This window comes from Pinus tabuliformis, chromosome 1_1 (genome assembly GCF_031772625.1).
Source record: "Pinus tabuliformis cultivar Carrire ecotype Pingquan chromosome 1_1, CPIR1, whole genome shotgun sequence".
NCBI lineage: Eukaryota > Viridiplantae > Streptophyta > Pinopsida > Pinales > Pinaceae > Pinus > Pinus tabuliformis.
Window position 1 is genome coordinate 478,994,550 of NC_142297.1, and position 72,089 is coordinate 479,066,638.

Consider the following 72,089-nt stretch of genomic DNA (forward strand, 5'->3'; position numbering starts at 1 on the left):
AAGTCGACCAGTGAATCAACATCATTTCAATGATTTCAACCTTTGAACATCTATTCATCTATTGAGCAACTAAAAGAAAAATCAATAAATTATAAGGCGTCTAATCGTGAATAACGAGAAATTGTATTGCTCCATACTTGTACGTAGATTATGCTTGATAATTATTGTACATTGGTAATCGAAATTCAAAGGTTTAAGTATATTGATAACATAACATAATATTTCAACGAGTGACCAGTTAATTAGACAATGGTAATGCTTATTAGAATAAACATTGTTATGAGTTAGGCCATTTGATATTAATGGGGATATCGATATTGTTCCATGAATAGAGACATTGATATATACTACAATTGTACAATCTACAACCTCCTTAAGGGTTGAAAGCTGAACTTTTGGAACGTGAAAGCATGCAGATTCTTCCCATATGGAATATTGATATTGGTTATAGTGCAAATTTAAATTAACTTAATTATGGGTCATGTTGCAATATCAATTAGAAAGTAAGCATCTTTGAAATAATAAAATAATGTCAACTAATAATTTTATCCTAGTTTTTATGTAACTTTTAATCTCAGTTTATCATTATCATGGATTACCATCAAGTTGATGATATGGTTATACTAATCACTTAACTTTGAATTTCACTAATTTTGTTACAATTATTTGTGACAAAAAAGACTCTATTTTAGGTATGCTTAAGATGAGGGAGTCTAACAAGTGGCATACATAAACACATATTATGCTTAAGAGGGAGTCTAACATACATAAACACATATTATGTCAGTCCTTGAAGTAGTGAGTGAACATACTTGTAATAATAATTACCACAAGAGGGTATGAAGTGTGAAACCACTGTCACTTTTCATATCAATGTTAATTACAAGTTAGACTAATGAAAGTTGGTATAGTCAAAATTGACATCATGGCTAGAAGGGGTGCAGGAAGGAGTAGGGTAGCTAGAGGGTACGACATGGTGCCACTGCAACAACCAAATCTTGTCACCCCACCCAATGATGGGGAGCACATCAAAACACAAGAATATATGATTACAAGAGAAGTTTTGAACTTAATGAGACCATTCCAACACATGGTGAAGGCATTGATAACCCGTTTGGAATGGGAACATGGAGGACCTGCCATGCAGACTGAAGGGTCCCAAATGTTGGGTGTGTGTTATATCCTTTCTGTGACTAGCCCCACGTGCGGGGGGGTCATAGGGGGGCAGTAGTCCCCCTCCACGGGGTCTGGGGCAGCGTCCCATGGAAAATTATTTTGGACCTTATATTAGGTAGGCAAACCTACTTATGGTTTTGTGCATGGTTTTTGCACATGGTTTTGGGCATGGTGGTTTTTTGTCCATGGTATTTTTGTATATCCGGTCAAGGAAACTACAACTATGTTCTAATCTAGGGTCAATGGATTGGGGTTTATGGATGCTTCAACATGTATATATATGTATTGTAACATTGAAGGAATATGATGAAAAATCAATATGGTAGTCCTGATTTTGGGATCCAGGGGAAAATCTTTGTGCATATTTGTTTTATGTTTTATGCTCTCGTCATTGTTTATTTTTTGTTTTTAGAATTTGTATGCAGGTAATTTCTGTATAGGGTTAAAACCTACACCTAAACTCCGCAAAAAATGATGTGCATCAAGATTTGGAAAGGTAAAATTTCTGGAATTTTAAGGTTCCACATATGGACAAACTATAGAGGCATGGCTAGAAAACATGACTATATGCTTCACCTTGAGGGGCTACATCTCAAATCTAAAGGCTAAGATGGATAGGGTCTAGTTGAAAGGAAGTGCATTACTTTGGTGGAAGACATTATTACCCCAGTTGGGGATGGATATTATAATGTCCCTGGCCTCTAGCTAGGAAACATTACATAGCCAAAACCAAAATTCACTAATCTAATTAACCAGTAATTCAACAGAAGCACACATAATCTGCGAATACCATTAATGAGCCCTAGCCCACGGCTAGAGTTCATGTAATTCAACGACCTAGGCATTAAACCTAATTTAAACCCATTAAAAATCATGCATAAATAATGCGTCATTGGAGTGGTTCTTCACCCACTACTTTTCCCACAATGATTAGAGATTCATATGCTAATTCAGAGAGACCCAATAACTAGATCCAACAAATGTGCACAATGGGTATATAAATAAAATACATATCTATACACAAACACATAATCGATTATAATAGTTAAATCTAGGCACAAGGGAATAATTTACTCACACGTAATTATGTAGGAATCATCATGTAATGGCACATTAATAGTGTTTACAACTAATTCTTCATATTTGGGCACAATAGTGCCATACCCTAACTAGCATTCACATACACATTTATATAAACTGATTCCTTGTATTACCTTCTGTAAAAATAACATTGACCCAAACTAGGGTTTATCATCAGAATGCATAAGCACATAAGAAATACACATATATCACACAAAGGGTAGTTATCTAATGTAGAAGAGCCATTGGCTACGGGCTCTCCACATTCTTCCATGCCATAGACCAGGGGGCTCAATAATTTCAATCACAGGTCACCCCTGAGCAGGGACTACAACTCCACGACCAATGGCAATTGAAAATAAGCATATGTCCATGGCCAATGTGCCAACTCAATGGTCATTTTTTCCAGGGCTCCATACACCCTTCAAGCGAACTGCCAAGGTGCCAACCCACAACCATGCCACTCCAGGGTTGCATGCGCCCCCCAGACCACATTAACTACCAAGATTCCAACAGAACAATCATGTTCTCTAGGGTTTTATGCGTCCTCTAGGAATAAGCCAAACAAATCCATGTCGGTATAAGAACCCGCTCTCAGGGCTTACCAATTGGTCACTCAGAACGGAAGTCCAAAACCATCATCCTCCTCAGAACGATGATCATCCTCATAATGATAATGAAAAATCTTACATAATGCCAGTGATCTGGAATATATGATTTACCAACATTATCCAAGATCTTTACTTCTGTTGATGTTAGAAGAATTGCATGAAAGAGCATGTAAAAACCATGTATGTAAACACATAAAGAAGAAGCTACATAAATAATATCATAAAGACAATGCACATAACATTTGATAACAAAGTTCATCCAATGTGGACTACGTCTTCGGGCCTTGCTTCAATAGTAGGGAGGTCGATTCATTCATCTCATCAAAAAGAAAGGAAAGTACATGGAAAATTACATCAATATACCTCCATTCCTGGGAGTGATTTGAAATTTGACTGCTCAAATGACAACAACCACAACACCAACAGGTCTGTCTCCTCCTCCTGAGACTTTTGACTATAAACATGGCTTTCTTCTGAAAGGCGCATTTCTATCTCAGACTTTTTACCCAACAATTAATGAAGAAGACAGGTTCTCTGCCATGATCCCTGAAATCTGCTGCTCAGACGCAAAAATTAACTGCACCATTGTGATCCTTGTGAAATTCTAGTTAAAATGAGTATAAAGTTGGCCACATTTTGACACTGCTAATTCTGGCCCCACAGGAATCTTTTAGATTCCTTATGGCATCAAAATGGAATATTCTATAAAATATTCCCTTGAAATAATTTATAGAATATTACCTTGAAATATTCTGCATGTAACTATGGCCTCCTGGTTCCGGCACACATGGTTTTTCCACTGGTGAGGGTTCTCATAGCCCCCCGACACTCTCAGCTCATGGCTTCGCTCTGCATTTTTTTGCTCGTTCATTACAAATGTTATGGCTTAAGTAAAATTTGGTGGGAGTTAATAACAAGGCCATCCTTGCTGGCATGGAAGTTGGCGGATGGTCATAAAAAGCATATGGTTGAGTGGAGGTACTGGGGTCAAAACTCTTGTTTGTCACTGTTCAAACCCATGTGTTGTAATATGTGTGACCGTTGCATATATATAGCATTAATAACCAAGCCATATTACATCCTTCTTCGTTGGTTATATTAATAACCATGTGCCCAAATTTTTCGTTGGTTTTAATTCAAACCATATGTAATATATGGTTTCAAACCATATTTATTCTCCATATAACAAACAACCATATTTGAATTTTTAAATGGTTTTTGTTTTTGTATTTGTTTCATTCTTTTAATATTTTTTTTGGTTGCTTTTGGATTTATATGCTTTTGAAATTTAATACTATATAGATATTTATATATTAAGCTTATAACCATATATTAACCTTTTATAACAATTTTTTAATGTTTAGTCCAGTTTGGGATGTGTGCTTGTGGGCCCAACCAGGTGTTGTCTCATCAAGTCTGGGTCCCATTTAGACTGTTGACAGGGATGCCACTTGACATTCTATGGGCCCCTGTTTTATCAAATTTCAAACTGCGATGATTTGGTCATATAGAATCGGTTTCAAGTGTCATTTACGCCACTGGAACCGTAACGAAAATCACTATAATTTGGCAATGTCTCCATCAAATTTTGAGCATTTTTATTTTTGAGGTTTCTTGGAATCACCTTGATCAGTGAGTCTTATCTATATATATATATATATATATATATATATATATATATATATATAGATATATATATATATATATATATATATACTTTTTCCATTTCATTGGTCTCTTGGACATGTGGCCCTCTTAAAGCCATGTGGGCCCCATGTGCCTTTTCTCACCAACATTTATTATGCACCAACATTGTTTCCCTGTGTCAATGCAGTCACACTTCCCCTCATACTTTTACCCTGGCCCCTAATCCTGGTTCTTCAACCACTTAATCAACATTGGAACACAGGCTTGGGAAAGATGGCCCCACAATATCTAACATATCCATATGGGCACACATACCACATATCATAAAAAATTAGGCACACTCCTGATAATATAATTCCAAATCACCTGCCTATTAATAAAAGTATACATATTTACATCATAAACTGGTGGGGATGTTAAATTCCTTTCCCCCTTATTTTATGCATTGTCCTCAATGCATCTTATTCCCATAAACTAGATTATTGTGGCAATTCCATGTCTTCATATATTGCTTCTTCTTGGGGCATCCTTTGTGCTTTCAGTGCCATCTGCACATCAACATGATCGGAAGATCCTTGCCCAAGATGAAAATCATGTAGTCTTTGTATTTTCCACATTATTAGACCTAGAAGACATCAAACAAATAACATCAATTCCAACCATAATGAATCCATTCACTATGTTTATAAATTTAGTGCAAAGAAAATCCATTTGCTCATTAATGCTCTTATTTGTAGACGAGAATACATTGTTAAAGTCCCATATTGAAGGGAAGATGCATCTTAGTAAATAATTCAAATTCAATGTTGAATATGCACTAACCCTCATTGGCGGAGTAGTGAATATTTGAGCTGACCTTCGAGGGACAAAGGTAGCATTCCCATGATACATAGATCCTGCCATAGAAACAAGAAACAATTATTCTCAAAACAAAAAAATTGTTTATATTATGATTCAAAGACAAGAGACGAACATTGTAAAATATTGTATGCTAAAAGTGAAAAAAGTAAAGATGAAAAAAGAGGAGTGGACAAGAGACGGGTCAAAATTTTGATAGAATAAGCTAAGGAAGATGATGCCAATGCAATTAAGAGAGGTATTTAGAATGGTTACAAGGTGTAGTCCATAGCTATATTGATACATATGTTACCTGTCAATATATGTGAGACTAAATGATATGAAGAAATAGACCTGAAGTATCATCAATGGTGTAGACCTGTGGAGTAATGGACTTGAGTGAGGACACCAGGAATCAGTTAATCGTTATATGCATAGAACATGATTTTATCTTTGGTTACAACATTGTAAGTCTGAGGACACATAGGTGTGAATTTTAATACGAGTCCACCAGAAGTATGCCAAGTCAGAATAGTATTACACGCAACCTATAACTGACCTAACGGAAATCATGGAAAGATCTGAATAGGGTCGTTAAAAATCTTGTGATAGTGAAGTGTGAAATATAATGACAATGCATAAAATATTACCTTTGTTATTTGTAGTCGTATTCGATGCATTGAGGATGTCATTGATTAGTCAGGGACACTAAGAATGGGATTCCATCAGATGTATCATGACAAAAGTCGACATATACAATGTTGGCTGGAGTTCATGAAAAAAAATTAGTGTTTCTTTGTACTTCATTATCAAAGATACACATTCATACAATTTGACATGCTCATTGGAAAAAATGATAGGAAATAATGTGTAAGTTCAAATGGTGATCATTGAGGAATAAGATGTGTTAGAGTGCATTTTCCTAAGTACCACGCTGACATGCATATCAAGTTTAGCCCATGTACTCCTAACCTAATGTACAACAAAATTGGTTTTGAAATCATGTGGCCTTCATGTGACCTTTGTTATAGACATTTTTGTGCCTTACAGCTCCAAGCATGAAATGTCCATAAACCAAGGGCTCCTAAGTCCCTAAAAGTGTTGTTCTAACCCCTAAAGGAACAAGGTCAACAAATTACAGCTTCTCCCAGAAGTTCTCCACCAAAAACTGCTCAGAATAAGTCAAAACAGGGTCATTTCAGCTGCTCCACTAGCTAAGTGCGTTGCATAGCACCTAAATCCACTAGCTAGGTGCGTTGCAACGCACCTAAATGCACTATGAGGGTGCATTGAGCGAGAAATGACAAATGGCAGTGTCATTCCGTGAGGTGGAGAGACAATGGAAGCTTCCAGAATCTTCTCCTATGACACTTGCCTCACTGAATTCGACCAAGGATGAGTAAGAGGCCTTCAGTCTCCAAGTGGAAACAAGAAACGACAGAGAGAAGACACTAATCAAATCACAAGCTGACTCGTTCTCCTTGCATACATCTATATATGGATCCCTCATCCCAGAGATCCAGAGGCTGGAATTTTGCACATTGTAAGGAATTGCTGTTGGTTTTGAGATAAACATCAGAGAATTGGGTGATCTATGCTTTGTTGGAGGTGAAGAGGGGCTTCTTTGCTGGGAGGTTGATGTTGGGTCAGGAATCATCGCTTGTAACTCCTCCTGGATCTTTTTGTATATCAATAAAAAACTATTTGAGTTTCTCCTCCATGCTTTTGTATCATTGATGCTTGTTACATTTGTATGGTTAACTTAATTATGATCCTAAGTTATTTATGAATATAGATCCATGTCTTTGTATAGTTTTCTCCTTCTGTGATCTTACAGGTACTTGGTGAAGCTGGGCAAGTAAGGGAGCAGGTAGCTGGAAGCTGTCAAAGGAGAGAGGGATTGGATCAAAGGATTAGCGCAAGACACAGGTTGGTTCTTCCTATTCCTCTCTATCTATAGTTTGTAAAGGAAATACAAAAGTAGTTTTCTCTGTTTGTTTCTAAGGCAGCTGTCACACCTTAGTGGGATAGAGCAGTTCTAAATAGACACTTTTCCCGGTAACAAAATGGCGACTCCACTGGGGATCGTGCCTAATTAGTTTGTTTGTATAACTCTTGTTGTTTATTTCATAAACTTATAATTAGCATTCGAACTGCATTTTCCATAACAAATGTAAAGTAGACATTTTCTGCTTCAATCCATTCACTGGATCTGTTTATGATTTGAACAGCTCATTCATAGACTATCTGATTGCCCTTGTGATAGCTCTTAGACCCTCCTTAGATCTACCCTGATTGTGAATTACTGATTGCTTTTACCCGGCCAAAAACCAAAGACTAAACTACAAACTGTGACCCAGAACCCGGATAGAATTCTCGTTTCTGGCCCAACGCAGGTACTGTGAAGAGATCCTGCATTTCAACGCACTTCTCGAAAGGGCAACCTGCGCTGCAATGCAGTTTCTCTGTGTTACAGGTGCGCTGATTAGCCTAGCCCTGTGCAGCTGAGGTTCTTCTGCTTCATTCTTTCCAGTTTTGTCTCTGAATTTTGCAGCCTGTGATCAGTATATGACTGTTTCAAACCCCTTTTCCTTACTGATATCCCGCCTCATTTGTACAAAAGAAATGTAGATGTTTTTGTGTGTTTGTTGAGTCGTTTACAATTTTCCATTGCAAAAGTAGAATAGTCGTACTGTCGTCCTTTGATTTAGATCTGTCGCAAGTGTCGATTTCGATCATAGGATAAAGTTTAATTGCTGTTGATGGTCGATTATACTTGTACTATTACCTTTGGTCTGAATTTGTGAATTTCTAGTGTCAAAACGAGTATTCATTTCAAAATCGTAGAGTGTCGTAATCGTCTCTATCTGTTGATTTCGAAAAGAAGCTTGTTTGTGTTTGTCGCTTGAAAGCAAATTCAGATTTGTACATCAACTTTCTTTTTAGCATCAATACTAAGAAAGTGAAAAACAAATACATGCATGTGCATTTGCATATAGACAGTCTGTTTGGCTTGATTTAGGAAAGTGCATTTACAGTGTGCTCTTTGCTCTTTGTGAAAAGATTGTGTCTTTCTTTTCCCCTAGTAGCTAGGATTTTCATTGCCGAAAAGAGATAAAAGTTTGTTTATCATCTTTAGATTGCATTTTAGGAATTACATCTACATCTCGTGGTGAAATCAAAAGGCAAACTTCATAAGAAAGATCAACTTAAAATAAATTCAATGAATCTAACAACGCTTTGGAACTTAACGCACAACATTTAGAGGTCTAGGCTAGAGACGTATTCCGGCATCGTAAAGCTTGGTAACTATTGTCCTCACTGATGGTTGGGTGATTCCTCCACTTTGAGATGATAAGTGCCAGTACGGACTTGTGCTCCCACGTACCGTCGAGTATATTTTGGGAGACCCCTATAGGCTTAAATCCTTTATCCATAGGAAGCCGTGTCGGCCGCCCTACTGATCGCAATGCACTGAACACAGCATTCGGGAAGATTGACTGCCGTACCGTAAAAATTATTCTGCAGTTTTGCGATTGGTTTGGTACTCCCTCTACCTAGACCTCCAAAGCAGTCCCTTTCGTTCCTTTTCAGACTCCTTAACGGAAAAGGTCCATCTGAGCACTTGTCACTTCAGGCTCATTAAAAATCGAAGGAGACTAGAGTCATCTTTTGTTTTTTCTCGACTCTTAAAAACTGAAAAAACAAGTTGTGTCAAAGCGTATAAAAAATTATTTTAAATGGAATATTCATATCCCTTTCCTACGTTGATCTTGTGTTGAGAAAATGGAGCCTACCAACCAAGGAATTCCCCTTGGTGGAAATCCTAGTCCCTTCTCCTCTTGGGGAGATGTTGGTGCACCCCATATGGCCACATTGTCGCTTCCAGGGCTGACAATTGGTTTGCCTGTATGGCTCTTCTCAATCTCTGTCGTTCAGAACACCACTATTCCTGAACAATCGAATCAGCAATTAGACGAATCCAGAGTTGCCCACCAACCTTCTACTTCCTCTAATTCTTCCTCTCGTCCTTCCTCTTCGCTTGATGGGGCTGGTAAAGCCAAAAGTCAAGTTCCTAAGGAGAAGAAGGAAAAGAAGAAGAAAGAGAAGAAGAAGAAGGAGCCAAAGGTGAATGGGGGAAAACGAGTGTCGTCTAGCGAAAATCCACACACTGCACCAACCAGACCTAAATCGCCATGTGTCATTTGCAAAGGAGACCACTTTCACAGAGATTGTCCTTGCATCCCTTGGATATTAAGGGACTGGTCTCCTCATTTGCACAACCCGGTGTCATCAACCTCTGATGATCATGTTGAAAGCACACCATCAACTAGTGAAAGTGAAGCCCCAGGACAAAAAGGGAAATGTAGATTTCCTTGTAAACTGTGTGAAGGCAATCATGCCGTCCACCGTTGTCCCTTCTTAGACGAAGCTAAAAGAGTTTTGGATGATCGTCCGGTTTCACCATTACGACTTCCTATTGTATATAAAAAACTCTTGCCGAGTCCGTCATTAGTTGAAAATCCGGCGGGCCCGCTTAGGTGGTCGGCTGAAGCACCTATCATTGAAGATAAACCATCTGGATCCATACCAGATGAAAGTAAAAAGGTCGAGGCAACAGTTGACCTGGTCTTGCCTTCAGAGGTTTCATCTTCAGAGGTTTCATCTTCAGATGATACAGTCACTGAAGAGAACAAGGATGACACCGTCCAAATTCTCTTCATAAACACAGACTCCGACGAACATGGGGGCAATTTACCCATTCCTTTACCGCAGGAAGGAAGTTCGTCAGAGCCGTACCCGGCCGTCTATTCGGTCCCACCTCCAAGCAACCTAGTTGTCTCCTTCGACTGGAATCAACTAGGCAGACCCCGTTTACCAGCAAGCGTACCATTCCGAATTATCGTTCAAATATATAGAATGGTTATGGCTGGTACCATCATAGATGAGGGGGCTTCTGTGAGTATCCTTTCCTCAACTGCTTGGAAAGCGCTTGGTTCGCCATCGCTTTTGCCTGAGATGAGAAATTTGACGGGCTTTGATAAAGGAACCAGTCGACCTTTAGGGATCCTTCCCGATGTGCCCATAACATTGAGAAGGAAAACAGTTCACATGAACGTAATGGTAGTTCAAGGACCCCTAGATTACAATCTACTCCTTGGGCGAGACTATATTTATTGCATGGGGGCAATTGTCTCCTCACTCTTTAGAGTAATGTGTTTTTCGCACGCAGGAAGAGTGGTCAAGCTCGTGGACCAGCTTTTATTTCCCGGATCATACAGAGAAAATAGTCATATACCATCCCTGAATGGTCTTTTCACGCAAGAAATGTCTCAATCTCTAGTCCATCCTCTCGATGAACGCGAGTAATTTGGAGGGATATGACTGAAACCCAGGGGGCATGCATCCTGGTCTGCTTCGGCAGGAAAACTTCGGGTATAGAAGTAGGTTTCCGTGGGAAAATATGCCTAGTCTGTACCCCCGTTCGTGATTGGAAGAGGGGGTTATTCTAGTATAGGATTCTCTTGTCAAAAGTTATGTGAGTTGGCGAGCACCGCCACACACCTTTGTTTATCTCGGTAGACATCGCCGAAGAAGTGTTTTGTTTGCGCCGCGAATAGAACAATCTTTGGGTAACCTGTAAGAGGTAGGCCTCTCTCGATAAAACAAATGTTTTGGCGGAAAGAAGTAGAGGTAACCTTGAAACTCTGTTTTATACCTGGGGGCATGCAAACCTTTTGGAGTGCAAGCGAAGAGCGATTATTTATCTATTTTTTGGATTAGTCGTTACCTAACTTGCATAAGAAAGGATGTGGGGCAAACTCTAAAAATTGCCGTTTTATATGAGACATTATTATAATATGACTGGATTAATCGAGCAGTGTTACCGCAAGGTTCAAGCTCGTTAAAAAATAAACCCGCACTGAGCAAATGTTTCCACCCACGTTTAAGCTCGTTAAAAAATGAACTTTCCCCTGGTAAATAACCATCGTGAATGTAGCACTTCAGCCATTAAAGCCTTGGTCGTGTTTGCACCGTCACCTCCACTTTTTCATTGGCCGATCATTCACCTCCATTTGATTGTTTACCCATTTTGAGGAACAACTGCGAAGAGTGATTTCACTAGCCATCCTTGTGACACTACCGTGATTGGAAAATTCCAAACCTCACCTGGAATCAACTGCTACCCATTTTATGACTCGTTCCTCAAAAGACAAGTCTTCTTTAAGCTCTTTTCAACTGACTCGTAAAATATGAAAAGATTGCCGAGTCCTTGGCCTTCCAGCTCGTTAAAGGGACAAGAAGTGCTATCCCTCATCTAGATTTTAATCTTTTTGGACCTGAGGGATTATTGCACAAAAAGATCGAGCGCTTGTTTTGTTCGGCTCGTTAAAGCTATCAAAAATTCATCCCTTCTGTATTGTTTTATATTTTTTCGGACTTAAGGGATTAGATGACGAAAAAGGAATTTTGGAGTTACCTTTACGTACCTTTTCAGACTCTCTAAAAATGAAAAGGACCGAGTTATCGTTGTCGTTAAACTCGTTAAAAAGGTTAATAGCGACAAACTTGTCTTTAGACAAGAACGAGTTTCACTATCGCTAGGCTCGTTAAAACATAGCGATGGGTTTGCCCGAAGGGAAAATTATAGAACAAGAATATGTTATCCTCCTCAAGCTTGACAAAAATAAAGAGGTACTGGTCAGCAATGACTGGGGAAAAATTGGGAAGAAAACTCAAAGAATCTTTGTTGGTAGCAAGTCGCTCTTGAACATGACACTTACGCTCCGTGCCCGAGTCGGGTTGGGTTGTTTCATTCACCGGTCACATCGCCATGGTCACACCATACCATCCACATTTGGGGTTAATGCTACCAATCCATCACATCAGTGTCGCCGACATGTTCAAGAGAAGTCATCCAGAAAGGCCACCTGTGTCCCACCCACTACCATACATTATACTCCATTCTTTCATGACCGCCACCCTGAACCGTATATCATCAGATCGTTTTCACCTCCATCAAAATCATTTGCTCCGTTCCGTGTCATTGATGTGGGATTCATTAAGGCCCTCCTGTGACGGATCACTTCTTGTCGACATCATCTCATTATCCAAGAAGTTGGTCTAGGAACACCCCATTCAGTACTTCGAAGCTTGCATGCCTCAATGGCAAGTTTCTCACTTCCGGCGACAGGTTTACATCAATGACCTTCGACTGAAAGATTTTGCGTGGTGTTCGATGCCAAGTCCTTTATTCACACCACGTGTAGAAATTTTGAATAATATGACACATATGCAAAGAGATTATCCTGATCATACAATTATAAGAGGAACATGTGTAATACATAATCTCCTCTACGTTGATCATCAATTTACAGAAGCAGAAACATCCACAGGCACACATAGAAGCATCAATCAAACTCATAAACACAGTATGTATCCCGGGGAAAGCATCTCGCTAAAAACCCCACACTATCTGTATATTATATTGATTGAATCATGTAACATTACAAAGTACAATGCTTATCACAAGCAATCCAGTACCATGCCCTTCTGTTACACACAATACAACTCAGATCTGATCTTCAAATCTCTTCCACTGCTTGCCTGCCTCCACTGCTCAATACCTGCTCAAGAACTGATGAGAATAGCTTCCCAAACTCGTTTTTCACCTGCAAAATAGTCACTCACTCTTTGTGGACGTGATCAAAGGCTAAAATGTGGGCCAAATACGTGAGAAAACTCATTGGCATACTCAATCCCTTGATTGTGCAAGATCTGATGCACAACTATAGTCACAACTGATAGCAATCTGATTCTCTACCACTTGTCCCTGTTGAACTGAACATGCACTGACATGCAACTGAGTTAACTGATGTATTCTTTAGTTGTATTATGAGTTAATAATTAGTTTAACAACTCATCATTAGTCTATCTGCAGTTAGACTAACTACAACTAGTTTAACTAAGTCAAACTGAACACAACTCCATCAACTGTACCTCCAGTCCACTAAACTCAACTCACTTGAGTTCTAACTGAAGTCATGCATGCAACAACTCAACTGACTCATAAGAAAAGCGTATTTCCTTCTGACAGCTGCATGTGCCACCTCTGTAGCTCAAACTGAAGTGCTCCAAGAGAATAAGATCAAGTTTATAGTCCAAATATTATTGTGAGATAATAATATTTGACTTTTCTATTTTTGACAGCCAGTCTAAAAATAGACTTTGATCACTCACACTGTGATCACTCACACTTTCATCAAAAATAGAAGTCCATCTATTTTTCCCAACTTGATCAATCATCCATAAACATAGACATGATCCATATGTCTAAAAATAGACATAGCCTAAAAATAGACTTGCGCCAAAAATAGCCTGCGGGCCCACTTAGTGAAGGCGACTCTTTTCACTAAGCTCCATCATCTTGTTGCAATCTCAACAAGAATTTCTTGTTGCACACTTTTCAACACTCCCTCTCAACAAGAAAGGCTTCCTCTCAAACCCGATCCTGTAACTCTGGAATGTTCTCCATGCAACACATCTGGCCGGTCCACTTGCTATGTCATCAAAGTCTCTGACTGCTATTGCCTCTGTCGACTGAAACTCTGCATCTCTGTGCTCTTCAGTATCTGACTGCTCTAGCCTCTGTCACTTTGATCTCTGACTGCATCCGTGCTGCTGCTAGTTCTATCTCCCAGCATTGCATCCGCACTGCACCTCCCAACTGACCTCCCTGTTGGGATAGAAACACCCTCTGATGCTGAAGCTCTACCTGCTGCTGACAAGTGCTCCCTCTCTGACATCTGCACTACTGCAACATCTCCATGCATCTCGCACCATTGCACACCTCTCTGTGCCACCTAGCACTGTGAAAAACACTTATGCCTCTCGCATTGCTACAGCCTGCTAGCTATGCGCTGTCCTGGGATTCCCTGCACTGTCGCTCTCTCTGCCGCTCCATCCGCATCTGTCTCTACCCAATCAGTCAGTTCCTACTACTACACATCGGGGCTCCCGTAGCAAGGTCTCATCCAAGAGGTTGGGTACCTCAAGGATCCTGCCCCTCCTCCTTGGGATGATCAATCCACATCACCCCACCTCCTACCTGGAGGTATGGATGCATGCAATCCCTCAGCCCACCTGGCTTGAAGTTTCCCCCTACTGGAGGTCTCTGGATGAGCAGATGTCTCTACTTGATCTCCTCTCAGCTTCCCCTGTTGTGGCTCCTCCACAATCTCCTGAAGCTGCTGCACCAATCGTGGCTCCTCCACAATTGTCTGAGACTTCTTCTGGGTCTGCATGTTGAGAGGTAATATACGCTCCCTCTCAACCACCAAGTCTCCATCAGTTTCCTTGCTGCTCAAGGCTTTGCATGCATCTTGAACCTCAAGAGCATACAGGTTCCTGACCCATGAACCAATCTCATGACAACGAAAGCATCTCACCTTCAACTTGTCAACCTTCTTCCCATCACTGGAAGAACAAGATTCGGAAAGAGAAACCTTCCCCTTCCCATTCTTCGCCTTACTTGCTAAGGCGCAGTTCTCCTCATCTTGCATGGATGAAGAACCATCTCTGGTGCTCCGTCTAATATCCTCCTGCACAAGATCCGACCATGGTCGTTCCCAATTTGGCAGTTTCTCCCTTCCATTCACTGAGTCCTGGTAGCTATGCCAACTCTTAGGAAGGTCAAGGAGTCCTAGACTCGCCATCCTCATCATCAACAGTAACCCCCACACTTCCCAGCTCATCTCGACACTGAGTGAACCTCGTGAGATACTGGGGCATACTATATCCATTCTCGAACTGAATGTTTCTGAGTTTTATCTCTTGCTTTGTAATTAAATTCGAATTCCACCAGCACAAAACTCAACTGCTTCCGATCTAGAATTCGTGAGAACACAATATTTCTCGTACAGAGATTGACTGTATGGGCATTCACCGGATATCTCACCTTCCAAAGGAAGGATGAATCCAGAGGCTACCTGGCCCGATTACAGGCTCTGCCTAGAGAAATAGAATGTAAACACTTCCTGAATAGTAGATATGATGATCAATCCTCGCTTGATATCCTGTAAAAATCTCTTCTACAAATCAAGCAACTCCGATACCATGTAGAAATATTTCTACAAATCATCTAGCTCTGATACCATGTAAAAATTTTGAATAATATGACACATATTCACAGAGATTATCCTGATCATACAATTATAAGTGGAACATGTATAATACATAATCTCCTCTACGTTGATCATCAATTTACAGAAGCAGAAACATCCACAGGCACACATAGAAGCATCAATCAAACTCATAAACACAGTATGTATCCCGGGGAAAGCATCTCGCTAAAAACCCCACACTATCTGTATATTATATTGATTGAATCATGTAACATTAAAAAGTACAATGCTTATCACAAGCAATCCAGTACCATGCCCTTTTGTTACACACAATACAACTCAGATCTGATCTCCAAATCTCTTCCACTGCTTGCCTGCCTCCACTGCTCAATACCTGCTCAAGAACTGATGAGAATAGCTTCCCAAACTCGTTTTTCACCTGAAAAATAGTCACTCACTCTTTGTGGACGTGAGCAAAGGCTAAAATGTGGGCCAAATACGTGAGCAAACTCATTGGAATACTCAATCCCTTGATTGTGCAAGATCTGATGCACAACTATAGTCACAACTGATAGCAATCTGATTCTCTACCACTTGTCCCTGTTGAACTGAACATGCACTGACATGCAACTGAGTTAACTGATGTATTCTTTAGTTGTATTATGAGTTAATAATTAGTTTAACAACTCATCATTAGTCTATATGCAGTTAGACTAACTACAACTAGTTTAACTAAGTCAAACTGAACACAACTCCATCAACTGTACCTCCAGTCCACTAAACTCAACTCACTTGAGTTCTAACTGAAGTCATGCATGCAACAACTCAACTAACTCATAAGAAAAGAGTATTTCCTTCTGACAGCTGCATGTGCCACCTCTGTAGCTCAAACTGAAGTGCTCCAAGAGAATAAGATCAAGTTTATAGTCCAAATATTATTGTGAGATAATAATATTTGACTTTTCTATTTTTGACACCCAGTCTAAAAATAGACTTTGATCACTCACACTGTGATCACTCACACTTTCATCAAAAATAGAAGTCCATCTATTTTTCCCAACTTGATCAATCATCCATAAACATAGACATGATCCATATGTCTAAAAATAGACTTGCACCAAAAATAGCCTGCGGGCCCACTTAGTGAAGGCGACTCTTTTCACTAAGCTCCATCATCTTGTTGCGATCTCAACAAGAATTTCTTGTTGCAAACTTTTCAACACCACGTGAATTGTACTGCAGTACCTTGAGGATCATTATCATTATCGGTGATTCCTCTCGCGCTTGTTAACAGTTTACATCATTGACTGGTAATCAAGCAATGTCTTTCCATGTTCGACTTCAAAACATTTCTCACATGGATCGACTTGTACTTCGAGTGAAGATCAGACGAGATTGAAGACCCCGGATCTAGTTTCATCCATCCGGGTTGCGATATATATTCAGGAAAATAAAGACATTCAAATGTACAACATTGCAGTACAGATAATCATCCTACCAAAAGGATGATGGCTCTATCAGAATCATCAGTCTACCATCAGACGATTGTCTATCCTATGTACATGAAAATGAATTTATAAAGCTGAGCATGGGAATGCCCGCCTCAGCTAGATCATGAAAACATTATGAAGATAATGTATTGTATTGTATCTTATTACAGGTCTCCTCCCAGCATTGAAAGAACTTCAGATCCTCATAATAAAGCATTTCACCCGATTGACGGCCTCATACTTTAGTGGGAAACTGTTATAGACATTTTTGTGCCTTACAGCTCCAAGCATGAAATGTCCATAAACCAAGGGATCCTAAGTCCCTAAAAGTGTTGTTCTAACCCCTAAAGGAACAAGGTCAACAAATTACAGCTTCTCCCAAAAGTTCTCCACCAAAAACTACTCAGAATAAGTCAAAACAGGGTCATTTCAGCTGCTCCACTAGCTAAGTGCGTTGCATAGCACCTAAATCCACTAGCTAGGTGCGTTGCAATGCACCTAAATGCACTATGAGGGTGCGTTGAGCGAGAAATGACAAATGGCAGTGTCATTCTGCGAGGTGGAGAGATAATGGAAGCTTCCAGAATCTTCTCCTATGACACTTGCCTCACTGAATTTGACCAAGGATGAGTAAGAGGCCTTCAGTCTCCAAGTGGAAACAAGAACTGACAGAGAGAAGACACTAATCAAATCACAAGCTGACTCATCCTCCTTGCATACATCTATATATGGATCCCTCATCCCAGAGATCCAGAGGCTGGAATTTTGCACATTGTAAGGAATTGCTGTTGGTTTTGAGATAAACATCAGAGAATTGGGTGATCTATGCTTTGTTGGAGGTGAAGAGGGGCTTCTTTGCTGGGAGGTTGATGTTGGGTCAGGAATCATCGGTTGTAACTCCTCCTGGATCTTTTTGTATATCAATAAAAAACTATTTGAGTTTCTCCTCCATGCTTTTGTATCATTGATGCTTGTTACATTTGTATGGTTAACTTAATTATGATCCTAAGTTATTTATGAATATAGATCCATGTCTTTGTATAGTTTTCTCCTTCTGTGATCTTACAGGTACTTGGTGAAGCTGGGCAAGTAAGGGAGCAGGTAGCTGGAAGCTGTCAAAGGAGAGAGGGATTGGATCAAAGGATTAGCGCAAGACACAGGTTGGTTCTTCCTATTCCTCTCTATCTATAGTTCGTAAAGAAAATACAAAAGTAGTTTTCTCTGTTTGTTTCTAAGGCAACTGTCACACCTTAGTGGGATATAGCAGTTCTAAATAGACACTTTTCCCGGTAACAACCTTCATCTCAATCAAGTTGTAGGAACTATGTGATTGTTTTGGACGATGGTGGTGAGAATGACTTAGAGCTTGGAAACTATGAAAGAGTTCTGAAAATGAAATTGGCTTGAGAATGTGTGAATGTCACCAATGGAAAACTATACCAATAATTCATTGACAAAGAATGGAGAGGAGAATTCTTGGGAAAGTTTGTGTAGTTATTTTCTCATATCACGGATGCCATTCATGAGTTGAACACGTTTCACTTATCCATGAGGATGAAAGTACCAAACTTGTTGAGGTATATGATGTATGTGTCATTGAGTTGAGAAGAATAATGGGGAATACTGAATCAATGCCATTTATTTCTTCTTTGCATCAACTGTAAATTTTTGTTTGATACATGTGATCCTTATACCTGTTTTAGATGTTGTTGATGAGTAGGAAATGAAGTCAACACAAAAAAGTGTCAATGAATTTCGAGGATTAGGGTTGACATCTAATACTAAGGAGAAGTTATCATAGTTTATCCATGTTCCAACCTAAAAAATTCTCACTATATAATGTTTTAAAAGTAGGAACTATTGGAGGAAGTCCAAATGTTGCCGCATGTGCTAGGTGCATTTCTTGTGTATGCTTTGGCTATAGCATTTTAAACTTTTGGAATGTATTTGTATTCATGGATTCATGGAGCTTCTAGCTGATTGAAGACTCTCATTTAATCATGAAATTATGTACCATTTTCAAAATGTATTCAAACCATGGTGGTGTTATCCAAGTTGACAAGTCAGTAAAGGATTTTGCAAAGTAAAACAATGACATGATGTTGGTCATCTATCTACTCTTCGGATGGTATCTAAACCATGAAATCTGAATCATAAATTTTACTATGGCCTATGGTGTGATAGATTTGATGGAAATATTGTTCTTATACTGCACATATTCTCAAAAAAATGACATTGTTGGAAATATTTGCTACTTGTGTGATAGGTTTAAAGGTCATCCTAGTACCATTATGTTTATCTGGTGAGGAAAGTGTGAATAAGATGAAATCTAAACCAATTACATCTAATGCTTCTTTAAAAAACTGAAGGTTGTGACATTCTTGTTAATATTCACCATACTTTTTGTAACTGATGTCAAAGGGGTAGGTAAGTAGAGGTCTGGAGCAATAAGAAGAAATAATTCTTATGACAAAAGTGGGAGGATCATAGTGTTGTCATCAATGCCAAAGGGGGAGATTGTTGGCATTGTTTTCATTGATGGAAAAGGAGCAACAAGAAGTGTGGTCATCATATGTGTGTGAGGAGGTACGAGGTGCAATTGCGTATGTTACTTGTTGGAGAATAGCTTGTGAGAAAAAAGGTATGACATAGAGAATATACATGTTTTTTTGATGGAGATGTTGACAGAAATATGTTGTAGAACAAAAGTTTCTTCCACGTAGAACAAAAAAAAAGTGTTGACAATATAATAGGCCTATATGTGTTGTAAGAATGTAATGCATCCTTCAACGTTGAGGACATGTGTTATAATGTAGATCATTCAATCTATACACTACATTACCCTCGAATCTAACACACTATTCCTTTAGCTAGCCTACATTAAAGTGTGATTGCTTATACATCCAAGCCCTAACTCATGTAAGCATTAATATTGGCTTATGTAATTTCAGTTCTAAATAGTATGAGGTTTATTTTTTTGATTTATGCTTCAAATTTGAGAATGAATACTTGGAAACAAAGAGAAAACCCAAGAATGCAAATATACAAAGTTGTTCATTTTAGATTCATGTTTGGAATCAAAGCTAGCTTATAAAAATGTGTGAGGTTGGATGTTTACTATGTTAGAGAGTTAGAGAATGTGAGAGTTGATTGATTTGTTAGTTACTTGGCATATATAAAGTATATATGAAGCAGATTTGAGATGAAGAAGAAGTAGATATATATATAAAGGTATGCAAAGTTATACACCAGGTAAACTAATGTATTGTTTCTTGTATGCATCAGGGGATTATAGTCTCCTTTCAAGTTGTAGCTTGATAAAGGACAGGTTGGAACCTGTTGAGGTAGGAGCCTCATGTGGGTTGTAGCTTTCAGAAAATTTGTGGGAGTTGGAGCTTCCTTGCAAATTGAAGCTTCCACAAGGATTGAGGTAGTGACCCCCTGTAGGTTGGAGCCTACAAAAAATATGATGTAATAAGGGAGTAAGAGTTTGCCTTTACATCACAACAATAACAAAGTTGTGGTTTTCTCCCTTTATGGGTTTCCACTTACATATGTTGCCCATATGTGTTTATTTTATATGCTGATTTAATGTTATGGTTTACATATTACATGATGTTCACATATTAAATTTTTTGTTTATAAGTTGTTATGTGGATCATTTAATGTTAGGTCCCTATAATACTAGTGTAGCCCCTATATTTTTATTGTTGTTTCCATGTAGCCCCCATATTGTTATTGTTGTTTCCATGTAGCCACCATATTTTTATTGTTGGGTCCCATAGAAGCCTATTATTGTTATTTTTTTTCCCTTGAATTATTATTGTTATATAGGCCATGATTATATTGTGACCCTTTAGACTCCTATATATACCAAGGAGGTCTTTCCATTTGAATCATCCAAGAATTTTTCATTTATGTAATGTAAAAGGAGGTTTCCCCCTCGAAGAGGCTTATTTCAAGTCATTAATCTATCTTTTCTTTTGGTATTTGTGATATGGTTACATAACATTTGGTCTTAGCTACACCTTACTTCACCAAACCATTTATTGTGGAATATGATTCCTTAGGAAATGGAATTGGTGCCGCTTTAATGAAAGAAGGAAGACCTATTGATTTTGAAAGTCATCAAATCAATGGAAAGTATTTACATAAACCTATTTATGAGAAGGAAATATTGGAAATAGCACATGCACTAAAGCAATGGAGAGCTTACCTAATGGGAAGACACCTCAAGGTAAAGATAAATCATGACAGTCTTAAATATTTTTTGGAACAAATATTATGTTAAGAAGAGTATCAAAAATGGGTCACAAAGATGTTGAGTTATGACTTTAAAATCATCTACAAAAAAGGAAGCAAAATTTTGTTGCAGATGCACTCTCAAGAAGGGATGAGGATGTGGAAGCATTGCTCTGTTCCATTTCTATTATCCAACCTGATTGGATAACCAAAACAAGGGTTGAATGGAAGAATGATGAAGAGGTGTGGACACTCATTCAAAAGTTGCAATAAGATCCTAGTACATCCAATGCATTTATATGGAAAAAAGGATTCATTATTGTACAAATATGGCTTATATCTATGTAAGAATTCCCAACTCAAACAAAAGATTCTTTTGGAATTGCATGCCTCTCCCTTAGGAGGGCACTCAATATTTTTAAAAACTTACCACAGGGTCAAGAAGGATTTTTTGGGATGGCCTTAAATTTTATATTCAAAAGTTTGTGACAGAATGTTTGGTTCGCCAGCAAAATAAAGTTGAGATAATTAAGGTCCCACGTCTATTACAACCTTTAACCATTCCAATTTAGCATTGGGAGGAGGTCCCAATGGATTTTATCACAGGTTTAACCAAGTTTGAAGGAAAGAGTCTCATCATGGTGGTAGTTGATAGACTTACCAAGTATGCACACTTTTGTGCACTATCTCATCCTTTCAAAGTAAATACAGTTGTTATTGCATTTATGGAAACAATTCAAAAGCTACATGGAAACCCAAAGATTATTGTAAGTGGTGGAGATCACATTTTCATTAACAAATTTTGGACAAAATTATTTTCTATTCTTGGTACTCAATTAGCTCATAGCTCATCTTATCATCCTCAATCTGACGAGAAAAATTAGATAGTAAACAAATGTTTGGAAGGATATCTTCGTTGCTTTGTATATAATAAACAAACACAATGATTCAAGTGGTTGCCTTTGGAAAAACGGTGGTATAACACTTCCTTCCATACCACAACAAAAATGACCCCATTTATGTCACTTTATGGATATCATCCACCATCCATCACATCGTCTTTAAGAGAAAATTCTAAGGTTTAAGCAGTGGAAGATCACATTGAGCATCAACAACAAGTTCTACAACTCTTAAAAGATAACCTCACTCTCGCCCAAAATAAAATGAAACAACATGCAGATCGTCATTGCAATGAAAGAAGTTTCGACACAGGTGATTGGGTATTTTTACAACTACAACCATACAAGCAAATGTGGCTCAAGCAAGCTAATAAGGATAATAAATATCACCCAAGTACTATGGTCCTTACAAAGTGTTGCAAAATATTGGTACTATGGCATACAAATTGGAGCTACTTGCATCTCCCCGGGTACACCCAGTTTTCCATGTTTCATGCTCAAAGAAGGTTATTGGTGACAAGCTCCCAGTTCAAACAATATTTCCAGAACTTGAAAAAGAAGGAAAAATCATATTAGGGACTGAATAAAACATGTAAATAAGAACCCGACAACTACGAAATCGATCAATTTCAGAGTATTTCATTAAGTGGAAGAACTTTCCTATTGAAGATTCCACATCGGAGGATGATAATTTTATACAGAAGCATCCAAAACTACTCAAGCATTGAGGACACCACTTTTTTGAATGAGAGGGGCATGTTAGGTCCTTATAACACTAGTGTATCCCCTATATTTATGTTGTTGTGCCCATGTAGCCTCCATATTATTATTGTTGTGCCCCATAGAATCCCATTAATTTTATTACTGTTCCCTTACATTATTATCGTTATGTAGGCCTTGATTATATTGTGACCCTTTATACTATTATATATACCAAGGAGGTCTTGTCATTTGAATCATCCAAAAATTGTTCATTTATGTAATGTAAAAGGAGGTTTCCTCCTCGAAGAGGATTATTTTCAAGTCATTGATCTATATTTTCTTTTGTTTTTTTTGATCTGGTTACATAACATTTAATAGTCGAGTTAACCATTGAAAAGTAAAGAAAATTTATGTCCATGAATGTACTAAACCGATTCACCTCCCCCCCTTAGTTTAGTCAAGTTTCCAACATATATTTGATTGAAATATTACATTTCTATCATAACTATTTTGTAAATAAGCCTTGAGGGTTAGCTCAATTAGTTGAGTCCCTGTCATTAAATCACCTTTGTTATTTAGAGTTCACGAGATCAATTCTCTTGATACCATCTATTTATAAATATATAAAATTATATTATATAATTTAAGTGTGTATTTATTCATAAGAAAAATAGAGATTTACATAAAGAGTATCATAATCTTTCGTCGATCAACCCAAAATATATAAAGAAATTGAAATCACTAATCGCCCCATTCTAGACACAGAGCAAAGGATGCTCATTAGTACAAGATTAACCAAATTAACATCCATAGAAAGATTGTATACCAAACAGTAAAAATTGTCTTCAAACCCACTATAATATGGAAAACAAACCATAGAACCAAAATAATCGAGATTACTAATTTCCACAATAGCCTCTGCAAAATATACATAGCAAGCTCTCATTCCATAAAGCCACCAGAATCTATACAAATACATCTAAGAAGTATGTTGAGCTTGAATGATATCAAAAAGGATAAAATATATATAATAATATTGACAACTAGAGATTTGTAAGAAGACATCCCGCTCAGATATAACATTGATAGTGTGACCATCCATATATATTGTAACCCACATAATACTTGCCAACAATAGAATAAGTCGTTCATAAATGATAAATCATATTACAAGAGAGCTAGAGGCAAAATAAAACCATGCTGCAAAGTTTTCCAACTCAGAAAAAACAAGAATGCAATGAGGCACATGAATGACCATAAAACGAGGAGAAAGCACAATTCTCCACAGAGAAACATGTAAGCCATATCGGATAGCCAAATATAGAATACCTACCACCATTTAATCAGGAACATAATACTAAAATTAGAGTCCCTTGATTGCGCACAACAAGCACAAGATACCAACTTCACTGTTGAGGAATCCATAAGAAAAGAATAATGGACTAGATAATGGCATGATGAAATCCAATAGGAAATGAACATAATATGAGCACATTTCACTTCAAAACAAAAATAGTAAGCATAACACCATGGAAAAAACATAGTTGTAGGAAGCATAAACCAAAAAATTATATAGAAAAAGTCTATGAAGCCCACCATTGTTAATCTTGATCAGAGGAAATGATAGTAGGATCTTCACCATGACCAATTATAGGATCAATGAGGTCGCCTAAGGCAGATTCACTCACCAGCAATCCTTCTACACGTTTCAAACGAGAGTCAATTTTATCCAAACAAAACTTGAGACTATAAAACATTTGCTTCATATCTTCCTAATAGGAGAAAATATTATATATCTCCACTTGTTTGCCTTTGAATATCAAATGTAACAGAGTGTCTATTAGCTAGTGTAAGGCTAGTGAATTCATGGAATGAAGTCTTCTCTTCATAAATCTTCCAAGGTTTGGAACCCATTTCATATCCTCACCCACCAATTTAGAATATCAATGGTAAGGCATATCCTCTGCCTCTTTACTCTCCAATGGTAAAATATCAACTTCTTTTAATTCTAACATTAGCTCCTCCACCTCTCTTATTGTCCATCCTCTGCCTAGGAGTCATTGAAACATAAGCCAAGGGACAATGGACACAAGAAAGAAAAGAACTTTTTCGTCCAAATCAATGAAAGGGACAAGTTACAACACCCTGACTTTCAGACCTTAAAATTACCAAATCATCCCCCAAGCGCCATACAATAGGACCAAATTATAGCAAACTATCAATCTCCCTACATCTTAGAGACATGACATAATCCCACAACCAATCGACAAATTCGTTAAAATGAGGATCTAAGATAAATGGGCTATTGCAATACCCAAGAACCTTAACCTCATCAATTAACACTAGACTTTGAATATAATTACCAAATTGGAACAAAATAAACAACTGAAAATCTATAACATAAGACCCAAACCTTAAATATTTTTGAGCATGAACACCATAAGAAAAAATATAAGTAGCCCAAAGAACTATCACCTGTAAATATTGAATTCTTGAAAGAAGTGGAGAAACAAACTTTAATAGAGCAGGCAATTGAGATACAAATCATAGTTTCCAAAACCAAAACACCAATATAGAAAAGGAGAAATGATAATTTTGATTAAAATGTATGGTCTAACCCGAGGAGAGAAACAAAACTTGATACATACCAGCTAACAACATAAGCCACTAAACCCCTCTTGAAAGCAACAACTCGAAAGAAAGAACACCAAATTAAGACTGATAAGGGAGGACAAGGAACAAACCTCACCTCCTTTCACACATACCTTGTACTTCTGCAAAACCATCATCTACACAACAAATTTAAAGAATAAAACCCACTTGTTCATCTTCCTGCTAACCTCAGTGAACCCTTGCCACTCCATTATGTAGATGGGATAGTTGGTAGGATGGAACACCATCCAAGGCTTGGACCACACCCCCATTGGGGTTTATGTTGTCTTCCTCCAATAAACCATGGAGAGATTGAAAACATTCCTCCAAACTAGAAGGAGGCCAGCTTGCATCCAAATAAAGAAAATGAGATTTACAACCCATATTCATAAGAAAATATGAAACCATATTTCCCTCCCTTATGGAATGATAAACTATTGCATATTCTAGTTAACATAGTAAAATCATTGTACTTTCAACTACACCTTCCAATCTCTAACTTTTCACATTTTTTTGGGAGATTTCCCATTTAAGAGTTTTTGTACACATTGAATTGCAACCGGTGAATCTCCATCAATCTAAAACAAATGAAATCTCCTAGGAATAGCTATTTGAATACATTTCTCCAAAGCCAATTTTTTTTCCAAATTATTATTAATCAACCCCCTACTTTGTGCAAAGAGACACAATGTTGATGAGTTACAATCTCTGAAAAAACCTCCAAACCCAATCATGCAAGGATTATCCTTTGACACATCATCAAAATTAAACTTGATAAATCCTCTCTGAGGAGGAGAGAGGGAAACATTAGAAGAGATATTTAGGACCAATTGTTCCTTAAAGCAACTCATATGTTGATTCAAATTTAATTTTTGAAGGATCGATGCCTAAATATTGTTTACTTTCCAATCATCTATAAACCAAGAGACAACAAGGATGGTTTCCCATATATTTTGGAGAATCACATCTTTAATCATATCTTCCCTTCTCCTTTTAGCTCTAAAATCCATAACATTTCTTTCCTTCCACAAATTCCAAAGAATGAAACCCTTCACCAAGATCAAAACACTACTGAATATGGGGTTCTTAAACATAGGAAAATTTCATTGAGCATTCAATTCAACCAAATTTTCACTAATCCAAGTGTCAGTACCAAAGATGAAAGAAAGAAAAGACCATAATTATTCTAAAAACAAACAGTCAACAAGTAAATGATCCATCGTCTCTTCATCAAAATGACATGGGAAGTAAAGGGATGGACCCTCAAAACCATTCTTCTTGATGCAATCCCATGTTATAAACCTGCGCCTCCCAACTAAGGAAAGAAATAAAGAAATTTTCAGTCATTGAATTCTCGATTAAACATTTCTCCAAATCATATATATTTTCTAGACTAGGGTGATCTGCTAAAAATGCATATACTTCTTTTATTATAAACAAATCAATAGGACACAAACTGTAGTTCAATATATCACAAACCTTGGAGAATCTTATTTTCATTTCTAATAATTTTGGTTGAAGGCTATCCCAAGGCAAATCCATGGAAAAACAGTTGGCATTATGATGCAGGTGTTGTCCTTTATGGCAACTCACTCAGATGACAGATCATAGTGCAGTAGGTCAATAGAAAAAAATTAATGATCAGAGAGAGGTATACGCAGGTTCACCTTGACAAAGAAGCGTATACACACGGGTTAACAGACCAAAAGGAGCGTATAACATACACACACACTTTCACCGAATGAAAGGCGCGTATATCTTTGAAAACTAAGTTTTGGCCCAAGGTATTTGGTCCATGGTATTTTGATCCATGGTATTGGTCCAAGGTATCTGGTCCGAGGTATTGACCCCCAGTATTTGGTCCAAGGTATTGGTCCTAAGTGGTTTTGGTCCATGGTATTGAGAAAGGCCTAAAACTATATAAGGAGGAGAAGATCATTAGGCCAAAGTGTGCAAGTATTGAATATCTGATGAAGTGGGAGATCCAGTATGCAGGTTATGGGTTTGTGATGCTTTGCTTGATATGAACCAAGGATTCACCCATATGGATGATGATGGATGATGGATTGGGCTCTTAAGGCTTGGAATGTATTATCATTATGTGGTTTGATCATGGATAGACTAGATCTAAATTATTGACGCATGTTTATTCTATAGATGTTATGATTTGGGTATGACTGATGTCTAGAATAGCTGCAAAGTTATGAGTTAATATTTACAGATCTGTATGTGGGTTCGCTTTGGTAAAAGCGCGTATACACACTGGTTCGACTTATCAAAGTAGCGTATACATGCTGAAATGTGATATCTGAATTTGCAGTTGGTTCTAATGGGTGTTGCAGAGTTCTGGGTTCTGCTCTATGTTTTGATGATAGGGCTTTAGTGATTCAGTGGTTGGGTGATTCAGAGATTGATAATTAAGTGCAATGGTTGTGTTGCAGTGGTGATTAATTTTGAGCTTTAATGTTGTTGATGGGTCCAGTATGAAAAATGGATGAAACGTGGCCTTCATATATTGGTGTTGTGATCCAAGAGTATCCAGTCTGAAAATTTATGAAACGTGGTCCCTGGAAGAAGAGTGAAGGTTGGAGCCTTCAGTAGGCTAGTGCATACGTACTGGTAAACATAACAGCCAATATAAGAGCCAGGGGGTTGGAGCTCCCTTCCAGTAGCAGCTGGAAAACGAGAGAGGGTTGTAGCCTCCTGTAGGCTGGCACCTACGTACTAGTAAATATATCGGCTAGTACAAGACCCAGGGGGTTGTAGCTCCCTTCCAGTAGAAGCTGGATAACGAGAGAAGGTTGTAGCCTTCTACAGGTGGGTGCCTACGTACTGGTATGAGTTTGCACCAGTACAAGATTGTAAACAGGTTTTTCTTATATTAAAAGGAAGACAACAAAAGGTGGTTTTTGTCGCGCATTGGGTTTCCACCTTATATCGTTGTGTTCATGTGTGTTTCTTATGTGTGATGATATGTTCTATTTTTACTGCACTTGGTTACTATTTATATGGTTAATGAAGTTCTGATGCACTGATTAAAGATCAACATATGATGAATTAACTGAATCATAATTTTTCTGGATATACGTTAGTTGCATTAAACACAGTTGCGTATACACGCGAGTTCCCTTAACTGAAGTAGCGTATTTGAATCTGATTATGGAAATTAAAAAGTTATTGACTTGCTAATACTGATTCACCCCCACCCCCTCTCAGTATTATTTCCAACACAAACATGGCCAATCTTCCTTACCTTTCCACTTTCGATACAGTGAAGAATATGAATCTAACTTCCATAGTCACTAACCTTCAACACACCCACATAGATGTAAATACTTTCAGAGTATTGAATTCCTATCACTCAATAAGTCGTGGTAAATGTTGCCAAACATCATCCCAGAACAGAGCAAAGTTTCCCTTCTTAACTTCCTAAAATCCATGTTTTCTTAGAATTTCACGACTCTCTTATGCCTATATCCATAAACTAGAACCTGCCATAGTGGAAACAAATCAAAGTATCTATTCTTACAATGTAAGAGGTGGATAATTCCTTAGCCAAATTTTCTTCCATAATTCATTTCCCCTATCACTGATCCCCACCTATTTTTTTCTCCAAACATTGCACGTAATATTTATGGGTCACACAAATTTAGACCCCCAGCTAGCTTTGGCCTAACAAGTGTCTCCCACACCACTAAGGACCACCGTTTCTCTTTATTTGATCCTTTCTGGAGAAATTCATGCCACTTTGAAGTGAAGCTATTCCAAATAACTTTCGGCCCTAGCATAATAGTCATTTGGCAAATTGGAATATTTTGTAAGAATCAATCACCCTTTGAAATTTAGGGCTTGAAATGTCCAATTGTTGATGTTTTTTGTAAGTTTTAAGAGAAGGTCTTGCTACCAAGAGATTGTCTTAGGATTTAGCACTAAAGGAACCCCCAAATACTTAGCAGGAAGTGATTCTCTTTGAAATTCAAGTTAACGAGCTAGATGAGCATGTATTGACTCCTTGTAGTTAAAAACTAAAACACTAGTCTTGCCATAGTTAATAACAGTACCTAAAGCCTCGATAAATATCGAAAGAAAAGAGTGGATCTTCTTAACTTCTTTGAAGGTGGGTTGGAAAAATATACACATGTCATCTACAAATTGTTGGTGAGTGACTGGAATATCTTCACCAAAGAAACATAGACCTTTTAGGGATCCTTTAGAACAAGAATTTGTAAAAAATAATCCAAGCCCTTCCATAAGCAATATGAATAGAAACATAGACAATGGATATCCTTGTCTTGTTCCATGAGACATATTAAAATTACCAGATGGAGAGCCATTAATCAAAATTGAGTAAAAAGGAGTAGAGATAAGACATTGTATCCAAGAAATCCAATCCCAAGAAAATCCAAAAGCATCCAAAACTTGTAGCAAGTAATCCCAACTAATTTTGTCATAGGATTTGGAAAAATCAAGTTTAATCACCATGCTTGGTTTCTTTAGAGTCTTCAAAGAGTGGAGAATCTCATGAACTGTTATAATACCATTGGAAATTTGCTGACCTTCCACAAAACCAATTTGTTATGGAGAAACAAGGTCCTTAAATAGTGGTTTCAAAAGATTAACTATAATGGTGGCTATGACTTTATATATAACATTGCATAGGGAAATTGGTCTAAAACCACTAGGATCCTTAGATTTACCATGCTTAGGAACTAATGGGAGGAGCATTGTATTAGGACCTGCCCACATTGGTTGACATTTTCTAGATTTCTCTAGTAGCCCATGAATCTCTTGCACTAAAATGGACCAATAGGCCTTAAATAAATCTGAAGTATACCCATCTGGCCCAGGAGACTTATTATGGCCATAATTACATCCTACACTTCTTGGAATGAAATCAGTCTCATCAAAGAAAAATTTTGTTCCTTGCTAAGAAGTTTTAGAATGTAAGTCGTGATCTTGTTGATTATTATTTGTCGATTATGGAAAGGCCCTGTAAGTACTTATTGATTATATGTAATCAAGTCCTCTTCAATTTCTTGATGCTAAATTTTCCACAATCCATCTCTCCCAATTAGTGAAAAAATATATTATTATGCCTACATTATAACATTGATTTGTGGAATTTTTTTGTGTTCTTCTCCCCATGTTTAAACCATTGAACTTGAGATTTTTGTTGCCAAAGAGTTTCTTTTTTTTTTTATACGTTGCTCTAACTTAGTTAGTGTGACTTCTTCTTCCTACACTAACTCATGAGTTTAATTCAAGAATCATATATTGTTATATTTCATGCATATGAAACTCCAAAAGTTGCTTCTCCTCAAAAAAATTACCAAAGTTTTTATTATTCCACAATTTAATCTTAATTTTCAATTCTTTAAGTTTCACTTGAAAGGTATGCATCTTATTCTTATATTTTCTCGAAATTTCCTCCCACGATACTTTGGATTTATCTACAAAATCCAGTGCCTGGAGCCAAAACCCTTCAAAGCGAAAAGGTTTGTTCCTTGGGGATTCCTTAAGGTCTAATTCTAATCCAACAGGCCAATAATCAGAACCTAGACAAGGAAGAATAATCACTTCGATGAAGACATATTTATCCATAACTGAATCAAAAACCAAAAAATTATCCAAACAACTCACCACATGATGTTTACCTCCACATCGATTATTCGAAGTAAAAAAACCATTAATTGTTGGCACATCTACCAGTAATTTCTCCAAAAACCCTAAAAAAGATATTGATTCCAAATCTTACTTGCGAATTCCACATTTTTTTTATTCAGATTCCTAATTAGTTTGAAATCCCCTCCAAGAATCCAGAAAGAGTCTCCAATTATACTCTGATGGACTTGTATATCCTCCAAAAATACTATCCCAACCCCACTCCCCCCCCCCAACACAACAGGAGTTCCATACATTGTTATCCAGCTTATAATGTCTTTTAAGCCAAGATAACGAAATCGACTAGTCAAAATTCGAGGACTAGCCAACCAATCTTAGAAACTTACTACCATTGGGTTCCAAAATATTTCTAATCCACTCACATTACCTCAAGCATCAAGAGCCATAACTTCACACCCTTTCTAGCAACGAGCACCTATTTCGCGTAATTTGGTCATTGAAACCTTGGTTTCCTATAAAATCACCAACGCAATCTTTTCAAATTTAATTCATTCCCACATGTAATGTTGTTTACCCTTACTATTTAAACCTCAAATATTCCAAGTGATGATCTTCATTGAAAAAATTATTGAGAGGGCAGAAAAAAATTTGATATTATCATTGCTTGTCCCGAATTAATGAGTTACTCACCAACATTTTGGATCAATTCTCACATCATCTTCCTTCCATTCCATTTAGAATCCTTAACCAATTGTTCTTTACCTTTTCCCTTCAGATCATGCACGAGTCATGAGATATTTTCCCCCAATTTATCTGTACCACCCTTATTCTTCTAATTCAAATACGTCTGTGCATAAAACTCCTTCTGATCATTTGAAAGTTCACCCAAATCTTTCATTTCCAAATTGTTAATAAGGGTAACAAGAACACGTTCCTCTTTTGATAGCTATCCAAAATTTCCTTAGTTAATGACATGAATTTAGTAATACTCTGCAAGTCAAATTTTTTTACCATATTTAGTTCCTCTATCACTGCATTTGGCATTTTCCTCTGTTGCGCATGCTTATCCTCTAATGATCCCACTGCCATTTCTGTCATTATAATGTTTTTAGGTAAAATTAAATCCTCCTCCATACCATCTAACACTACAAAGGTATTCTCATTCTTAAGTTTCCTTTGAGATTGAGAAGCTCTCCCCTGATTATTACCTCTATTAGAAGGAGATTCAGAGAAACCATCATTCAAGCCCAACCAAGAATTCTATTGTTCCTTCTTTCAAATTGTATAATATCTGAACAGGGGTCCATGCTTATAACAAATGCTCCAGCGAAACAAAACATGTTCGTAATCTAGGGATTGAGTCCAAATCTCCCCTTATACTCTAGATCGATTGAAGTTGTTAAGGGTTGTGAAATGTTCATCAAAACATAGAGCCTCACATAAGACATATTATGCCCTCTCTGGGTCACCTCTAAGACTTTCACAATTTTTCCTATTGCGTTACCAATTTCCTCCAAAATTTTGGGAATCCATAAATCCACTAGGAGAGAATAGAGACACACCCAGAGTGGTGATTTTAGAAACCCTTCTTTGTCTGAGTTAAAACATTCTTCTCAATGACACATGTATAGTCCGAAATTATTAAAGAAATAGGGTCATCGTTCAAAAACCTTATCTTATCTTCTAGGTTAGAAAAAATCATAGTGAAGAACCACTTTGGATCCAGGGTTAAGATGGATCTAGGTTGGTTTTTATATACACACATACCATATATAGGCTAGTTCCATCTCTCCCTATCTCTATCCTTTCCTCTCTTTCTCTTCACTCACGCTCTACGCTCTCCCTCACTCTCTCTCCATCTCTCCCTTATCACCCGCTCGCTCTCTCCACCTTTCTATCTTTGTGTATTTCTTCTTCCCTCCATCTCTCTTCTTCCCTCTCTCAAGCCCTTTCTCTTTTCCTCCCTCTCTCTTTCCCCCATAACACACACTATCTCTCTACCCTCAAACTCTATCACTATCTCCCTGCCTAGCTACTTCTCTCTCTACCCTTATCTCCCCCCTCCATCTACATGTATCCCTCTCTCTCCCCCCCCTTCACTCCCTCTCTTTCTCCTCTCCTTCTCTCTCTTCGTTCCTCTTCTCCGTCACTTGTTCTCTCTCCATCTCTCCCTTGTCACTCCCTCTCCCTCTCCACCTCTATCTCTTTGTATTTTCTCTCCCCCCCTTGATTGTTGAAAAATGTGTAACTAGGTTCAAAAATTTTAAATATGAAATGTAATTTTGATTCTTGTATATTGTAAAATGAAAGAAAAATTATAATTTCTATTTTGGAGTAGGGGTTTCATGCTCAAGGTATTTTAGTTTAGAGGTCAAACACCCATTGAGTGCTTCTAGGGTTTTTCCTAAGTCAAGAAGTCAAAAGAGTCATTTTCATATGTTGAAGACCCTATCAGGCACATTATAACTTGTAAAAAGATTTTTATTTTTTTTTATTTCAAAATGTCAAAATGCCCTCCAAGGCTAAGTCAGACTACCAAATAAAATGTTATCCTAATTTGAGGAACTTCATCCACCTTGGAAGCTTATATGTAGGAGGGAACTCGACCTCCTAGAGACATAATTTTTTCTCTCATCAAGAAAGCGAAGGAAAATACGAAAGAGGCTAGCCAAGGAAGGAGAAGGACAAAGATCAAGTGTTTTGGATATTTTCTCTCTCTCTCTCTCTCTCTCTCTCTCTCTTCATACATGCAAAGAAAGGAAGCTAGGGTTTCTATTGTTGGGTTAGGGTTTTTCAACTGCAGGATCGAACTTGGAGAAATTGCAGAAAGAAGGTCGAAGGAAGGCTCATTAGGTCATCCTAAAGCCCTATAAGAAGGAGAATGTCAACTAATGGTCTAAAGAAGTCTTGGAATCCCAAAATAATCTCACAAGTGTGGAAGCACATGCTGCTAGGAGGGCCAAAAATTTCAGATCTGTAGTAGAGGTTGAAATTTTGTTGCTAGGGTCGAATTTATGTTGCTGGAAGAGATTTGATTGGGTTTGTCTTGGACAAAGGAAGAAAATCATCAAGGAGGCTGGAATTGGTCTTGGAAGGGTATTGGTCTTGGTCTAGAGGTATTGGAATTCATCAATTGAAGGATCTATAAGAAGAGACGAGATTTGTGGGTTTTCCTCTCAAGTGGAGAGGTTTTGGCCCTAGCTTGCAACCTATATATTGTGTTCTTGTGTATTTTTTATCTTCTTGTTTTGTTATTTTTTGATGATAAGAACAACATAATAATAAGAGAAGAAGCTAATAAGTAAGAAAATGTAAAAAGAAATCACAAATAGTTATCAAGTATAAGAGGAATCATTCTAAATATTTCCCTGTAGATTTCTCAACATGGTATCAGAGCTAAGTTTGGCTAAGGGAATAATGAGGATCAATACTCCATTGAAAAAGTTTTCGAAGAAGTGTTTTATGGCATCAAGTCATCTCAAGAAGGGAATCAAGGAATTGTGGAATCTCCTATTTTCTATCAAGAGGGATATGACCAAGACATATATAGAAAGGATGAAGGACTGTTCTCAACACTTACTGGTACATTTGAAGATGAGAATATTTGGGTAATCGATAGTGGAGAATCAAGACATATGACTCATGAGCACAAGCAACTAAAGACCTTGTCAAGAGGAAAATATTATTACTATATTGATCTTGGTGACAAAAATAACTATCTTGTAAGAGGAATTGGATCAACTTCACTGGAGTTGGAGAATGGAGGAAATATTCATCTCAACAAAATATTATTTGTTCCAGGTTTGAAAAATAATCTACTTTCCATTTAATGTCTAGAAGATAAGGTCGATACAGTCACGTTTATAGATGGAAAGGATGTAGTATGGGATAAAAAAATCTAACATCGAAAATTCAAAGATGATTGGGATTCGTGAAGGAAGACTCTATAGATTGTTGACTCCTCTCTCTCAAGCCTTAGTTCACATTGAAGTAAGCACATGTGAACTTTGGCACATAATATTTGGTCATATTCATTACAAAATCTTACCAACTCTAAATTCGATGGTGAATAACATCCTTGAACTCAAAGAGGATCATGAAGGAGTATGCAAGGGATGTGCATTGGGTAAAAATACCAAGAGTCCATTTGGAAGCAATGCTTCAAGGTCAAAAGAAATTTAGGATCTCATTCATTTCGATGTGTATGGTCCCATGTCTCCAAAGTCTCTTGGAGGTAATATATACTATGTGACATTAATTTATACCATTTAAGGAAAACTTGGGTTTATTTGTTGAAATCCAAGGATAAAATATTCATCAAATTTCAAGAATTCAAAGATGAAGTCGAGAACCTTACAAGAAGAAGAATAAAGATATTAAGGTTTGATAATGGAGGAGAATATACTTCAAATGAAATCATAGCTTTCTATAAGGAATCTAGGATTAAGAGGGAACTGATAGTCCCATACAATCCCGAACAAAATGGAGTTACAGAATGAAAGAATCGATTTATTGAAGAAAGTGTAAAAGCCATTTTACATGATCAATATTTGCCTAAATTTATGTGGGGTGAAGCAAAAAAGGCTGTTCTATATATTCAAAATTGAAGTCCTCACAAATCACTTGAAGACATGACTCCTAAAGAAGCATTCACTGGGAAGAAACTAAGCGTGGGCCATCTCTGAATTTTTGGTTTTCATGTCTATATTCATATATCGAAGGATAAGAGAAATAAATTTGATCCTTCAGGCATGATGGGAACATTTGTTGGCTATAGTAATACTTAAAAGGCATATATGATCTACATAAAGGAAGGAAACTGAATAAAATTTAGTCGAGATGTGATATTTTATGAAAGTATTGCATTTAAGAAATCAAAGGATCTCCCGATGGATTCTGATGATGAAGAACTTCCTATATTTGAAGAGGAAGGTACCAGGGAGGAAGAAGAATCAAATCACGAAGATGAAGGTCCTAGTGAACCCGTGCAACCTGTGGTCATCCCCAAAACTAGAAAGAGGCCTAACTAGTTGAAATCTACTATTTTCGATATAGAGGGACATGGAGCAGACAAAGGCACATTTAGGGAAAGTAAGAAGCCCAAAATATATTATGGGTATGCAACATATATGATGAAACTACTAAAAGCAGAGCTATCCACCTTTGAAAAGTCTGTCAAAAACCAAGAATGTAAGGATGCCATGAATGAAGAGTTTTAATAAATAATGAAAAATGGATTTTGATAGATCATACCTCGGCTTGAAGAGAAATATGTGGTAAATTTCAAACAAATTTACAAGATTAAACATGCGGAAGATGGAAGTATTGATAAATATAAGGCAAGGTTTGTGGCTAGGGGCTTGTCTCAACAAGAAGGCATCGATTATGAAGAGATATTTGCACCTATAGCAAGGTATACAACTATATGTTCACCGGTCTCTTTGGTAGCATCAAATGGGATGGAACATCCATCAAATGGATGTCAAGACTACCTTCCTGAATGGAACGATTGATGAAGAATTCTATATAGAGAAACTATGGGATTTTAAGTCAAAGATAGAGAGGCTTACGTTTGTAGGTTGAAGAATGCATTATATGGCCTTAAGCAAGAACCAAGGCCATGGTATGCAAGGATGGATGCATAATTACAAAGATTGGGATTCAAAAAGATATTTTTTAATCCAAATCTCTATATCAAGATTGTGAAGGATGAGCATGTAATAATTCTTCTTTATGTGGATGATCTCCTCATGACAACTGTGGAAGGTCAAATCCAAGAGTGTAAGAAGTAACTAGAAGCATAATTTGACATGAAGGATCTAGGGCTGATGCACTATTATTTGGGACTAGAATTTGGCAGGGACTTGATGAGATTTATCTAGTTGAAGGAAAGTATGTGATAGAGATGCCGAAGAGGTTATGATGGATTTCAAACCTATGACAATCCCCATGATCACAAACTTGAAAAGGCTAAGAAGTTCTGAATCGATCCTAGTGGATATGACCAGGTATCGAGAATTGATTGGCTCACTAATGTACTTGGTGAATACTCGACCAAACATATGTTTTGTAGTAAATGTTCTTAGTTAGTTCCAGATTGAATTGAAGCATGATCATTGGATAACATCCAAGCATATAATGAGATATCTACAAGGAATAATCCATTACTGCCTGAAGTATGATAAGAGGAATGATGTCCACTTGATTGGATATACAGATTCTGACTGGGGAGGTAGTGAGCAGGATGGAAGAAGCAATACTAGAGGATGTTTTAGTTTTGGATCCTCCTTGGTCTCATAGATGAGAAAAAAACAAGAATCAATTGCTTTGAGTAGTGTTGAGGCTAAATATATTGCAACTTGTGAAGTAAGAAAATAAGTTTTCTGGTTGAGGAAGACATTATCCAACTTGTTTGAAGGACCAATTGACCCTATAGTGATACATTGTGACAACATCAAATGTATAAGGTTATCTGAAGACCCAATGTTCCATGGAAAGACAAAGAATATAAATAAAAAGTATCACTACATTCAAAATCTAGTGTAGGATGGTGTATTACAACTACGGTATATCTCCACTGATGAACGAGTAGCTGACATCTTGAAAAAATATCTTCCTAATAAGGAGATTTTGTAATTGAGAAACAATCTTGTACTTGTTGATATATCCTCCCTAGTTGAGAGGGAGATATAGACATACATTCTTTTCTTAACTTTGGGAAGAAAGAATGGAGGATTGGGTAAGCATCTAGAATCCAATACTCTTTGAGGATGAGGCAGGGCATCCAAAATTATAGCAGTCATAAAGGAACAATATTCTTTGAGGACTGGGAATCCAAGTTAAGAATGGTCCTGGAAGGACATATCATGTGAACACATGGGTGGGGTATGTGCCTTGAGAGGCAATGATGATGGTGCTTGTAAGTCATTAGTCTCACCAACATTATGCTTTGATCTTGTGAAGAGATAGAGTTGTTAGTTAAGGCCTCACTATGTGATAATGTTGGTTGGTATAATGCTAAAGAGATGGGTTACCAATCTAAATCTTCTTATGAGATCTATTCATATTGAGAATTTCCATGTACCATTTATGAATACCTCCCTAGTTAAGAGGAAGTGTTGAAAAATGTGTAGCTAGGTTCGGTCTTCGTAAATATGAAATGTATTTTTTATTCTTTTGTATTGTAAAATGAAAGAAAAATTATCATTGTTGTTTTGGAGCATGGGTTTCATGCTTAAGGTATTTTATTTTATAGGTCAAGCACCCATTGAGTGCTTCTAGGATTTGTCCTAGGTGAAGAATTCAAAAGAGTCATTATCATATGTTGAAGACCCCATCGGGCACATTATAACTTGTAAAAATAATTATTTATTGAAAAATGCTAAAATACCCTCCAAGACCAAGTCAACCTACCATCTAAGAAGTCAACCTAATTTTAGAAATTTGTCCACCTTGGAAGCCTATATATAGAGGGGAACTTGACCTCCTAGAGACACAATTCATTCTATCATTAAGCAAGTGAAGGAGAAAAAGAAAGAGGCTAGAGAAGTAAGGATAAGGATGAAGATAAAACATTTAGGATATTTTCTCTGTCTTTTGACACGTGCGAAGAAAGGAAGCTAGGGTTTCTGCTGCTAGGTTAGGGTTTTGTTGCTGTAGGATCAAACTTGGAGAAAATGCAGAAAGAAGGTTGAAGGAAGGCTCATTAGGTCATCCTCAAGCCATAGAAGAAGGAGAAAGTCAAGAAAACATATGAAGAAGTATTGGAAGCCAAAAATAATCTCACACATATGGAAGAAACTATTGTTGGGAGGGCCAAAAATTTCAGACCTGCAGTAGAGGCCGAAGTTCTGTTGCTAGGGGTTGAAGTTGTGCTGCTAGAAGAGATTTGATTAGGTTTGAATTGGACAAAGGAATAAAATCATCAAGGAGGTTGGACTTGGTCTTGGAAGGGTATTGGTATTAGTATAGAGGTCTTGGAATTTGTCAATTGAAGGATATATAAGAAGAGAAGAGATTTATGGGTTTTCCTCTCAAGTGGAGAGGTTTTGGCCCTGGCTTGTAGCCTATATCTTGTGTTATTGTGTATTGTTGATCTTCTTGTTTTTTCAGCTGTTTGATAATAAGAACAACATGATAATAAGAGAAGAAGCTAGTAAGTAAGAAAAAGTAAAAGGACATCACAAACAATTATCAAGTATAATAGAAACCATTCTAAATATTGCCTTATATATTTCTCAACACCCCTCTCTCCCCCCCTCCAGCTCAATCTCTCTCCCTCCCTCCATGCTTTCTCTCAATTCCTCTCTCCCCCTTTATCTCCCACCTCCTTCCATCTCTCTCCCCATAAATTTCTCACTCTCTCTACCTTCCAACTCTATCACTATCTCCCTCCCTCTCTCCTTCTCTCTCTCTGTCTCTCACCCCTACATCTCTATGTATCCCTCTATCACTTCCTTTTTTCTATATCTCTCTCTCCTCTCATCTCTCCCTCACTCTCTCTCCATCTCTCCCTTGTCACTCCTTCTCCTACTCTCTCTCTTCATTCCTCTCTCTCCCTCGCTCTCACACATTTATCTCTCTCCTCCCCATATCTATCTCTCTCTCTCCACCCTCCAACTCTATAATTGTACCCCTCCCTCTCTCTCCTTTCCATCCATATGATCGAGAATTATCACTCTATGTACTCATTTATATATGTAATTTCTAATGTATTTTAAATTTAAATTTTTTATTTTTAATGAGTTATGGTTTTTGGGCATGTGGTATTGATAATCCATGGTATTGGCCCATGGTATTGTAGCAAAACCTATTTACAATTTAATAATACCCATGCTAAAGTAGGGGTGGATATCCATGGTAAAGAAACATGTTATATTTTAAATAATTTTATTGGGGGTATTAAGTTTTTTTTTTTTCCACTGGAAAAATCAGTAACTTTCATTAATTTTGAAAATTACATGTAGCAGATGCCGAGGCATTACTAGTATTGTTCATACAAAAAACCACTTTCATAGTGTTTGTCTGTAGTCATCAACCAAGCTGTTCTGTATACAATCATCTGTCTGTGCTTAATGTCTATAAGAAAGTTCTATATATATACATATTCCATGTTCTATGTATTTCTGATATCCAAAAAGAAAAAGAAACAAAATCGCCATAGCCTATCCGTTGTTGGGACTGTTGTCCCTTTGGTCTCTATGTTCTATGAATGGCCTGTGATAAAACTGATGCACCTCTGCTCCATTCTGCTCCACGGTTATCCACTCGCCTCGAGGAAGTGTCGAGGCCTCTTTGGATAATTTGTCAGCCTCGCTGTTATGCTCTCTGTAAATATGCAAACATGAGCAATGATTAAAAGCTGCTTTGAGAATGAGAGTATCATGTAGCAAGTTACTGAGAGTATGAGTATGACAATTTGTGATATTGTTGATCCAGTTTATAACCACCATAGAGTCCCCAAAAATATTGATGCTAGTATGCTGATGCGTTAATGCAAAATGGAGAAGGCTGTGAACAGCAGAGAGTTCAGCGAAGTTGTTAGTTCCATTGCCTAAGCCTATTTTGACAAGGAATCGGTGGTGTTCATTGAGGTGCAGGACAAAACCCCTGCCACATCCTTCCTGATTTGCTGCTCCGTCGAAAAATGCCCACGGGATGGTTCTGTCAAAATCGGGCATAGGTCGAATGTGTCTCGGACGAGGGGGAGGAGGGTCCGGGAGCTCATGATAAGCAGAAACAATGGAGGCTTCTACCCTGCCCCATGATATAATACGATCCTCAAATATGGCCCGATTTCGGGCAAGCCAAATAAACCAAGTAGCTACAGGTGGAAGGTTTTGTGCTTTGGTTCCCGGGTGGCTGAGCGACCAAGTATCCCAAGCATTCCTGATATCAATTCCTCTCCAGATTGCTGCAATTCCCAGCTGGTTGCAAAGGTTGTTCCACAGGTTTATGATTACAGGGCATAGAAGGAAAATGTGGTCCCGCGACTCAGATGCACATTTGCAGAAAACACACCAAGATGGGCCACATAATGCTCTGTGGGAAAGGTGTTCACCTGTGGGCACATTGCCATAAAGAGCACACCAAAAGAATAGTTTGGATCGGGGAGATGCCTTCAGCTTCCAAATAGCGTGCCACCAAGGCTGTATCACCTCAGGCATTCTATGAGATATGAGCACTGTGTATCCCAATTTTGGTGCATATAAACCATGGTCGGCATAGCACCAAATGAGCTCATCCGGACCTTGCTTAATTCGAACGTGAGATTCAGATAAGGCCTCCGTGAATCGGTCCCATTCCTGATGCCAATGGATAGGGAGGTTCAATTGCTGAGCAGATTTCCAGGCTTGTGAAAAGATATCCGAGCACTGATGGTCTGCGATTTGTGCGAAATGCTGAATATCCTGGGCCTGTAAATGCAGTAAAAGGTCTGGACTGAGAGTGTGCCTACCCCCACAATTTATCCAGGGATCCAAACCAATTCTGCCCGTCCACCCATCATTTATGCGCCAAGCAAGATTGTTCCGGATGAGAGGAAGGGATAGAATTAAGGCCTTCCAGACCGAGGAGCATCCCGATGTAGACCAGGTAGGGAAACGGGCCCAGTCCAAGATATTATGAGGCCAGATGTATTTGTAGTAAACTACCTATGTCCAGAGATTTTGTTTGGTCAGCAGTGTCCATCCCATCTTGGCAGCCAGAGCTTTTGCAAATTCAGACAGTTCCTTGAGCCCCCATCCCCCCCACTTTTTAGGCAGAGAGATCTTCTTCCATCCAATCCATGCGAACAATCTTTTGTCCTGATTCCCATTCCAGAGATATCGATTACAGATTTGTTGTAGTCTCCCCAGAATGTTCCTTGGGATCCATGCCAAGGCCATCCAGAAGACCGGGGTGGCTTCTAAAACAGACTTGATAAGTACCAATCTCCCAGCCCTGGAGAGATATCTAAAGCTCCATCCTGAGAGTCTTTTTTCCAATTTGGCAGCCAGCCAGACCCAGTCAGCAATCCTTTGACAGGTAGGTTTCAGATTAAAACCCAAATATTTGAATCCTCTATCCAGGGGGTGAACAGTATATGGAAAGGATTGTAAGCCAATCTGAGTCTCCTGTACCGATGTGCGAGCACAGGTGATGGTAGATTTAGTCTGATTAGACATCATACCTGTGGCAGATGAGAAAAGATGGAGAATCCTTGAGAAGGATCGAGAGTCTCGGACACTGCCATTTAGAAGAATGAGGACATCATCTACAAAGAGTAGGTGAGTGAGATAACAAAGGTCAGAGATGCGAAGCCCCCCAATATCTCCAGACCTTTTTGCAGCTTCCATGAGTCGACTGAGACCTTCCATGACCAGCAGGAACAGGAGGGGAGATAGGGGACACCCCTGTCTCAGGCCCCTGCCTGAGTGAAAAAAATCAGTGGCCGAACCATTGATAAGAATACTGAAGGATGGAGAAGTAATGCAGGCCATGATCCAGGATATGAAAGCATGAGGGAACCCCAAATGAATGAGGATCATCTTGAGGTAGAGCCAGCTGACACGGTCAAATGCTTTAGACAAATCAATTTTCAGGAGGATGGCTTTTAAGTGGTTTGACCAAATGGAATGGAGGGCTTCTTGAGCTAGTCCAATGGCCTCATGGATCTGTCTGGCATCGAGAAAAGAAAATTGTTGAGGGGCGATAGAACGGGAGAGGATAGGCCTGAGACGATTAGCAATGGTCTTGGATATGATTTTATAAAGGCAGTTACATAAGGATATGGGCCTGTAGTCATCAAAGGATGCCGGAGAGTCGGATTTAGGGATGAGAGCAATAAAAGTGGAGTTGATGGCATGGTAGATAGATCCAGTAGATCGGCTTTCTTCAACCACCCGAAGTAGGTCCTGTCCCAATACATCGAAGAAGGCGACATAAAATTCAATGGTCCATCCGTCAGGCCCAGGGCTTTTGTCTTTTTTGAACCATTTCATAACTCCTTCCAGTTCTTCAGCAGTGACCGGATCAGTTAAAGTCTCCACATCTTCTTCCTCTATGAATCTCGGAAAATGATTTGCCACATTGATAATATCAAGTAGGTTTTCATCTCGAGAGCTCCTGTAGAGGTTCCTGAAATGAGTGATACCCAGATGAGCGAGCTTATTGAAATTGTCAGCAATATCTCCATCCGGTGTAGGGAGCTTCCAAATAGTATTAGAAACTTTTCTGCATTTTGCAAAGTTATGGAAAAACTTTGTGTTGTCGTCCCCAGCTTGTATCCATAATGCACGACTTCTTAGTCTAATGGATTCCTCTCTCTCTTTAAGGATCTTTGCTTTTTGATTTTCCAGGTCTATAAGCTTACATTTCTCAGAAGCTGACATGAAACCCTGCCCTCTGTCATCAGTGAGAGAACATAAATCTGCTTCAATCTGGGAGAGTTGTGCAGATTCCCGGTCCCTTTTCTCCCTAGCCCAATTAATAGTCAGATGTTTGATCTCAGCCAAGTTCTTGCAGAATCCTTTGGCCAGGGGAACCGAGTCATCAATAGGATGCGAGACCCAGAAATCCTTAATCATCCGGATATAATCCTGATCCTTCAGCCAAGAGGAATTGAATTTAAAGGGCGCCTTGGGCTTCCTGAAAGGACCCTGGATCTCCAGATAAATAGGATTGTGATCCGAAATCCCCCCGGAGCCAACCCACTGACGATAGAGGTGAAAACGCCGCAGGAGAGGGCCCTTTAATAGAAATATGTCAAGTCTACGAGCAAGTGCAGCATCCCCAATTCTTTGGTTCCGCCAGGTAGGTAGGAGTCGCTGCAAAGGAATATCCACATACTCAGATTGCTCCAGCAAATTTGTCATATAGTCAGAGATTGAGTCAATTTGTGCCTCAGAGCCCCAAGACTCCCTGAATCCCAGGGAGAAGTTGAGGTCTCCTCCAATAATGACATTGTCTTCATTCAGCAGGGGGAGCTGGAGGGTATTCCTCCAGAAAGCTTCTCGATGGGAGCAAGGAGCATATATGTTAACCAATCTGAGGTCCATGCCGAGGTCAGCCGAGAAAAAATCCAAACCAATGAACCCTGCTCCTCCCCAGGTAGATATAAGCTTGATGGAGCGAGGGTTTAGACCAATGGCCAGCCCCCCAGATCGTCCCATGGCATCATTTGCATAAAATTTCCATCGTGGGACCAATGCTTGCATTATACGATTAATTTGTTCAGCTGAACAGAGGGTTTCCTGAAGCATGATAATGTCTATGGGCTCAGATTCAATGAGCCTCTTCATGGCTAGTTTTTTGGAGGAACTAGCCATTCCTCTGCAGTTAAACGATAAACACTTCATGGGGGAACACCTCTCGGGGTGTGTCCTGCTCTAAGAACCCCGTCAATGGTCGCTTGTCGGCCAGAGACCACCTCTGCCCCAGCTTGTTTGATGGCTTTAGAAAGATGGGATTTCCTCCCTCTGGTGTTCAACGATGCCCCCTCAGGAGAGACTATGCCCAACCCCGGGTGACCAACAACCGAGCCTTTTGGAGTGATCCGAGATCGGAGGAAGTAAGGGTGAGGAGGGGAAGTAGGACGAGGAGGGGAGATAGCCACACGAGATGAAGAAATGATAGATTCAGTGCAAGTGAGAGGGGAAAAAGTGCAGGGAATCATAGGAATGTGTGAGGGGCCAGAGACATGAATACCATCAAAAGACGAATGCAAGGAGGAGATAAGAGAAGAAGGAATCGTACCCGCTTCTGCCGCCGAACGAGCCCTGGTTTTGGGTGGCGAGGTTCTCCGGAGCCCATCAACGTCCACTGGGGCAGAGACCGAGGGGGCCGTTCCAGCAGAAGGAGGTCGCGAAACAATGGGTGAAGCCGTCCTGGTAGATGCCGGAGTACCTTTCGCCGAGTCTGTAGCTTTTTTGTTGAGAGGGCAATCCTTCGCGAGGTGTCCCACCTTATGACAATGCCTGCAGCGGAAGGGAACCCCTTCATAATCCAGAAGTTGAACACGAATACACCTTCCCCATTGTAGAGTGATCTGTTCCTCAAGCCCATCTCGAGTATCCAGATGAACCAGGACTCGAGCAAGAGTTCGATACCCGGATTCCACATAGGTGCGGTCATAATCCAAATATGTCCCCAGGGCATTGCCAACCCTGATGAAAACTTCCTCGTCCCAGAAAGGAATAGGTAATCCAGGGAGTCTAACCCAGATTGGACCGGCGCCTAGCTGCTCGCGTTCTGGATCAAAAAGGGGATTCCATCGTTTAAGGAGTACCGGGGCCATTTCGATATGCCAGTATCTCCCCAAAACAAGATTAGTAAGACAGACCTTGGAGAATTTTAATGAGAACCATCCTCTGGGTAGGACATGAACTTCAGGTAGATCGAATAGAACTCCTCCCCAGATCTCATTGACCCACATTTCAAGCCTCTGTTTAGAGTAGGATCGGCCCCTGACGTGCCCTACCAACACTGTGTTCGCGATGTCCATGTAGTCTCCCAGAGGCTTTGCTTCGTCGAACTTGATCGATATATCCCTCGCCGTCGACCTGACACACTTAACCTTCTTTATGCCGGTGCGGGGGGCCGACGGGTGATCCACCAGCGGATTAGAGATACCTTCCCGGGGGCTAGGGTTTGAAGGAGGAGTAGAGACAGCAGGCGTCTCAAACCATCCAGACGGTCGAACTCCTGAGACAGATGGATGTGTCACCGGAGGTGGTCTTGGGGGAATGTGAAACACCTCGGGGATGGACGCCAAGGGGTCGAAAGCAGGCGATGGGGGAGTATTGGATGCCAAAAATTGCAGAGACCCGGGAGAGAGCGGGGGCACTTCGAACGGTGGGGAAATAGGAGGATTCACAGCTGCAGAAGATGGTGTGGGAACCGGAAACTGTTGATGCGCCGGGACAGAAGATGAAGTGGAGTAGGCTGTGAGTGAGAAAAATGAGGGTTTCCGAATATAATATTATCCGGCGAGGGATCCGCTATATAGTCCACCGCATCCTGCTCCCAGTCTTCCATAACTGATAACTGTCGGAGACCGAAAGGGACAGGCGAGGGTTCCAAAGAGAATACAGCAGCTGGTGAGCAGGACCGTGACCGTGACCGTCGTGAAGCTGTCGATCCTATGCCCTACGAACCGCCGCTAAAAGTTGAAACCCCATCGAAACCACGGTTGCTGTAGAAACCCTAGCCCTTCCCTTCGCGCGAGCCTTCCATCCTTCTTCCTCGTCTTTGATTGGTCTTAGCTGAGAACCATGGATGAATTCCCTGGAAAGGAATTAAACAAATTTGACTACCTACTATATTCTAAAAGGTGAAGATGTTGAAATCATGCCACAAAGTGAAAGGAAATCCGGGGGTATTAAGTTTTTATGTGCATATTAATTGAATTTAAATATAGTTACAAAATCTTTATTAGTCCTTTCCAAGGAAAGCCTTTAACAATCGACTTTCTTGTTGATCACTATTAGTTTAGCATTGACAAATGAAAATTATAATGTTTAACTTTTTTTTTTTTCAATATTATTTAAAAAATTAATTTTCAAACATTTAATTGGACCATAAATTGAAGGTCTTATTGCAGCCTTTGCACATTATAATTCCATGTGGATCACTGCCTTACAACTTTTATGCCATAATTTTGGATATGGTTGCAATATTCATGCATGAGTTTTAGATACTTGTGTAGTGATTTTTTATTCTTAAGATTTGCAAGAAAACCATCTAAAAATAAAATAATTGAAAATAAATTATACTCAAGTAAATAACATATTTAACATCAATTACTTCCCACCATAACTTATGTAGGAGTAAAACTACTACCATCAATTACTTCCCTACATAATTACTTATGTAGGAGTAAATGTGTAGACTTACTAGTGGTTACTGCCCACCAAAATTCATGTAAGTTCTTCTCTTTGAGTAAGAAATTTACTTATCCACTTCACATCTCAATTTTAGTTCCTACCAAAGTAAGACTATAGGATGATTTCTTTTCCAAAGTAACTATTTTATGGGATTCTAAAATAGATACAATCCAAGGTCCATATAATCATCCTTCAAAAATTTTTAACCTCTCTCTTTGCATTTGATGACATCGTTTTGAGCTATAATGTGTTCACTAGGAAGGTTAAGGAATATTTGTCATATCTCGTAGCTTGATTCATTGAATGTGCATGACAAGGAACATTTATTGTATAGGAGCATGTTGGAGACCAACAAGAGAAGGTTTAAGAGGCTCATTCCTCGAGTTATCTCATCAACTACTCGAATAGAATATGGGAAATTACTCCACCTCATTGATTGTGAGAATCTCAGGAAACCATATCCATTTTTGTAAGAATTTTCGAGGGAAGAAAACCTCCCTTCAAGTGGGTTTCCCCTCACTATTTTTATACAAATAAAGGAGTTGTGGAGCTCAATAGGCTTTGAACTTTTGGAAAAAGATAGTGACTATTATAGCTAGAGCTTGCTACTTGCTATTTCCATTATCGTTTCATGTATTTGAACAATTCCTGAGATTAATGAGAAGCATTTTTTTTATTCCAACCTGAGTTTTGTTTTAAGGAGTTGAGTTTCCTAGGGTTAGGGACCAACCTAAGCACTCAATCTCCTCTACTGCTTTGCATTCATTTGATCTAGTTGTATTCTTTCTATGTAAGTTTGGTTTAGAAGAAAAAGTGTTGTTTCTAGAGGTTAGTGATTGAGTTTCCTTGGGAGGCTTAATCATAAAGGTTGTTTGAACATACACGAAATATACTATTATTTTTCTTTTATGTAATAATTACGTTGTAGTTTAAATTCAACTCATCCTTTCCTTTGCATTTTGATTTTCTACAATTAGCCTTTTAGTAGTACTTTAAATTATGCTGTCTTTGTTAGTTTAATAATCACTTTATGTGAAAGTAATATCTATTGGTTCATAGGACAAGAATAACTTCATATTCTATCACTAACACTAACTCTTCAACACCTTTCTTCCGATGCTCTCCAAGCTGTCCGAGCACAAAAAATCACACAACAGAGCTTAGGAGGCCATTAGTTTTTTTTTTTTTTTCCCTTGTGTAAGATGGGATACTGAGTATATCTAAGATTTTAAAGTTCCATTTAACTCTTCTACAACCTCTTACAACCTTATCTCATCTTCAGACAAATTTTAGAACCCTTAGATCGCTCTTGTATGGAATCTTGTAGCGATATAGGGCATCATGTATAAATCTTGTAGCGTCCTATAACACTTCACAAAATTGATCAGAACTCTGCTAGGATTGCCTCTTAAGCCTATTTTTTGGCTTTTATTCACTAAAAAACACCACCTCAGCCTTGGAATCCAATTGGAAGAGACCAATGAGCCTTTGTACATAAGATTTTCATCATTGTAGCTTTAAATCTACAATTAGGATTTACTCGTTTGATCATGAGTTAAATAACATAGAAATAGTTGGCATTGATTTCTTCTAAGAAATTTATGGTTTCTATAAATAAGTTAGAGTTTACTTTTAATGTTGATGAGGCTCATCAATAGGTACATTATAAGGGTCAAAATTCCATCCTCTAGCTTTAGCACTATCTCTTTCTCACATTTATTTACATTTTTTGTTATATTATGCTTAGTGAGAAGGATAAAATATGTTTGTCATGTCATGTGGCCTAATATGGTTTAATTGTAGGAAATGGAGAATTAATTGAGATGATTTCTATGCAAGGGCTTAGAGTGACAACAAGGAGAGAATCAGGGGGTTTCCCACCTCTTTAACTCCCTCAATCAACCCAAGATCACAACTCTCTCTCTCATCAGCTTGAGGTCATTGACAACCAAGAAATTGAAAGTAATGAGGAACAAGATCCACCATTCTCGAGTTGTAGGAGACAATTATTCCTATTTTCTAGGGAGTTGTTAGTAGCTACCCTATTGTATAAATAAACATGTAGAAGATCTCATTGGGATTCAAGTTACATTTTTAGCTAGGTAGCTATTGAGCTCAAGAACTTGACACTATTATTTTGACTGTTATTTTATGTATTAGACTTTAATTCAATGATAATGAGGAGTTGCTTGTTGATTCATCATTGAGTTAGTTCTAGAGAGTTGAGGCTCTTGGGTTTGGGCCAAACCCAATGGCATCGGTATTTCTTGTGTATTTGTATCTCTTTTAATTTCATAGTACTTCTTTGTTACTTTCATTTCAGTAGAGAATAATCCACAGAATCTGTGATTGCATCCTCTACCTCATCTCTCTCATGGGAGCATGAATAGAAGGACTTACAACCATAACCCAAAAACATTATGTTTATGATTCCTTGGAAGAATATTTATGTTAGTCATCTTATTTTTCATGTGCTTGCTGTAGCTTAGGAGTTGGTTTATTAATTAGATCAGAGTTCTAGCATAGATTAGATAACATTTAAATTAAACTCATCTTCTCCACTACTAGTTGTTTCATCTTGTCAATAACAAATGGATGTATGCATGTAATGATTGTAGGGATGTTTGAATCTCCAGACAAGGGAAACTTCACCACCTCCACCTTGGAATCCCTCACCTTCTCTTGTGAACCCATAATTGTGTCCCAAAAATTATGTTTCATGAGATGATTTTCCTAGGGTCACCGAGAGCATCCCTCCTAGTGCAAAACATGCCTTCAAAAGGCTCTTAGCTTGTCTAGGGGCTTCAACCACCCTTCACTCATCTACCTCAACCTCCATTCATATTTCCATACCCTTAAACCATCATTTTCCCCTATCAAACCTTCTCAGCATCCCTCCTATAGCATTACATGCCCTCTTGTAGCAATATACGGCTCCTGTAGCACACCTGTAGGACCTCTTTCTTCCACCAGTTTTGATCCTTACTATAACTTGGACTTAGTTTAGAAGGATGTTGACCCCTAGCTATGATTTCATGATCAAGGGAAACTCCTAGGCCACTCCAAACCCTCCTTTTCCCTCACTGCAAAAACAAAATAGTGTTAGTTTTCTTATCACAGATTTGGCACAAATAGAATATTGATTTACATGCAAGTGTGAGCTAGTTATATGGTACATAGAATCTTGAATTATAGTTTGGTAGGTTATGCAAGAGAGATTAGCTTTCTTTCTGCAAGTAGTTTAGCTCTTGTATTTTCATGAATTGTTTCAATAGAATTTGCAAGTTGAAGTTAATAACATTTTCCTTTTCATAGTTAGAGGTAGCTTCTAAATTGCATCTTCATTAGCTAGCTTTCATTCTAATTAAGTAGGAGGAATGGTCTTGGAGCACTATTAATCAAATGTCCTGGTTGAGGGTGGCATTAGTAGAGTCCCATCCACTGTGCATTTAGCACTATCACCTCGAAGTTTGTATGAACCCCACGTTGATAAATAGCGTTGAGGAGCCTTTGGGAGTTGCAACAAAAATGAGAGATTAGTGTCTACGCGACTAAAAATGTTAGTCACCACAATTATTTCAAGTGAATTACTACTAAATTTGATAAATTTTAAGTGACCCAACTAATAACAACCATCTTAAACAACTAGTTTAGTCTAGGGATAAAACATACAACTAGATAATAAGTGACCCAACTAAAAAGATCTAACTTAAATGACTAATTTAGTCCAGGACTAAAATATATGACTAGATAATAAGTGACAAAACTAAAAATGATTAACATAAAAGACTACAATAGTCTAAGAATAAAATATTACCAACTAACAAGTACAAAAAAGATATGAATTAGTCATTTATGCTATTCATTTATAATTGTGTTGCTTCGGAAATGGAAAATTACAATTTTGATACTAAAGTGTTACATTTTACTAACTTTTAACATTGCATATGGATTTAGAGATCCCTGAATCCATCTATGGTGTTAAAATTTAGAGACAAAGGGGTCTCTAAATTTATCTAGAGTGTTAAAATTTAGAGACCCCTTTAAGGGGGTCTCTAAATCTGTTTGCAATGTAAAATTTAGGTAGATGGATTCAACGACGACCCCCTTAAAGGGGTCTATGAATCCATCTATAATTCTAAAATTATAGAAGTTTCATACAATATATAGTATACGTTTACAATATATAATAACTCTATACACCCTTTGGAAGGAGGAACAAGAAGAGAGTTTGAAACTACTATGGAAGGGTTTTAAGGGTTAATAAGAATTTGTTCCTCACATCTTAGATAGAAAACACACTATTTATTATGGGGTTTTTGTGGTGTTGTTACATACCATGGTTGATTATTGCACTAAATTCAAAGAGACAATGATTTTATTAATTTGAATTCAAAGTGTGTTGATTTAAACTTGTTCAATTAATATAAATCTAGATTAATTTAAAGCCAGATACATGCACTACAAAAATATGCACAAATTCTAATAGTGCATTCACATTCTTAGAATGTGCACACATTATTATTAGAAAACCATACATACTAACAATTATTGTGGCTCTTTATAAAGAATAACATGCCATGGTTCCCATATCCAAGTTTAATTCTAAATATCCCTTAAAGAGTATCTATGTGGTTGTTTGAGGTACCTAGAGTGAGATGAGAACTACAACATTTCACATAGTTTCAGGTACCTAACCTAGTTTGGTTAGTACATGGCAGTTAAGTGCGACACATGCGATACAAGTGGTTGGTGGTCATGATTAACTAGTAAGGTCATGTTGAAGATGTTTGGTGAGCATTTTTCTTGAGCGGTATTCGACACTCAAGTGCAATAAAAATTCTAGCCCCATGACAAATGGTATTAAATCCATGTTTAAATGAAAAATTGTGGAATTGTTCTTCACTATCCACACCCATTTCATTGGAGAAGCTAATGGGGTTGTATTGATGAGGATTTTAACAATTCAATTTGGGAAGAATGTAAGGACCTTCCTTGATGTTCCATTGGAAATGTTATCCTATATAACTGTTGGCATTATGATGTACGTGTTGCACTTGATGGCAACCCTCTTGTAGCAGAATAACTCTCGTGTATATGGGAACTAGATGAATCTACAAAAGAGATATCAGATGTGACAGAATGCATGACAATAGTGTTGACAGATGTGATGGAATGTAGAGCATCTTCAAGGAATCAGTTCAAAAGGCAACTCACTCAGATGAAAGATCATAGTATAGTAGGTCAATAGCAAAGAATTACAAATCACTCTTCACAGGATGAAGAAAAAGAGGTATACGCAGGTTCACCACTGACCAAGCTGCATATACACGCAAGTTCACTATATACAAGTCACGTATATGTACACATGCACTTTCATAGAAGGAAAAACACGTATACCTTGGAAAAATAAATTTTTGGTCCCAAGTATTTGGTCCATGGTATTGGTCCAAGGTATCGGGTCCGAGGCATTGACCCTAGGTATTTGGTCCAAGGTATTGGTCCTAAGTGGTTTTGGTCCATGGTATTGAGAAAGGCCTACAAACTATAAAAGGAGGAGAAGATCATTAGGCCAAAGTGTGCAAGTACCGAATATCTGATGAAGTGTGAGATCTAGTATGCAGGTTATTGGGTTATGGTGCATTGCTGGATTTGAACCAAGGATGAACCTTAGCTGATGATGAAGGATAAGATCTAATGATGTATCAGGATCTTAAGGCTTGAAGTGAATTATCTTTATGTGGTTTGATCATGTATCTGAATAACTGGCGCATGTTGTAGTTTGTAAATATGATGATCTGGGTATGACTGAAGTCTGGAATAGTTGTAATGTTTAAATCATCATTTACAGATTTGTACGTAGGTTCACTTTAGAAAAGGAGCATATACACGCTGGTTCTGCATATCAAAGCAGCGTATACATCATAAATTTGATTTGCAGATCTGTACACTGGTTCGCTTTGAGGAAAGCGCATATGCACGCAGGTTCGACACATGGAAGTAGCGTATACCTTATAAAATATGTTTTAGTTGCTTCTGTTTGTTGTTGCAGTGTTCTGGGTTTTGGCTTGGGTTCTGGTTACTGTATTCTGGTGACAGCATTTTGAATGATCAGATTGATGGGTTATCAAAGTGATTGATTGATTCGGTTGTGGTTGGTTCAAAAGAAGATTGGTTGATGCAGATATATTTGATGATTGAATGATGTTGTTGATGGATCCAGTCTGAAAATTTATGAAACATGGTCTCTGGAAGAAAAGAGAAGGTTGTCGCCTTATGTAGGTCGGCACCTACGTACTAATAGACATATCAGTTAGTACAAGAGCTAGGGGGTTGTAGCTCCCTTCCAGTAGAAGCTGGAGAATGAGAGAAGGTTGTAGCCTTCTGGAGGTAGAAGCCTGCGTACTGGTATAAGACTGCACCAGTACAAAAATTGTAAGCATAATTTTTCTTAATAATTAAAAGAAGACAAAGGCGACAACAAAAAGTGGTTTTAACCCACATTGGGTTTCCACCTTATATCTTGGTGTTCATGTGTGTTGCTTATGTTTGATGCTTTATTCTGTTTTTACTGCACTGTCTAATGAATTCCTGATATACTGGTTAAAGTTCAATGCATGATAATTTGGGTAAATCAAAAAATCTCTGCGTATACGCTGGTTGCATTACGTACAATTGCGTATACACGCTAGTTCATTAAGCTGAAGTAGTGTATACAAATCAATTTTGAAAATTAAATTATTGATCTGATAATACTGATTCACCCCCCCTCTTAGTATTATTTCCAACAATTGGTATCAGAGCTGGTCCTTCAGAAGAAGCTTGATCGCTTGAAGGAAGATCCATCATCATGAGTAATCAAGAAAGTGGGGGTTCCATCAGACTGTGAATATTTGATGGGAGCAACTTTGTTTATTGGAAGGTAAGAACCACAACCTATCTTCAATCTCTTGGAACAGATGTCTGGGAAATCGTGGAAGGAGGATATACATTTCCATTAGTAATTCCTACAGATACAACAGGTAAAAAGAAATATGAAACCAATGCCAAGGCTGTCAATACATTATTGGGAATTTTGTCACAATCATAGTTTGTCAAAGTTATGCAACTCAAATCAGCCAAAGAAATATGGGACAAAATCGTTCTAAGCTACGAAGGAGACTCTCAGGTAAAATGTGCTAAACTGCAAACTCTCAGAATTCAATATGAAACTCTCAAGATGCACAATGATGAAAGTATAGCTAGTTACTTCTTACGTATAGATGAGATTGTTAATTGCATCAATAATCTGGGTGAAGAGATAAAGGAAGTTACCTTAGTTGAATTTTTTTTAAGATCCTTATCTGCTAAATTTGAATCAAAAGTATCTACCATAGAAGAAAAGCAGGATCTACAGACTATTACTATGACACAACTTCACAAAATCTTAACTACCTTTGAGATGAGAAAAGGACGTCGATCAGATATGAGGGAAGCTGCATTTAAAGCTTTGGCAAAAGGAAAAGAAGAACTCAATGAATCAAGACATATTTCAGAAGAAGAAGAGGAAGCAAACTTTGTCAAGAAGCTTCAACGGGGTTCTGGAAGATTCAGAGGTAAACTACCTTTCAAATGTTTTTCCTGTGGTATAGTCGGTCATTATGCTGCCGAATGTCCTCTTAAAGATAAATATGATAAAGGGAAGGAATTTACAAAATGGAATAGAAAACAAAGTGTAAGTAAAAAGAGCTACTATACTCATGAAGATAGCGATGGTTTATCAAATAGTGATGAAGATGAAAATAGTAATGACTATAGACTTCTGATGGATTATGAAGATGATGATTTTTTGGTGCTTCAGATGAAGATGACCTTTATGAAGAAATCTCTAAACTCAAAGTCTGTTTAGAAGAAAAGAATATGATTATAGATACCTTGACATACCAACTTGCTGAAAGAGAAAAACACAGTGAAAAGCTAGAATGTGAAATTGTGGGTCTAAGAAAGGATCTTGAGAAAACAAAAGCTCTCAATCTTAAATTTGCTAAAGGATTAGAAACCTTAAATGAAATTATGAAAGTGCAGCGCTCTCCTCTGATAAAGACAGGTCTTGGATATACTGAAGAAACATCTCAATCACAGAAGCCGTCAACCTCCACTAAAATCTATCTTGATGTAGAAAATAGAAATGAACAGTTTGACAATCGTTAGCAAAGGCATAAAGCAGATCACCAGGTGAATCAGGCTCAATTTACTTCAAGGATGAGCAGAAGCCACAATCAACCTCAGATAAATCGTACTCAATTTGCTTCAAAGATAAATATCAATAGAAACTACAATCAATAGGTCAGCAGATTCAACAATCGCAGGAACTTCTTTAATGGTCAATGTTTCTCATGTCATAATTTTGGACACAAAGCTGCTCAATGTGTTGCTTACAAAACTATCATGACTAGAGAAGCAAGAAATCAAAGGAATGTGACAGGGATCAAGAAAAGTTCCTATAATAACTTTCCTCTTCTTGAAAATGAAATAGAATGCTCAATCTATAACAACTTTGGCCATGAAGAATCTGAATGTAGGAGTAAATTTCAGCAAATAGCTCAAAAGGAGAAAACTCCGTTAAATCCAAAAATATGGAGAAAGAAAGAACTGCAAATAGAAAGATGTGGTATAGCCTTGTATGCAGAAGGACAAGAAAACCAGTGGTACGTCGACAGTGGATGCTCAAAACACATGATAGGTGACAAAGAAAAACTACACTCATATAATGCCTTTGAAAAGGAAAAGAGTGTCTCATTTGGAAACAACACTCCTGCTGTCATAAAACGTAAAGGCTCTGTTTTCTTGAAAGACAGAGTTAAAAATGGGAATGTTATGTATGTTGATGGCTTAAAGCATAACTTGTTGAGTGTGAGTCAAATGTGTGATCAAGGAAATGAAGTAGTGTTTCAATCAAATGGATGTGTTGTTCGTGAGCTTGATACAGTAGAAACCATGATCAAAGGGACAAGAACTCCAAACAACCTATACATACTCAAGGGAGGACAACAACAATGCTATCTAAGAAAAAATGATGAAAACTGGCTATGGCACAGAAGATTGGGACATCTAAGCTTTTCTCAAATAAGAAAAGCATATAGACTCTAGGTTGTTCGTGATCTTCTAGATATCAACATTCTTGAAAATACTATATGCAAATCATGTCAATTCGGTAAGCAAACCAGAGCTCACTTCATCGAAAAGGAAGGGTCAGCTAGTAGGCCTCTTGAACTTGTTCATACTGTTTTATGTGGACCATCAAGGAAAATGTCACCTCGTGGAGAAGAATACTTTATATTGTTCATTGATGATTTTTCCAGAATGTGTTGGATAGGTATTCTAAAGCATAAAGATGAAGCATTTGAAAAGTTCAAAGCCTTCAAAGCTTTGGTTGAAAATGAATTAGATCACAAAATCAAATGCCTCAGATCTGATCGAGGAGGGGAATTTACCTCGGATGAATTCTTTGACTTTTGTGAACAACATGGAATAAAAAGGCAGTTCTCCACCGCAAGGACTCCTCAACAAAATGGAGTGGTAGAAAGGATGAACATAACTGTTCAACAAATGGCTCGTGCTATGCTAGATGAACATCATAGCATGATCCATTTGTTGAACAGTTCTGTTCATCCTTTCTACCACTCCATTTTGTTGAGGAGTCCTTGCGGTGGAGAACTGCCTTTTTATTCCATGTTGTTCATAAAAGTCAAAGAATTCATCCGAGGTAAATTCCCCTCGTCGATCAGATCTGAGGCATTTGATTTTGCAATCTGATTCATTTTCAGCCAAAGCTTTGAAGGCTTTGAACTTTTAAAATGCTTCATCTTTATGCTTTAGAAAACCTATCCAACACATTCTGGAAAAATCATCAATGGACAATATAAAGTATTCTTCTCCACGAGGTGACTTTTTCCTTGATGGACCACATAAATTAGTATGAACAAGTTCAAGAGGCTTACTAGCTGACCCTTCCTTTTCGACGAATTGAGATCTTGTTTGCTTACTGAATTGACATGATTTGCATATAGTTTTTTTAGGAATGTTAATATCTAGAAGATCACGAATAGCCTGGAATCTGCATGGTTTTCTTATTTGAGAAAAGCTTAGATGTCCCAATCTTCTGTGCCATAGCCAGTTTTCATCATTTTTACTTATAGAGCACTGTTGCTATCCTCCCTTGAGTATGTATAGGTTGTTTGGAGTTCTTTTCCCTTTAATCATGGTTTCTCCTCTATCAAGCTCACGAACAACACATCCATTTGATCGAAACACTACTTCATTTCCTTGATCACACATTTGACTCACACTCAACAGATTATGCTTTAAGCCATCAACATACATAACATTCCCAGCTTTAACTTTTTCTTTCAAGAAAATAGAGCCTTTACCTTTTATGACAGTAGGAGTGTCGTTTCCAAATGAGACACTCTTTTCCTTTTCTAAGGCATTATATGAGTGTAGTTTTTCTCTGTCACCTGTCATGTGTTTTGAGCATCCACTGTCGATGTACCACTGGTTTTCTTGTCCTTCTGCATACAAGGCTATACCACATCTTTCTATTTGCGGTTCTTTCTTTCTCCATATTTTGGGATTTAATGGAGTTTGCTCCTTTTGAGCTATTTGCCGAAATTTACTCCTGCATTCAGATTCTTCATGGCCAAAGTTGTTACAGATTGAGCATTCTATTTCATTTTCAAGAAGAGAAAAGTTATTATAGGAACTTTTCTTGATCCCTGTCACATTCCTTTGATTTCGTGCTTCTCTAGTCATGATAGTTTTGTAAGCAACACATTGAGCAACTTTGTGTCCAAAATTATGACATGAGAAACATTGACCATTAAAGAAGTTCCTGCAATTATCAAATCTATTGATCTGTTGATTGTAGTTTCTATTGATATTTATCGAAGCAAATTGAGTACGATTTATCTGAGGTTGATTGTGGCTTCTGTTCATCCTTGAAGTAAATTGAGCCTGATTCACCTGATGATCTGCTTTATGCCTTTGCTGACGATTGTCGAACTGTTCACTGCTCTTTGTTGCATCAAGATAGCTTTTAGTGGAGGTTGACAGCTTCTGTGATTGAGATGTTTCTTCAGTATATACAAGACCTATCTTTATCATAGGAGAGCATTACACTTTCATAATTTCATTTAAGGTTTCTAATCCTTTAGCAAATTTAAGATTGAGAGCTTTTGTTTTCTCAAGATCCTTTCTTAGACCCACAATTTCACATTCTAGCTTTTCATTGTGTTTTTCTCTTTCAGCAAGTTGGTATGTCAAGGTATCTATAATCATATTCTTTTCTTCTAAACAGACTTTGAGTTTAGAGATTTCTTCATAAAGGTCATCATCTTCTAAAGCATCCAAAAAATCATCATCTTCATAAGCCATCAGAAGTCTATAGTCATTACTATTTTCATCTTCATCACTATTTGATAAACCATCCCTATCTTCATGAGTATAGTAGCTCTTTTTACTTACACTTTGTTTATATTCCATTTTGCAGATTCTTTCCCTTTATCATATTTATATTTATGAGGACATTTGGCAACATAATTACCGACTCTACCACAGACAAAAAATTTGAAAGGTAGTTTACCTCTGAATCTTCCAGAACCCCGTTGAAGCTTCTTGACAAAGTTTGCTTCCTCTTCTTCTTTTGAAATATGTCCTCATTCATTTAATTCTTATTTTCCTTTTGCTGAAGCTTTAAATGCGGCTTCTCTCATATCTGATGGACCTCCTTTTCTCATCTCAAAGGAAGTTAAGATTACTTGAAGCTGTGTCATAGTAATAGTCTGTAGATCCTGCTTTTCTTTTATGGCAGATACTTTTGATTCAAATTTAGTAGATAAGGATCTTAAAACTTTTTCAACTAAGGTAACTTCCTTTATCTCTTCACCCTGATGCTTCATGCAATTAACAATCTCATCTATACGTAAGAAGTAACTAGCTATACTTTCATCATTGTGCATCTTGAGAGTTTCATATTGAATTCTGAGAGTTTGCAGTTTAGCACGTTTTACCTGAGAGTCTCCTTCGTAGCTTAGAACGATTTTGCCCCATATTTCTTTAGCTGATTTGAGTTGCATAACTTTGACAAACTTTGATTGTGACAGACTTCCCAATAATGTATTGACAGCCTTGGCATTGGTTTCATATTGCTTTTTACCTGCTGTATCTGTAGGAATTGCTGATGGAAATGTATATCCTCCTTCCACGATTTCCCAGACATCTGTTCCAAGAGATTGAAGATAGGTTGTGGTTCTTACCTTCCAATAAACAAAGTTGCTCCCATCAAATATTAGCGGTCTAATGGATCCCTCGCTTTCTTGATTACTCATGATGATGGATCTTCCTTCAAGCGATCAAGCTTCTTCTAAAGGACCTGCTTTGATACCAATTGTTGGAAATAATACTGAGAGGGGGGGTGAATCAGTATTAGCAAATCAATAATTTTTCATTTCCATAATCAGATTCATATACGCTACTTCAGTTAAGGGAACTTGCATGTACACGCAACTGTGTTTAATGCAACTAGCGTATATCCAACAAACTTATGATTCAGTTAATTAATCATATGTTGATCTTTAATTAGTGCATAAGAACTTCATTAACCATATAAACAGTAATCAGGTGTAGTAAAAATAGAACATATCATCACCCATAAGAAACACACATGAGCACTAAGATATAAGGTGGAAACCTAATGTGGGTGAAAACCACCTGTTGCAATTGTCTCTGTCTTCTTTTAATAATAAGAATATTCTGTTTAAAATTTTTGTATTGGTGCAGTCTTATACCAGTACACAGGCTTCTAACTATAGAAAGCTACAACCTTCTCTCGTTCTCCAGCTTCTACTAGAAGGGAGCTACAACACCCTAGCTCTTGTACTAGCTGATATACTTACTATTATGTAGGTGCCAATCTACAGAAGGCTACTGTTGAGCACTAGAAAAGGTATGCAATTGCCACTTATTTCTTTATATTTTCCTTTAATTCATAACTTATTTACATTCTAAGATGGTCATATGATAAAGGATTATGATAGAATTAAGGGGAATTGTGATTGATGTAAAATGATTAATTATTGTCTTTTTTATGCAGAAAGTGAAGAAAACGGAAAATCGCCATTCCAGAGGAAAAGACAAGGCAAAACCAACTGCTGTCCCTTTGACAGGGAACCGCATCCAGACGAGGAAATCGAGATCAGAGCGCATGGGCCAGGAAAAGGAAGAAGAAACGCAGTATCAGCACAAGAGGACGAAAAGATAACTGAAGATTAAAGATATGGCGAATCCCTTAGGATCCTTTGATCTTGAGGGATCGCTACCTCAAGGCTATCTATATTTTTGGTATTCCCGCCTGGCCATTATAAAAAGGGACAGCGTTGCTAGCCCAAGGGGTAGATTATTGTTGATTTATAGAATTCACTATTGTAATCTGAACTTTGATCATCGACTCTCTTTAAAGAGCGATAGCTGTAACTCTGTTTTTATGATTAATACATAAACTTCGTTGTTGTTCCGTTATCTGATCCTGGAGTAACCACAACAGTGCGTCCCTGGTGGCTAAGGGCCCGACCCTAGTGGATCACTTGCTTTCTGTATCATTATTTTCCGATTACAAGTCGTGTGTGGTTTGATTTCCTTTACTTGCTTTATTTAGTGATCTTTTGTTCCTGAACATTTCTTGCTCTGTTATATTGAATTCGTAATTGAATAGTAAGATTATTATTTGCAACTGAAAATGTTATGCTGTTCATTCTGAAATAATATCGCATTGTCTAATTCAGATATTGTTGTTCATTTACAGATTGACATTGCTGTTCATTTACAGATTGGCATTGTTGTTCACTTAGCTACGGTTTACCTATAATTGTGATTGTTGTTCATTTGGATTACTGTTCCATTATCATCGCAATTGTTGTTCCCTTATAACTGTGGTTAATGCTTATTATGCTAAAATAAGATTACTGATTCAATCATTCTAGATTCGCTGTGTGTTTACATTTGATTAAGTTTGTTGTTCAATATTTCATAGACTTACTTAGGTTTGCTGTTCCTTCCTTAGATTGCTGTTCAATTCATTTATTAGTTAAAGGTTGCTGTTCAATTACTTTCGGTTAAGATTGCTGCTTAATTCATTCCTGTAGATTAAGCTTTGCTGTTCGATCTTTTCAATAGATTAGTTGATGTTCCTTTTCTGTTAATTGAATTGTTATTTCCAGCATTTGCTTTGGTGTGAACAGAAAGATCTACAACTGTAGCGAACATTGACTACTGTTGTCTAGTTCCCAGATTGGAGATCTTGTCTTTGATTGATTTTCATTTGCATCAGTTTACAAAGGAAAGAGTTATCATTACTGCATCCTTGACTGATGATTGCTGTAGTTTCTTAAGTGAATGATCTAGTTACAAAGCATTTAAGTTTCTTTCCATTACATTTAGAGTTTGTTTCTAGCATTTGTTTACTTTTGTAAAAGCACTATACTACTAGCATTACTCTTGAACAAGTGACCGCCTCAGACTGAGTACACTCTTGAGATAAAAAATCGTACCTGGATTGATGATTAATGTAGGGTAAATAGAGGTTAAAAAGACCCTTTTTACTGCTCAACATTTTGGCGCCATTGTCGGGGAAGAGTGTAGCCATTTGTTTCTTTTGAAGAGAGAGTAGTGTAAGTACTTGCTAGGAGAGAGTTGGGTTTTAAAAACAGAAGGTAAGAACCTACGTAAGGAGCATGTAACAACCCTACTCCCCTGCCCACTTTCCTGCAGATTTGTTGTTATTTTGGGTAGAAATAAGTATTTGATTTGTGTGCATGACTAAGCAAAAAAATCCTGAAAATAATCTTAAGCCACTACCCAAGCCTGATAAAGCTAAGGGGTCGGTGACCCTTGGCCGATCGACCTTTATAGACGAAATCCTTAAAAAAGCAGAATCTCAGCCTTCAGTAGGACCTAGAAAAGCTGCTTCTAGACAACCTACTAGTTCCCTTCAGGCCACAAAATCACCATCTGTAGCCTTTGCTGAGGTGCATAGCCAAACAGAGGAGCAAGATTTTCAAGAAATTGAGAATTCTAGCCCAAAATCATTACAAGAAGGGAACCTTAGTAATCTCTGCGAAGGAAGAGGAGAAACAGGGGAAACTGAAGAACCAAGATCTCCTCTTGGAATAGTTCAACCATTAAGCAGCCCAAATAAGGGAAGTGCTGTAAAAATCACCCAGAATGAAGATGAAGAATTATAATTAATGGAAAAAACCTATGAGCAATTTTTGAAACCGACGTTTCGAACTAGCTAGGTGAGTCCATCATTAGGGTAATGAGATCTGTATTTTGAGAAGAGAGAGCCAAGAAAATGTGAACCTATTAATAAAAGGATAGAGAGATAACTTTGGGATGGTGAGGTCGGCTTGATTTACATAAATTTATTAATCAATTGATTAAATTAATTTTAACTTAGTTTTCAATTATTTTAATTAAAAATGAAAAAAATTTAACCTAAATTAAAAATAAAATTTTATTTTAACCTAAATTTAAAATAAAATCAATTTATTTAATTAATTAAATTAATTTTAAATTTGGTTTAAATTTTATTTTAATTAATTAATTAATTAAAATAAAATTTTATTTTAAACTAGATTTAAAATAAAATCAATTTAATTAATTAATATTAAATTTAAATTTAGTTTAAATTTTATTTTAATTAATTAATTAATTAATTTAAATATATATATATATATATATATATATATATATATATATATATATATATATATATATACATATACATATACATATACATATACATATACATATACATATACTTGTTTTAATTTTATAAATTTATGAGCTGTAAATGCTGTCTCCAGGAAGAATTTGTATAAAATTAAGGTTACTTTATTTTATTCAGCAAGGGTTTCCAGGTATTACTTAGCTTAAGACCATCATCCCTATTCATATTATTATAAGATTTCTCAATTTCAATTGCCTCTTTAATTCTTCTTTTTAAATAGTGGTCTTCCTTATGGATTAATTTAGCTTGTTCCATGCATATATAGTGAGAGGAGGAACAAGCGTGCTCTGCAAGACCTGATTTATCAGACCTATTTCTAGTAATATCACTAATGTGTTCTTTTAATCTTACTCCAAAGGATCTCCCTGTTTCCCCTATATAAACTTTACCGCACGAACAGGGAATCGAATAAACGCTTTTAAGATTATAATGTTTTTGTTATTTTTGATGTTTTTTAGGGCTATGGTTTCTTCTTTGGATATGTTGCTGGGGGGAGGCCTAGCATTTCTAAGAATTATGGAAACATCTTGTCTGATCTCTTCTGCTTTGTTTTGGTCATTGTTTTTTATAATGACTTCAATGTTACTTATGATGTCATATATAGGAATTTTGGCTGGGGATACTGCAAAATTTAAACCTTTTTCAAGAAGCAGTTTTAGGTTGTCATCTAACACTAGCTGAGAGAGGTTTACTACTGTCGAATTTTTGCTGAGGAGGTGAAGAGAATTAGATGAGTTATTGCTTTGGCCACAGTCCACTGCGTGAGAGGCTTCATTATTTTGCTGAGATGAGTTAATCGAAAGGGCGCTGGAATTGTAATGGGTGGCTACATCTTTTGCCGTTCCAATAGACTCCATCGATTCTTTGCTGGGCATTTGTTCAAGTTTATGCTGCGTGGAGGACAGTTCATGCTGCGTGGAGGCCTGTTCATGCTGCATGGAGGGCAGTTCATGCTGCGTGGATGCCAGTTCACCAATCTTCAGATTCTGACCTGCATTCTCCTGCGTAGGGAACATATTTTCAACCTGCGCAGATACGTGGTTAAGCTCCTGCGTAGGGATGCCTGAAATTTTAAGCTGCGAGGATGTTTGAACCGTGTATTCCTTAGGGTTCAGACTATCCAACTGCGTAGATGTGATAAGAGGCATCTGCGTTTTTCTGATGGAGGGAATACTGCTCCGGTTTAGATTTATACTTGGATCCAACACATTGCTAGAAACATTATTGTACTTCGTTAAGCTGCTGGAGGTATTCATCTCCCGGTTTGAATTTAAGTGCCGATTCTGCGCGATGTTTATTTCATGCAAGCGAGGAATGGGAAGGGCGCAAGGAATTTGGTGGTGTAAAGGGGAATAAACAGAATTGTTAATGAGGTTACAGTTTCTTAGCGAGTCTAGTTTTCTAGTTTTATTGGCTAGAGTAAAATTAAAAAAAAATTCAGCTTTGCCGTAAGTGAGGGCATCTAGATTTCGCTAGAGATTAGAGCTAAAATCCCCCCAAAAATTAGTTCAGCAAGGAACTCCCATCATCCCAGACAAAGGAAGTGATGTTAAGGCCATTCCTGCTCCTTCTAGCCAGCCTAGGAATACCCTCCTAGAAATCCCAGAAGGTTATTGGCACATATTTGACCAAATGGCCCAGAACCAGCAAACCCCCTAAACTTCCACACTGCAATATCCCATTGTAGATACTGTAGTTAATGCACCTATGAAGGCCATTCCTCTCCAACATATCCCTACATTCCATGGCCTGACATCGGAAGATCGAGATGCATTTTTGTTTGAATTTGATGTGTTGTGTAGGGGGTATGACTATACCACCGATCCCCAAAAGCTGAAATTATTTCCCTCTACATTAAAAGGGGCTGCTTTACGATGGTTTATGGGGTTAGGTGGAGGTGTCATAAACAACTGGGATAAGATGAAAGGTGCTTTCTTAAAAAAATATCAGGATTATTGTAGGTCTCGAGAGTTAAAAGATGAAATATTTCAAATGGTAGCTAGACCTAATGAGACATTAGAAGAATATGTTGAACGTTTCACTATAATCTTCAAAGATCTCCTTATGCATCATTACCCTTACTTGACAATGTATTAAAAACAACATTAATTAAAGGCATGGAGGAACAATGGGTTGAAACACTAAATATTATGGGAAAAGGAGACATTTATCAAGAAAATTTTGTTGACATTATTGACTTATGTATCAAGAGTTCGCGAGGCAGCACAAGGTTAAAACCAGCGGAACATGACAGGTTCACAAGGGACAACAAGATCTCTGGAGAAGGAGTAACTCATGCAGAAATTGGAAATTTACTGGAGAATTTCAAAACTGATATATTGGGGACTCTGACAACACAGCTCGATATTATGCAAGCGAAACAGAAACAAGCAGAAGCAGAGAAAAATCTGGCAATATTCTGCCCTAGATGCAGAAAGAAACATAGCCACAAAGAGTGCCCACTAGATGCAGTTCAAGTCTGCGCTATCTGTACAAAAGACCACTCTACAGAGAACTGCCCCTCACTTCCTGGTTTGAAGGCAGTATACAAAGAAGCGGAAGAAGAATCAGAACTGGTGTACCTACTCAATCAACGCCGTCAATGGCAGTCACGACAATCAGGTATGTCCTTCGATCCATCTTCTTCTTTCTAGCCTCCACAATATCATGCTCAACAATATAATACAATGTGGAAAAATCAACCTCCCTTCTCAAATTGGTCACAACAACCATTTCCTTCATCATCTCCATGGCCGAATCAAACAAGCCAATCTAATTGGCCTAATTTTCCCTACGCTCCACCATATTGGCAAAACAATGCATATCCAACACAATGGTCCCCTCCCACTTCGCAGAGTCAAGCTTGGCAGACAAACTAGCAAAGACCAATGAATCAGCTAGTAGGAACCATTCCACTCCCTCAACCTACACTGCCAGCGCCATATGCACTACAACAAAATCCCTAGTCCAACTTAAGACCGCAACTCCCAGCCCAACCCAACCCAAACCCAAATAACAGACCGGTTCAATCTGTTCAAATAATTGAAACACCAGAACTAGAAATCGATCTAAGGGAGTGAAACGACCTTCAATTAAGGTCTGGGCACATTATAGAAACCGAGGGAGATAAAAATGTTCAAGTTGAAAATCAGTTATCTGCAGAACAACCATTACAAGAAGAAGACATGGTCAGACAACAGACTCATGACCAAGCAACCACATCTTCTCCCCCATTCCCAGAATGATTAATCATACTGCAGCCTATAGAACATCCTGACTTTGATATTCTCGGAGAATTAAAGAATTTGTATATAAAAATCCCACTCCTCCAAGCTATCCAAGATATCCCAATATATGCAAAAACTATTAAGGAGCTATGTATAAAAAAACCAAGGAGGAGAATAACAAATAACCCAACAGTCCAAGTAGTTGGCACTCTATCTGATCTATTATTAGGAAGAGAAGCACTTGTCAAATATGAAGACCCACGAAATCCAATAGTGACAGTGCAAATAAATGGACAAACCTTTTCAAATGCCTTATTTGATTTCGGGGCAGCAATTAATATTTTAATAACCACCACTTGTCAAAAATTAGGTATTACATCAGTAGAACCAACCTCCACCTTAGTAGAACTGGCTGACCGATCAGTAGTCAGGCCAGAAGGTACACTACATGATGTCATGGTATCTGTTGATTCCTGGGAATATCCTGTTGACTTTCTGATAATGAACCCCAAAAACTGACTCGATGGACACCTGTTGACCTTGGCTTGCAACTGCTGATGCTTACATTGGCTGCCGACAAGGCAGTATGACCATAACTAGAGGGAGTAATATCAAGAATCTGGCTCTATATGTTTCAGGGAAAACTAGTGTCGATTCGAACTGCTAGTCCCACTAAGACGAGTAACTATCTTAGAAGCAAACAATGAAAGCTTTTCAAGAGTTCCTTTAAGTGTGATAGATGGAAGAGAAGAAAAGAGGACCAACTTGGATCTTCCGCTTTGATCCTAGCTTGATTTCTCCTTTCCTTGATAGAATTTGCCACTCCTCTCCTACTTGTCCCTTTTCAAAGAGTACCTGTAGAGTCAAAGTAACGTCAAACTATCAAAGCATCTCTATCTAAAACATCATAAACAATGCATAATCAGAAACACATTGACCATACAATTGCATTCATAAACAATAAGATTCACAAATATGAGATCATATGGAGGAAAACTCAAAGAACTTTATTAATAGTAATGTAAGAGAGGATTACAACCCAGCTGTCTAATCTAGCATCATCCTCCTAGTTGTAGAAGCCCTCTTCACCTCATGAACAAGAAAATCACCTCAACAATGCAATGTTTCTTCTCAACAAACCAACAAAACTTCCTTACAAAATACAAAATTCTAGCCTCGAGATCTCTCAGATGAGGGATCCATTTATAGATGTCTTGCAAGGGTGTGATTCAGCTCTGGGTTTTTGATTAGTGTCATTCCACTGATAGTTCTTGGTTCCACTTGGAGATTTCATTGATCTCTTACTCATCCCTGGGTGAATTCAGAGAGGCAAGTGTCACAGGAGAAGTTTCTGGAAGATTCCATGATCATCCACCTTGCAAACTATCTCTGCCATTTGTCTATTCTCGCTCATTGCACTCCACAGAAGGCCATTTGAGTATGCATAGCACCTGGCCAGTTAGGCAGTCAGTATGCATCACACCTTGCCCATGGAGCAGTCTGTATGGTCCAGTTTTGGCCAGTTCTGAGTAATTTTTTAGGTGGAACTTCTAGGAAATGATGTAATCAGTTGACCACAATCCTTTAGGGTGTGAAACAACACTTTTAGGGACTTAAAGAGCCCTTAGTTTATGGACATATGAGTTTGGGGTTGTAGTGCCCAAATATGTCTATAACACTATACCCTCCAGCCCAACTAAGTGTAACAATAATAAAAACTAACAAACATCTTGTATCATACCTCACAGAAAACATTAGGTCCCCATTAACCATAGAAGATGCCCTCGATTTTAAAGATCAAACAGAGGATGATGTTATTAACAACTTCATTAACCAAGCTGAATCCAGATCCCATGTACAATGTCACATGATAGAGGAATTTGACAATGACCTAGAAGAAGATCCTCTCAAAGACACTCATGATCAAACAATACCCACTACCTTTGTTTCAAATAGGAAAACTATAGAGATTGAGCCAGGAAAACCTTGAAAATCAATAATAACCTAACTCCTGAACAAGAAGTAAAACTGGTCCAACTACTGAGAAAATATAAGGAAGCTTTTGCATGGGACTATCCGAACATGAAGGGAATCGATCCCCAGCTATGTACGCACCACATTTATACAGAAAAGGATGTTAGACCCGTTCGCCAACCCCAACGGAGACTCAACCCTCACCTGAAAGACATTGTGAAAGCTGAATAACAAAAACTTTTGGATGTAAACTTTATTTATCCACTCTCCGATAGTAAGTGGGTCTCTCCACTTTTAGTGGTGCCAAAGAAGAATGGAAAGTGGAGGATTTGTGTAGATTATAGAGAATTAAACAAAGCAAACCAGAAAGACCACTTTCCCCTTCCATTCATTGATCAGGTATTATATACATTAGCAGGAAAGAAATTATTTTCTTTCTTGGATGGCTTCACTGGATACAATCAGATTCAGATTGCCCCTGAAGACCAAGACAAACCTACTTTTACATGTCCTTGGGGAACATTTGTCTACAGAGTCCTACCCTTTGGCCTATGCAATGTCCCTGCCACATTTCAGAGGGCCATCCTCAACATCTTTTCAGATTTAATAAATGAAGGACTCGAAGTATATATGGATGATTTCACACCATACAGAGATGATTTTGAGCCAACACTAGACACATTGGAAAGGGTGCTGCAACGATGTATTGCCACCAGGCTCTGCTTGAGCCATGAAAAGTGCTATATGATGATGACCGGAGGGCTCATCCTAGGTCATTATATCTCATAAGCTAGAATATAGGTAGATCCGGCCAAAATTCAAATAATTTTGTTAATACCTAATCCTACCACACAAATAGAGGTACGCAGTTTTCTTGGATTTTCTGGTTATTATAGGAGATTCATAGAACATTCTTCTCAAATAGTTGCACCTCTATATGCACTGACAGGGAATGTTGATTTTGTTTGGACAGAGAAATGCGACCATGCTTTTGAGGATCTTGAAAAGCTTGTGTCAACAGCCCCAGTGCTCAGAGGTCTAGATTGGGACTTGCCATTTCAAATTTGATTAGATGCTTCAGACACATCTATTGGAGCAGTCCTTGGGTAGGAAGAAGAAAAAAAACCATATGCAATCTATTATATTAGCAAGAATTTGTCTCCTGCTGAGCTAAACTATACTGTTACTGAAAAAGAATTTTTAGCTGTAATACATGCTGTAAATAAATTTAGGCATTATATCACTGGATATCATGTTGTTTTATATACAGATCACTCTGCCATAAAATATTTAGCAAATAAACCTATTACAAACGGTAGAGTAACAAGATGGTTGATTTTATTTTAGGAATTTGACATCATAATGAAAGATCAACCTGGGAAAGAGAATCCTGTAGCTGATTTTCTCTCACGAATGCCGAAGCCAGCAGACGCAGTAGCAGTCGAAGATCAATTTCCAGATGAAAATTTATTTGTTGTTACTGTCAAGACACCCTGGTATGCTAATGTTGCAAACTATTTAGAAGTAGGAAAATTACCAAAGCCTCTGACACCCAATGAATGAAAACAGATTGTGAAACGTAGTACCTTATTTTCTTGGATTCGAGGCTACCTATTTCATACAGGGGCAGATATGCACATCAGAAGATGCGTCCATGAATATGAAATATTTGAAATTCTAAAAGCATGTCACGATGGACCATGTGGCGGACATTTCGCAGATCGAAGAACTAGTCACAAAGTTCTACAAACAGGGTATTACTAGCCCACAATCTTCAAAGACGCGAAGAAATTTGTTCAAGCCTTTGACAGTTGCCAAAGAGTAGGATGCCCTGGAGAGTTTGACGAAATGCCTTTAAATCCACAGCTAGTAATCGAACCATTTGAGCGCTGGGCGCTCGATTTTGTTGGTCCGATCAACCCATCATCAAATCAGAAAACATATATTCTGGTGGTAACAGAGTATGTGACCAAATGGGTTGAAGCAAAGGCACTTCCAAGAGCTACAGAGGAGTCTATGATTCATTTCTTGTTCCAAATATTTGTGCGATATGGCCTCCCAAGAGACATAATCACATACGGAGGACCATAGTTTTCAAGTAATAAAATCGCTGCAACGTTAAAAAATAATTACATTCAGCACAAAATTAGCACTCCGTATCACCCACAGGAAAATGGCCAAGTAGAGAGCACGAATAAAGTGATAGAGGCAATATTAACAAAAACCATTGCATCACACAGATGTGATTGGGCTTCAAGATTTCCAGAAGCCTTGTGGACATACCGAACAACGTGGAGAAACACCACGGTTATTCACCATATCAGCTAGTATTTGGAAAGGAACCCATCTTTTCAATAGAGTTCGAAATACAAACATTAAGAATAGCACAAGAGGTCGGTCTGGATAATAGATTACAACAAATTAACGAGCTAGATGAAATTAGGCTCTTGCCTCTTCAACACAATACATTAATCCAACAGCAGAGAGAAAAGTGGCACGATGCCCTGATCAAAAAGAAAATCTTCCACGAAGGAGATTGGGCACTCCTATACGATTCCAGGTTTCAGGATTTTCCAGGAAAACTTCAAACTCGATGGCTTGGATCGTATGAAATCCAGAAAGTGCACGACAATGGCACTATTACTCTGACTACTATTGACGGATTTGGACATACCTTTAAAGCAAATGGCCACTGAGTGTGACTGTACCATAAACCGCTTACTCGGGAATCCTTCTACTAGCAACTCCAGGAAGATTCTGATATGCAGATTCTTGCTGAGGAAAAGAATTCTTCCTCGGCTTTGGTTCACTAAGTAAATTCATTGCTTTTAAATTTTGTACATAACTTTTTCTGTTCTGCTTGTATAAATTACTTTCTGTACAGATTTTTGCATTTCTGCATTTTTTTTACATTTTGCTGTTCCTTTCCGAAGGAACAACACTTTTGCTGTTTTGCTGTTCCTTTCCGAAGGAACAACACTTTTGCATTTTGTTGTTCCTTTCTGAAGGAATAGCATTTTCATTGTTTTGTTGTTCCTTTCCGAAGGAACAACACTTTTGCATTTTGTTGTTTCTTTCCGAAGGAACAACATTTTCGTAGTTTTGCTGTTCCTTTCCGAAGGAACAAAACTTTAGCATTTTGCTGTTCCTTTTCGAAGGAACAGTAGTTCCACCATTTCGCTGTTCCTTTTTGAAGGAACAACACTTTTGCATTTTGCTGTTTCTTTCCGAAGGAACATCACTTTTGTTTTTTGCTGTTCCTTTCCAAAGGAACATCACTTTTGTTTTTTTGTTGTTCCTTTCCGAAGGAACAACACCTTTGTTTTTGTTATTCCTTCGAAAAGGAACAACATTTTCATTTTTTTTTGTTCCTTTCCGAAGGAACAACGCTTTCGCATTTTTGCTGTTCCTTTCTGAAGAAACAACATTTTCGTTTTTTGCTATTCCTTTCTGAAGGAACAACACTTTCATTTTTTTGCTGTTCCTTTCCGAAGGAATAACATTTCCTCATTTTCGTTATTTTATTTCACGCTTGATTTATTCGCTATTCCATCTAAAGAACAACACTTTTTGAGTGCATTTCTCTTTTTTTTTGTGTTTCACCATTTAGAGAATTTTTGTGAGTAATGGTCATTTAAGGCACAACTATACATTTATGCAAGAATACAAAAACTAGAGGATACTGAAATCAACAAACCAAAGAAAAATCGTTATCTTTAAAGAAATTGCTTTGAATTGATAAGAGAAAAGAGGAAAGGACACAACTATTTATATCACTTTGCTGTCTTTATTTTCACTAACACCAATTTGATTGATTATTTTTATCATGATGGTTCTTTCTAAATCCCCATAATTCTCTTTGATCATTATTATTGAATAAGAATAAGGGCATATTTTCCTCTATTGAGATGTTTAGATTTCTTCCACCATCCCTACTCTTAAGGAGTGTTGAGCCACCCTCTGTATATAAATAGGAAAGTGCTATATAAAAGAAAAGAAGAAAAAAAGGAAAAGATACATATCTATATGATTACTAACATGATTTGTTAGATGAAGGATAGGGGGTCTCATCAAGAGCCAACCTACCATGATCATAAGGAAGAAAGTGAAGTGGCATTCC

At 37.9% G+C, this 72,089-nt stretch overlaps 2 protein-coding genes across 2 annotated transcripts; both read right to left on the reverse strand.

The window, feature by feature from the left end:
• Positions 1–40,246: 40,246 nt before the first annotated feature.
• On the reverse strand, positions 40,247–41,248 carry LOC149213826 (uncharacterized). The gene has a single exon (XM_089389171.1). The coding sequence runs from the start codon at positions 41,246–41,248 to the stop codon at positions 40,247–40,249; it is 1,002 nt and encodes a 333-aa protein (XP_089245297.1).
• A 486-nt stretch (positions 41,249–41,734) lies between these two features.
• On the reverse strand, positions 41,735–44,362 carry LOC149213827 (uncharacterized). Its single transcript, XM_089389172.1, has 2 exons — positions 43,056–44,362; positions 41,735–42,488 (listed from the first exon to the last, which is right to left on the reverse strand). The coding sequence occupies exons 1-2, from the start codon at positions 44,360–44,362 to the stop codon at positions 41,735–41,737; spliced, it is 2,061 nt and encodes a 686-aa protein (XP_089245298.1).
• Between the last annotated feature and the right edge of the window lie 27,727 nt (positions 44,363–72,089).

What these genes read in the sequence shown, in the direction of transcription:
- LOC149213826 (XM_089389171.1), bottom strand. Translation starts at nt 41,248, where the DNA reads ATGCCTGAGGTGATACAGCCTTGGTGGCACGCTATTTGGAAGCTGAAG.
- LOC149213827 (XM_089389172.1), bottom strand. Translation starts at nt 44,362, where the DNA reads ATGAAGAGGCTCATTGAATCTGAGCCCATAGACATTATCATGCTTCAG. An exon ending in CTGGAAGGAGTTATGAAATG is followed by an intron (nt 42,489 to 43,055) that starts GTTCAAAAAAGA and finishes TCACTCAGGCAG; the next exon opens with GGGCCTGAGACAGGGGTGTC.